Source organism: Oryza brachyantha, chromosome 1 (assembly GCF_000231095.2).
Source record: "Oryza brachyantha chromosome 1, ObraRS2, whole genome shotgun sequence".
NCBI classification, from domain to species: Eukaryota; Viridiplantae; Streptophyta; class Magnoliopsida; order Poales; family Poaceae; genus Oryza; species Oryza brachyantha.
In genome coordinates this window covers 19,977,683-20,048,890 of record NC_023163.2, presented here as the reverse complement: position 1 = coordinate 20,048,890, position 71,208 = coordinate 19,977,683, and the positions used below count along the sequence as shown (strand labels likewise).

The following is a 71,208-nucleotide window of genomic DNA, read 5'->3' as shown; positions in this document are numbered from 1 at the left end:
AAAAATAATTGATATGGAGGAAAGAGTGCATCAATAATCTAAAATTTCGGTTAAAAGTAATTGGATTAGAAATGCAATTTCAGAATTAAAATAAAGAGATATAATAAAAAAGAGTCCATGTATAAATAAATCTCGGATTAAAAGTTTAAAATAATTGATATTAAGGTAAGAGTCCATCTATAAATACAATTCGGAAACATCTAAAATTTTGGTTAAAAAGAATCAGATTAGAAATAAAATTTTGGAATTAAAAATATAGAAAAATAATAAAAAATAGTCCATGTGTAAATAGAGTTTAAAAATTCATATCTTCAATTAAAGTTTTTAAAATATGATATTGAGGGAAAAGTCCATCTATAAATACAATTTGGAAAGATCTAAAATTTTGGTTAAAAATTGGAAAAATTAAGAGAAAGGGTCAATTTATAAATACAATTTAAAATGATCTAAAATTTAAATTATAAATTAAATATTATACAAAAAATAGTTTATGTACAAGTACCGTTTAGAATACAGGTAACTGTGGTTCCACATAAAAATATAATTTAGGAAAATTTAAATTCGAATTAAATAATTAAAAAGTAATTATTATCTATATAAGAGACTAGACTCTATGTAGATACTATTTATAATAATACTAGCCGCGCAATATGCGCGGTCCACTATACTAGTATATTAATATTTTAGAACCACATGCTCTCATGTTGTTATTGCTTTGGATGATGAGATATAGAATGAGTAAAGAGAAACTCCATATTCTATAGGGAAACTCCATATTTAGAATATGGAGTTTCTCTTTTAAATATGGAGGATTATCTACGTACTCTATATTTCCAATGGAGAATGGATAAAGTATCTTCTGGGAATGCTCTCTAGTTTTGGAGTGCATAAGCAAAATTTTAGGCTACATTGCGAGAGGAACACGGTGAAGGTTTGTAATCTAGAATTGTCAGCCAATAGAGTAACCTTGCACGATCCAATTGACATATTTTGTAGCACTGCTTTTTTACGCACACACCTATCAAGTTGTTTTCTTGTTCAAGGTGCAAACTCTAAAGCTCACCTGATTGTTGTACCGTAGTGCAATATATTCTGTATCTTTTTTTTAACACAGGGATTCAGTATGTGGGATTGCTACAATGTACATCTTATTCTAAGATGAACTGTATAGATTTTAAAAGCGTTTCTGCGACATGTGAACTGCAAGAATGAAAGAAACCATTGTAAAAGCTAGAGATGTCTACGAGACAATGACTCATGTTAATGATGGTTTAGTCAAAGGTGTTAAAGATGCCTGGGCATGCAACAAAACGCCCTTTCAACTATACACTGTCATAGGGATATATTTATATTCTTCATGTACAGAAGTATGTAACCTGTACCTTCATGGTTGTATGACAATAAGTAAATCATTTGCAACTTGGTGGATTTGTACACTTAAAAACAGTAGAGGCAGGTTGTTTGTATTCAGGTATACTGGCAGGATCAACAGGTCGAACTTCACCGGGTTGAAAGAATAGGCTGCTATGCCTGCAGAAATGGGGAGTACATAATAGAGATATTAGGATATGTTTCTTTCCAATCACTAATAAGATTGCAGATAATACATGAGCAGCAATGGGAGATGCAGAACATGCAGCTAGCTTGCTAGTTTTCCAACTTTATTTTCTTGCGTTTGCTCAATTTTTTCTCTGCCTTATATGTACTTTCTTGTACTGCTGGACCTAGCCAGTTTGGCTTTTAATCTAAATTCAGGTGGGGAACCTCTCCCCTCCTGTGACCTTTAAAAAAGGTCCCCTAAAACTGTAACACTGTGTTTACCATAAGTCATGCAGATAAAAAGTTGCAACATGGAGTGGAATGCACACGAATTAGTGTTTTTTTTTTTTACCTCCGGAGGTCTAGCCCTATCAACCCAGCTTGTAGAATTGACAAGTTGTCAGAATCTGGTGAAACAATGACAACAGTGTCCCCTGAGTATTGGGTCTCTAGTATTGACATGAGCTGTGTTACTCGAACAAATACATCTGCAACACTCTCATTTGGTGTACCATCATTAATAGGAGGTGGCTTGATGTCCGGCGAAATACTGTCTGATGCATACACCTAAATCCATAGCAACAGAAGGGAATTCAGTAAAAGCAGGATATAATTTACCCAGCAAAAAGTTATTTGATCCATACAAGTACACAACGAAGTAGCTTCAGTAAAGAAACATAGCTCAGTCAATATAGTGCAAAATTTGCAATTTTAGTACTATTGTGAAAGTCAATATGTTTGCTCATGCCCTGATTTCTAATCCAATACAATATCTAGCTATGAAGGATGCAATGCAATTGTCATATTTCCAGTAACCTCAAAGCAAACAGAACAGATTTATACTTGATTCGTGGATCATGAGTGAGTGTAAGAGGATACACATTCCTCATACTAGTTCATATCATAGTATTGTTCCATGTTTTTTTCCGGGATATTTAACATAGCAGATTGAGAACAATCCTGTCTGTCAAACAGATTAACATATTCTATTACTCTGAAACTAGTAACAGTGTTTTATTTCCGCATTCACAAGTTCCTCCAATTCTCAATCTAGTAATGCATAGTTCAAATCAGCGAGGTAATGCCATCTAGACCAACTTCTTCACATAAACAGCCTTGTGTCTCCGGTTTGGAGTTATATCATTGAAAAAATCAACAATGTTTTTCTCGTTCCAAGTGTTCTTTTACCTCGGGCAATTTTGCATTCCCAGGAAGTGGAAAAGATGAATCATTTGGGCAAATAATACCTCGGGCAATGTTTCTAAGCTCTTCCCCTCAAACGCACCAAGTCCACGAGCATCCAAGAAGCTGTACTCTGGTACAATGTGGCTACGAATCAAACGACAAACCTGTTAATACAAAGATCACCGATTCACACCGGCCATACTGCACTCGAGCGAGAGCCGGCACCTGCGGTTGACTTCGTTGGCGGCGGCGATGATCTCGGCAGCCTGGTAGGCTCGCTGGGTGATGGACGGCCATATCCAGCAGTCATCCTCGCAGGCGCCGAGGCGCTCGAGCTCGAGCGCGGCGCGGGCGGCCTGCCGCAGGCCGGCGGGGGAGAGGCCGCTGTCGACGGAGGTCTTGGCGACGGGGTTGGTGCGGAGGACGCCCTGCCCCTCGTACACCGACTCGCCCGCGCGCACCAGGAAGTAGCGGTTGGCCAGCCGCGGCGGCGGCATGCGGAACAGCCCGCGCGCCGAGGCCGCCGCTGGGGCAAACGGGAGCGGGAGCGACGCCGACGCGGATAGAAGCAAGAGCTCGCGGCGCCCGTGGCAGGGTAAGGCGACGCGCGGCGATGGTGCTGGCTGCGGTGGCGGTGGCAGTGGCGGTGGTGCCACCGGCGAGGACCGCGCGGGAGAGGGAGCGGCGGGTTTCAGCGGCATTTCCTCCCGTGCTGCAGCCCGCGCGGGTGGATCCGAAGGAGGAGGAGCTCCTGCCACGTGTACAGGCACACCGAAAATATCTAGCTAGTCGGGCTGGCCCAGCTAACCGCAGCCCGGCCCAATTTAACATAGGTTTTCCACGGGTGGTAACGTGCCAACTCTTGGTATACATTTAGACCTAAAAATATATACGGACAATTACAAATTTATCACCTGTCATTAGAAAATTAAAAAATATCACTAGAACTGTTATTCAAGTGGCATCCTTACAATTTAGAAAAAACCAGTGGCATGCCCCAAATATATAAGGATCGGGTGGGATCGTAAAATAACTCACGGATCAACCCTCGGTACTATCTCTTGGGGCAAGCTGTGTGACATATGCCCACAGCATGCTGTCTCTTAAACAAATTAAAATTTAAACTAAAGCAAATTTATTTTTATGTAAATTGGACTAGAGTAACATGAAATATATCTATGGGTCCGTCGATGATCACCCATGTCCACTGTTTGGTTGGCGAATCAAATATGCTACCACAAACTTTGCTTGTTTCAAACAATTGATGTATCTCTTCCTAGGGATTAACATTGAGATCGTGTTTTAATCCAAATATGCTTTTAAAATGTAGCTTTCGTCGAAGTGAGACGGTGTGGTAAACAAGCACCGACATGTGTTTGGATGAGTGCCACGCTTTTTCAAACTTGTGACATCTACGTTTCACCAAGTTAGCCTAGCTTTTAGTTCGTGTTATAAAAATAGTGTGCCGTATTTTTTAAGAACTTGGCTTATCTATGGTAGACACATTTTCTTGTTATATCGTGCCTAAAGTGTACCCAACAGTAAATTGTCAGTCACATAGGGCCATAGGAGTAATCTTTAGGTTTGTTCAGCGAAAAACCAAATGATATATTTACAAATAAAAAAATTGTTAATAAAACTTTTATATACATCTCCTTAATGATCTAAAAGAAAATACTGAAAAATAAACCATGATAAAAAATCCTAAAATAATTTCTATAGGTTAAAAGTTTAAATTTTAACTTACAATTATAAGCGAAAGCGAAAATATGAGAATGATAGTGTGCGTGGCTTGGCACACTTTACCAAAATTTCCGTGATAAAGTGAAGGGGTTGACTGTTAAGATTATCACATGGGATGAGAAGATATCTCTGTACAAGTACGTGAGGTTGTTAACTCAGATAGAATTAGCTATATCCCTTTGTGTTAAGAGATGAGTTAGAGTATGCTTATCTAAATTTGATCATTATATCTTTATATGCATGATCATCTAAAATAGTTTTATCGTTCATATCGTTTTGTACTCAATATCTCTTTGAAAGATGAAGAGAGAACATCCAAATATGAGGTTTCTTTTTCTAATATGGATGAAATCTAAATATAGATAATAGAATAGATATTCTGCTGAAGCTTAATTTTTAGGCTCCATAATCTATTTTTAGAATGGAGAATGGAATAGATGAGTTGCTGGGATGTTCTTAACAACCTATACGGCTGTATATATATCATGCATGTATATACCCGGTTCAGGGCTTTTCACCTTGGATCAACACGAAAGCATCCACCGTGGTGTTTCTCCCATGCTTAGCACCTGTGAGCTTTACATTGACCGCCAATGACATAGCAAAAAAATATCATCTGATTGGTGAGGCTGATATTGCTGCTTCGGTGCCTTTGAGTCCCGCTGCCTAGCTTACAGTCTATTTTTGGAATTGTAGTTTGTTAAAGATTTAATTTGTCATAATTTCGGCATCCAAAGCTCCAAGCAACCCTAAGAATATTAAAATCAATTATTACCTGCCATATGCCATGATAGAAGACGACCGCGAAAGGATCAAGTTCCACTGTGCCTTTGCAACCAAGCGTGACAACATGGCATGTGCCAATGGACATGCCGTGAACACATTTTTCTTGAGCCTAGCATGCAAAGATGGGTTAACTCCGGTCTGACAGCTTTGATTCGCTCGCCCTGTTCTCTGATCTCATGACCTGGGCATCTACAGTACAAATCCAAAAGGCAAAACTACCAGTTGTCTTCCATTGTTTTGGAAACAGAGGATAAAATATCCCTATTTCCACATTGGAAAATTTGGGCAAAGATTCCTTTTGGTTTTGAAACTTCCAAATTATACGGTGGAGAAGATTTGGATAAACTTCCAAATATATAAGACCGACGTCGCATCCCCTCCGTTCGATCTGCGTCCCCTTCTCCTCCAAAATCCCTCTTGACCCTTGTCGTCTCCGCCGACGCCGCAGCAGCAGCTATCCCATGGCCACCGACACGTACGTCACCGAGGTGGCCTTCGGCAGCGACGTGATCACCACCACCGTGACGTCCTCCGGCGCCGCCGTGGACGGGTGGCTCCGGGATGTCCGCTCCGCGTACGGGCCCGGGCTCGTGGTGGGGCTCGACGTCGAGTGGCGCCCCAGCTTCCGCGCCGACCAGAACCCCGTCGCGCTGCTCCAGCTCTGCGTCGACCGCAGCTGCCTCATCTTCCAGTTCCTCCACGCCGACTTCGTCCCTGCCTCCCTCGGCCGCTTCCTCGCCAACCCCGGGGACTGCTTCGTCGGCGTCGGCGTGGACAAGGACGCCGAGCGGCTGAGCGACGACCACGGCCTCGCGGTGTCGAACACGGTCGACCTGCGCCCCCTCGCGGCGGAGCGGATGGGTCGCCCGGACCTCCGCCAGGCCGGCCTTCAGGCCGTGGTGCGCGCCGTCTTGGGCGCCGACGTCGTCAAGCCGCAGAGGGTGACCATGAGCCGCTGGGACGCCTACTGCCTCTCCAACGAGCAGATCCGGTACGCCTGCATCGACGCCTTCGTCTCCTTCCAGGTTGGCTGGAGTCTGCTTCGCACCTGATAGATCGGTCCGCCGTGGCTCGTACTGCAATTTACTCGAATCGTCAGTATCTTCAGTTGTTGCTGCATTCTGCTCTTGCTCCCTCGCAATGTTAGAAGGGTTTATGAGATTTGAGGTGTTATGTGTTTAGCAGATTTTAAGAATCAGATTAAAAGACGTTAGTGCCGAACTTATCTGATCTATCTGTGCTAGACGCTACTGCTTTTGACTATTTATTCACTTTTCAATGTTCATGTCGAGAGGGATACGTTTAGGACATTTGGCAAGCAATTCGGTCTCTATTCGGATGAGGAACAGAGATAGAGTCGGCCGAAGTCTGAGAGCCCATGTCCGACTCCATTTACGCCACGGCAAGGGGCTATTCCTGCCTATATATAACGCGTAGACGACGACACGACGTATGGTAAAGGTACGATCAGTTTCCGCCAAAAAAAAAAAAAAAGCTTTACAGCGCCCACGGCAGCTGGGTCGACCCGTGGCGAGCGTTCGCGGCCGTCAACCTCTTCACCGGCAAGAGGGTCCCCCTCCCGGAGGAGCTGAGGCTCGAGGTGCCCCCATGGAGGCGCCAACCAGTTCGGGTTCGATGGTTTCACCCGCCACCACCACGTGTTCGCCCGCTCAGTCGAACTCGTCTTCTCCGCCCAGCCCACCTGGCCGGACTACATCGCCGCCGCCGCCGCCCACGTCTCCAGCGATGGCAGGCGGTTGCCCACCTCCTCGTCGCGCCAATAATGCTGGACGTCTTCCCATCACGTATCACACCGAGGTGTTCATGAAGGACGACCCCACGGCGATCCGCACTACAGTCACGTCGTCGCCGTTCCACGCCGCCGCCTTTTTAAGGGAGATCGGGCGGGAGCACCACGAGCAGGGCCTCGTGGTCGGTATCGACACGGAGTGGCGCGAGTGCCGTGACCCCGACGATGGCCGCAGGCATTACAAGGTCGCGGTGCTGCAGCTATGCGTCGGCCGCCGGTGCCTGGTCTACCAGATCTACCAGGCCACCAAATGCCCCCGCGAGCTCGCCTACTTCCTCTCCGACCCGGACGTCCGCTTCGTCGGCGTCGCGGTGGACGGCGACGTGACGCGGCTGGCCCAGGACTGCAACCTGAGGGTCACGAACGCCGTGGACCTAAGGCACGCCGCGGCGGCCGCGCTCGGCCGGCCGGAGCTGGCGAGGGCCGGGCTGAAGACCCTGGCGCTCACGGTGATGAACGCCCGCATGGAGAAGCCGAAGCATGTCACGATGAGCAACTGGGCTGCGCGGGCGCTGACGAGGCAGCAAGTCGTCTACGCTTGCATCGATGCCTTCGTGTCCTACGAGATTGGCCGCCTGTTGCTCTCCGGTGAATCCACGTCGTCCGCACAGTCGTCCACGTCGTCCGCACAGTCGTCCACGTCGTCTGCGTCGTCCGCACAATCGTCCACGTCGTCTGCTTCGTCCGCACAGTCGTAGGAGCACGTCTGCACGTGCATGGCGATCAGCGCGTACTTACGTAGACTTTCTTTTTGAAGACCTACGTAGACTTATTTGCCGATGATTTGTTAGAAGTAGTTCTGACAGACAAGTTTAGTTTTATGTTTAGTCTAATAGGTTCAGTTCTTACTATGCATTTGTGTGCATTTATATTTATCTATTATTACATATGTGTCCTAAGTTATACATGTTCACGACAGGCTATAAAGTTAGAGATATATTATTTTCGTGCTATGGATTGCTTGGCATGGGATGGCACGTTAATTTGCAACCGTAGTGCATTAGGAGTATTCAAAACGCCGCAAGTTAACAGAGACAAACTATTCGATTTTTTTTTCTTTCGTTCTCTCTCGATGAGTCACGTGAGTTTACACTGCACAACAATTTCAAGAGTATTTTTTTCATCCTTGAGAAAGTACCATGAGGTGTCATTGTTTTCTATATAAAATTCGGTATCTTCTAGTATTTAAGGTATCAAGAGATATCAAATTTTACATAGAAAACAAATAGTGGTACCTCATGGTACCTAAATTGCTCCAATTTTAATCTCGAGATGTTCATGTGTTTTCTACTACTCGTAAAATTTTTATAGGGCGAGGGAGATTGGATACTTGAACTGAAATGTGAAAGTATAACATACAACCTCCGTCCTAAAATAAAAACTAATTTCTGAGTTTTTAAATAAAATTTCAACTCTTCGTCTTATTTGAAAATATTTTATGATTAATATTTTTATTGTTACTCCATGATAAAATATAAATAGTACTTTACATATGATTAATTTTTTTTGATTTTTTAATAATTTTTTCGAACAAGACGGATGGTAAAACGCTAAATCTAGAAAACCCATAAATTATCTTTTTTTTATAGACGGAGTAGTATACTTTTAGACCTTTTAGATATATTCCTAGGGTATGATTAAACGTCGAGCCTACAACTAACTCATCGTTGAGCAACGACGATCAATCTTACAATGCACTTATCCACGAACGACTCTATACGTACGACGATCGAGCCGTCTACGAAGTGACAGTCGCCAGTGTGCACGCCGCTGCTTCCGTCCGCGTCCCTTATCCACATCAGCAACAAATGTTGGAGTCAGGTATGATATTGATGACGTCAAATCCAACTATCTCACATGTTATGCATTAAGGCCCGAGGGTCTTGTCTCACTCAAATACATGACCTACACATTAGACTTAACTGAAAATAACTGTATCAGTCAGTTTGACCCTATAACCGATAAGATAAAAAAGAAAACGATATTAAACCTGAAGCAGAAGATCAATTTTTATGCTGACCGGGTCAACTCCATATCCGATCCAACATTTATATTTAATGGCATTAATATCAATTTTTGTTGTTAACAAATATCTTAATCAATAGAAGAAAATAACTTTTTATTACCATATTTTCTTCCTTATCCACTCATATGGAATAAAAATTCCTTAAATAAATACCAAGAAATGACTATGAGTTATTGTCTTGTATAACAAGAATTTTTTTTTCTTCTTGCATCTCTCTTCTTTATATGTTGCCATATTTGCTCTAGTGATAAGGGAGAAAGTTAGATAAACAATGCCTGTGTACGTGTCCTTACGATACGAGACACGGTAGATAACAAGATTTAACTGAAAACTTTATGATGCACTAATTATGAATGCTCCTAGCCTCTCCGATCCAACATAATTATAAAGTATCTGTGAATCCACTATCCTCAACTGGCAATGTCGTTAGCCAAGGTGAGATGGGATGCTTTTTGCTAGGTGAACAAGATTTAAGTACGTCATCCCACCTCTGGCTTTCAATCCAGTAGCAAAAATAATGTAAATTACTACTAGAAAATTGTTTTTTTTTAAATAGAGGTGGTTTCAGTTTTACTGGCGGATTAAAAAACCCGCTTGCAAAAATAAAGGGAGGTACCATAGATCTAGCCCATCTGAAAAAAAAAATTTTATGGTTGGGTATAAAATGAACCATCTACAAAAATACATTTATTTTCATAGGCGGGCCTTTTTATATACTGCATGAGTGTTAATTAAAGCTATCATAAGCGAGCAAGACCACTATCCTCTCCCCACCTCCTTAAAATTGCATCTAGCCCCTAAAACGAGTTTTGGATGATTAATGACAATTCTAGTCAGAGCATGTGTGCGCCAACAAGTTGTGGTTGCAGAGAAGTAGAGAAGTTTGACTCATGTACAGAATGCATGAATTTGATTGAAGCGAGAAGTGATCCAAAAGGCGAAAAGCGAACGGAGTCAAGACGATCAAAAGCGTTTTAAGTTTTCGATTTTGAGTCGTAGAACAATCCGTACGATTAAGAGGGGTCACTAAGTCGCTATATGCATCCATGAGAGAGTCATGAGTGTGTGAGGCTTGTTTGAGGGAAATTCCAGAGAGCCTGGACCGGACAGTTCGGCCCCATGCAGCAGCCAAAGCTTAAGTGTTGGTCGGACCGTACAGCCCCTAGGCCCGGACAGTCCAGCCCTTGTAACTTTATCCAACGAATAGCTGATGTTTGACAGCCCTATATTGAAGTCGCAGGGAGACAGGCTAGAGGGGGGTGAATATGTGTCCTGAAAAAAATCTTCGAAACGCAGCGGTCAGTATGGCCAGACCTTTCGGGCTCAGGGGCCGGACTGTCCAGTCAGGGCTCTCGGGTTGGGACGAGAGTTCTGGCCGAACCGTCCGGCTATGAACACCGGACTGTCCGGTCATTGAAAGGAAGGACTTTTAAGTTCTCCTTTTCCAGTGAAGTTCCTGGGAACGTGCAGTGTATGTGTGTAAAAGATAAACACGAAAATATCAGACGAACAACGAGAAACCAAGAAACTCACAAGAGTGGACACGAGAGATTTTATCCCGAAGTTCGAATCCTTCGATCCTAATCTCCATTGAGGCGCTCCTCTTAGCGGGATCCCTCTCAATTTTTTTTCTCTCTTGGCTTTCTCCACAAGGCCCACATGGGTCTCCGGAGGGAGTTCCAACCTCCCATCCTCCCAGACAAACACAACATAAATAATACTCCTTCCGCTTCCGCTATATTTTATAAGATTTTTTGAGTTTACATATATTCATGCATGTAGCAAATGCATATATGTTTAGATTTATTAGCATATAAATAATTTTAGGCAAGACTAGAATATCGTAAAATATGGAATGGAGGGAATAGCTTGAACAAGATAAATTCGATTAGAATTTACGGGCTTTGAAACATTTCATAAAAAAAATCGTGATGGCCGGCCCCAACCGTTATTTGTACAGACTCGATGTAGGTAGGATTTGCATGGATGTATTCCCTTGGTAAAACTTGGAAGGTTCTGCATGGCGTCCTAGTTGTTTTATCTCTTCTTTTCCCTATTTTTAGAACACATGAATGCATTCCGATGCGACCGTCTTCGACTCCCTGTGTGCGTCATCTCGCCATCTCATGTCTCTTGCTTGCATGCAGGGGGCCCACCTACAGTGAGCCAGCCGCCCCAAGACACTGTCTGCCAGCTGGGTTCCACCAGTCAGTCGAGGCCTAAATAGGAAGCTGCATCACGGGGGGTTTCCCATGGCTCGTCCGCCTCGCCGCTCGTGGTCGGATGGCCTCCCGCCCGAGCTGATGGCCATCATCCTCCTGCAGCTCAACTGCCTCGCCGACCGTGCCTGCTTCGCGGCCGTCTGCCGCGCGTGGCGCTCCGCCGCGCCGTACGCCGATGGCCCGCAGCGCGGGGTGCCGTGGCTCCTCCTCCCGACGCGCGACAAGCCGTCCTTCCTCAGCCTCCACTCCGGCGCCACCCGTCGCATGCACCTCCCCGAGGTCGCCCGTGGCGCGCGCATGTGCGGCGCCCACGACGGCGGCTGGGTCGTGGTCGCCAGGGACCCGTGGCGAGGTTTCGCGGCCGTCAACCTCCTTACCGGCAAGAGGGTCCCCCTCCCGGAGAAGCTGAGGCTCGAGGTGCCCCCCGGCGGCGCCTACCAGTTCGGGTTCGAGGGCTTCACCCACCACCACATGCTTGTTCGCTCCGTCGTCTTCTCTGCCCCGCCCTCCTCCCCGGACTGCATCGCCGCCGCGCACGTCTCCAGCGCCTCCAACATCGCCTTCTGGCAGCCGGCGACGATGTCCACCTCCCACTGGATCGCGTACCGGCGCGACACGGACATCATCCAGGACGTCATCTACCACTGGAGCGCGCAGCTGCAGGGCTTCCACGTCCTCACCAACAGGGAGGAGGTCCTGGTGTACTCGCCCGTGGCTCCCGGGCGCCCCGGCGCGCCGCAGCCGCTGCAGATGGCCTGCACCCGCCTCTCGCTGCGCCGCCGCGACGACTACCAGCCCGACGCCGCCCTCCCCGTGACGTTCGTCGCGACGCGCTACCTGGTGGAGTCCCGCGGGAAGCTGCTCATGGTGGTGCGCCACTACACCGGCAACCCCGTCGTGCGGCGCCGCACGCGCATGTTCCGGATCTTCGAGCTGAGGCCCGGCGCGCCGTGCTCGTGGCTGGAGATCCCCGAGCTGGCCGGCCGCGCGCTCTTCCTCGGCCGAGGCTGCTCCAGGGCCGTCGAGGTGGCGCGGTTCGGCACGCTCCAGGAGGACACCATCTACTTCCTCGACGACGCCAGCCTCGACCTGTCCACGGTGCTCAACGACGGGAGCAGCCACCGCAGCGCTGACATGGGCATGTACAGGAAGGGCGAGAAGATCAGGCCTGGCGCTCGCCAATTCCCTCGTGAATTTACTGCTGATTGCTCGCCTCCGATCTGGCTTGTCCCATGAATTTTTATCGTGTTACTGTCTGCAGTTTGGAGTATTAATTACAGTAATAAACTAATAAAGTCTCCGGCTAGTACGTTGCACTAGCTAGATTTCTCCAGTTCTGCAGGTTTATACTGGCTGCGTTGTACGGTGCAACCATGGATTCTAGTGAATAAGATTTATAACTCCTCTTAGATCGCGTTCGGTAGAGAGGGAATAAGTTAATTTACCCAACGCGAAAAACATAGCAAATGAATTAACCCAACGCGAAAAACATAGCAAATGATTAGTACATGATTAATTAATTATTAATTATTAAAAAAATAAAATAGACTAATATGCTTTTTAGAGCAACTTTCTTATAAAAATTTTTTACAAAAAATACACCATTTAGCAGTTCAGGAAGCGTACGCGTAAAAAACGAGGGAGATAAGATAACTTATCTAGCCTGCCGAACGTGGCCTTAGTAGCACGGTGCCCCTAAGTCTCAAAGGCAATAAAATAAACTTAAAATAAATTTGAGACTCCTTGATGCACCATGAACATCTCAATAAGATAAACTTGCAACACCTTTATCTTTTTTGCAATTTAAGTCTACAACATGCTCAATAGGCTCACCAGTTCCTCAATAGTATTATCATTAATCATCCAAAGCTAGATGTACTTTCACTAGATCGGATGAAATTGAGGACCCTGGTGCCAGATCATAGCAGGTTAGCTCTATAACTACACATAGGACACTAGCGGCAACCATCCATGGTAGAGCAATATTAGGGCATCCCCATTGTACATAAACGAAGTAGTGTGTGTATATATATGAAATACATGTAAGTGGTCTTGTTGTTTTAATTTGCACAATGTACTCCCTCCAGTTTCAAATAGTTGACAACAATTAATGTTCGTTTGATAACTTTGACCATTCATCTTTTAAAAAAATATTGTGTATCAAAAAATATGTTATATTAGTAATATATGACATATAAATGTACAACAACATAACTTTCACTAATCATTAACTAATCATTTAAATGTTATTAATGGTCAAAGTTAAAATGTAATAGTCAACGGTGACAAGTAAACGAAGACGGAGGGAGTATAAGATAGCAATGGAAATAAATTAGGGCCCACACCCTAGCAAATATATCACATCCAATAGTCCTAACTCTCTCATAAGAAAAGGAGTAGAGTGGAGAGAGATAATGTATTTTAATTTATATGCATAGTCCATATAGCTGTAGGTGGCTTGTCCTATTTTATTTTCAAATACCCCATTGTAACAGTCCTCCGGAAGTGCAGCGCAGCTCAACTGATGGATGGATCCACTTACACATACCACCCCACACACACTTCCGTGCTCGCTTCATATAAAAGGATCTACCCCGGGAGTGATATGGTTAAAGGAGTACTATCCTATAAGTTGGTTTCATCTTTGCTAAACTAGCAAGGTCGTACTAAACATACACACACAACTATCATGGGTCGCATAGGTCATATCCTTATTTAGCCACGATGCCACACACCCACCTCAAAGGACTAGAAAGCACATCAACCCAACATTCCCACATAGCCACACAGACACATAGGTAAATATCCAGGAACATGCCACCTCTTAGGGCACATTCATATGTCTAGTGCTGGTGCCATATGTAACATTCATATGTAGGTGGCTTGTCCTATTTTATTTTCAAATACCCCATAGTAGCAGCCCACCCTCTAGAAGTGCAGCGCAGCTCAACTGATGGATGGATCCACTTACACATATCACCCCACACACACTTCCGTGCTCGTTTCGTATAAAACGATCTACCCCGGGAGTGATATGGTTAAAGGAGCACTACCCTATAAGTTGGTTCCACCTTTGGTAAACTAGCAAGCTCGTACTAAACATACACACACAACTGTCATGGGTCGCATAGGTCATATCCTTATTTGGCCACGATGTCACACACCCACCTCAAAGAACTAGAAAGCACACCAGCCCAACATTCCCACATAGCCACACAGACATATAGGTAAATGTCCAGGAACATGCCACCTCTTAGTGCACATTCATATGTCCAGTGCTGGCGCCATATGCCATGTGCCTTACATAGAGCCCACATGCGTCATGCGCCATATGCCCACACACTGACCCGTATACGCAATTGCAAGAGCCAGCTTGGTACCATTTGTAACATCCACCCTCCAAAACCACGTAGTCCAGCCCAACCGACGTACAAGCCCACTTACACATATCACCCAACTTACACTTTCGTCATCACTTCGTGTAAAAAGGGTCAACCCTAGGAGTGATATAGTTGGAAATGTGATGTCTTATAAGTTGGTTTCACCCTTGCTAAACTAGCAAGGTTGTATTAAACATACATACACAACTGTCATGGACCACACAAGTCATATCTTTATTGGGCCACGATATCACACCATCTCATAATGTTAAAGTAGCATATATAGAGTTATATGTATCACTTGTTGCTCACATTATGGATGACATCAAGCCAGGACACGCACATTCATGTATGACGTGTTTACTCTCAAACCAGCGACCGATGATTCCACTTCCACTAGTAGCCGAGACTGACCGAGGTAAAACGCATCCCTCACAAAAGGAAATGGTCACTACATCGTGATCGTCATGGCCAGGGAGGACATCAGCCACCCTACAAAGGTCATGCCATGCAAGGTGCAAACGATTGATTTCGAATGGAGAGTGGTCATAACATATCTTATAATATACTTTTTATGCGGATTTGGAGTGGGTACGGATGATATGCTGATGCAAATACGAAGCGGGTTATTTTTGGATAGTGAATATTGTGCGGAGATGGTTTGGAAATGAATTAAAATTACCAGATATAATGTGTATATGTAATCGATAAATCATTAGGCCATCAATACAATAGGCAGCAATGCAACAATAATATCACAAGCACTGCATGCCCTTAAAAAATATAGCATTAATACACCAAAATAATGAGTTGCATCTTGTAACTATGAACGATAGATGACACATGATAGAAGGCAAATATTTGTAGTTCTGGGGCTTCAATTATTAATACACACCACTATAACAAAGGGCTAGGTGGTTGATTGGGCTTGGACTAAAGTGATTGCATGGGCTAAAAGTCGGATTATTCGTAAAAATAACTATCGAATAATCTGCATAAAATAGCAGATAATTTACACCTACCAAATATTACTCATACTACGTCCACATCTAAATCTATATCCAACGGATATCAAAAAAGCCTTACCATATCTTTACTTTTGATATATTGACCCGTCTGCACCTATAGTCGCAATCGTAGCAACATGCGAGAGAAAGATTTTTTTTTATTTTTATAGTTTATTTTCTAATATTTATAAAAGTATACTTTTATTTTAAAGATGAAACTATACTTTTATAAATATTAAAAACTATATAAATAAAAAATCGTGAGAGGAAGCATGTCTACTAGTAGCTTCCTTTGCAGAGAACGTCGCAGATTGGATGGGATTCCTCGACGGGGAGTTAGCCCGTTGGCTTCCCACCTCCGAGTACGTACCTTTCAAAGTCCAGAATCACTACAAGCATAATACCCCTTTAGCAACATATATATCCATTGCGAGAAGTCCAACTAAGTATAGCTATAGTCTATACCAACGGATTGTATATCCTTTGCCTTTGTTGCGACCGTTGCTAGGATCTATGTGTTGCTAGTATTTGTGCAACGCCAAAATAAGATTGGATAAAACCATTAAAAGTTAGCAACACGTGTTAGCATTAGACCAAGGTATGTTGGAAAATATATTTGCTGGCATAGGATGATTTAATTCCTATTCACTCCACAATAACAGGGACTTCAAATTTTTCATCCGGACAAAAATGAAAAATGTAATGGGAGAAAATTCTCAGACTTTATTGTAAGATCATAGTCATGATTAACATTTTTGGTGAACAATTGACTTATTAATATAAATTTGTTTGGAAATATTTGTGTTGTTGGTGTGAGTGTGTGTTACTAATGTGGGTCAGATTGTGCTATCTGTGCTCAAAACAGTTGGTTTGTTAACATGTGTAGGTGACTTGAGGCCAAAGCGATCAATGGTGAGAATCGAGACTAGCTTCAAGGAGCAACCGAGATCTAGTATGGTTAGGATGTCATGTGATATCGTTGAACTAGAGTCAGGGATCTTGAAGACCAACATCGGTTGACTATGTGATGGGACTAGCCTTAAGAAGGAGCTGAGGTACAGATAATCAAGTATATTGGGTGACGGTGTTGGATATAAGGTGACACGTAGTGAATAGACACTACGTGGGAATGAAATCGTAATGGTGAGCCCCTTCTAACCACCTCCTCAAACGCATCGTGTCACAACTTCCCTCAACCGTACCAGTCTCCTGATCTCCTCACAGATCTAAGAGGAGAAAGTTTGAGATCTGGATTAGAGCGATATTTATCCTAGGGATTTAGATTGGATGTTAAGGCCTTGTACGTCTATTACGGAGGTGGTAGTTTTTCCCGCCAAATCAGAACGTGCAGAGTGGGAGGGAACCTATGTGTTGCGATACCCTTGTGTGTTGTAGGGCGAGACACATAGAGTTGACAAAATCCCTATCAGGGGCAGGGCCCCGCCCCATCGGGGCCAGGGACGGGGGCAAATTTTCCTCCGCGGGGAATCGGGGCCGATGCATCGGTTTTATCGGGGACAGGGCCGAGGATCCAAAACTACCCGCGGGGCCCCGAATTTTAGAAAAATGAAAAATTGGGCCAGCCCATTTAAGAAAGTACCAGACCCTAACCCTTCCACCGGTCGGTCCGGTCCACCGTGCCAACACCCCAGTCCCCAACCCCTTGTGTCGCCTCCCCTAGACCCCTCACTTCCGTGCGGCGCCGCCTCTGGCCTCCTCCTCCGCATGCCGGTCGCCGTCCCTCCACTAGCCTCCACCATCGCCGTCCGGCCTCCGCCACCCGCCGTCGCCCCCCGTCCCCAAACTCGTGGAGTCCCCAACGCTCTACTCGTCGCCACCCATCGCCGGTGGCGGCTCGCCTCCTCAGCTCGCCGCCGGTGGCCGGCCTCTACTAGGCACGCTGCGCGTGGGTCCCCCCAAGTCCTGACGCTGTCAACCCATCGCTGCCGGACGCCGCCATCGACCCGCGGCGCCTTCCTGCGCCCATCACCCGGTCCACCTGATGCCCACCGCCTCTGCCCGATGCAAGGTACTAATCATGACCTAAGGTCTCACCGGGGATTTCAGGGACCTGTTCGGGGGCGGGGACTGATTCCCCCCCCCCTATTTTTGTTTCGGGGCCAGGGTCAGGGGCGTTCCAGCACTCTCCGTCCCGTTGCCAACCCTAGAGACACATACTTCTATTAACCAATACTTTTGTTTTCATTGCAAGGCATATGTTGCCGAAGGCATGTTCATGTTGTAGCGGATTTAGGTTGGTGGAATGTCCGATCCTATTTCTAATTGCTTTTTTAAAAGTGCAGCGCAATGCTCTTTCCTTTTTAATTGATGTTTATGCGTTTGTTACACAAAAAAAAAGAACTTAATCATTGTCGAGCAATGGCAGAGAGTTGTCCATCTCCTCGTCCTCCCAAGGCTATGTATCCCTACTGATGTATTCGTGAAGGGTGACCCTCCGGTGATCCGCACCACTGTCCCGTCGTCGCCTTACACGCCACTGCGTTCATCAAGGAGATAACCGGGGAGCATCACGAGGAGGGAGGGCCTCATAGTTGGCATAGCGACACGGAGTGGAGAGAGTGTCATGATCCTGACGGCCGTAAGTGTTACAAGGTCGCAGTGCTCCACCTCTGCGTCGGCCTCCAGTGGCTCGTCTTCTAGGTCTATCGGGCCAGCAGATGTCCACGTGAGCTCGCCTATTTCCTTGCCGACCCGACCGTCCGCTCCGTCGGTGTCGGGCTGGATGAGAATGACGACGTGACGCGGCTGGCTGAGGACTGCAATCTAACGATCGCTGGCGCGGTGGACCTAAGACATGCCGAGGCGGCCACGCTCGGCCGCCGTGGACATATCCTTTGTGTATGTAGAGCCCGAATTAATGAAAAATCCATTATGTAAAAAAATTATTTAGCTCTTTGGGTTCGACAAGAGTGTGTGGAACGGCTAAATAAAGTTCGTGCATTTTGAGTGTCGGTGAGTAATTAAGTGAAACATAGGCTGAGCAGCTGCTGTTCTGAGGTCTTTTGGCTTGATCTCATCGAAAATTCCCAATTCCCTGTCTAAATTGCATCATAATTTTGTTCTCGCCTTCCTGTCAAGCAGGCCAGCCAATTGAATTCCAAAATCTTCAATTATTGTTTCAGTTCAGGGTTATTGATTTCTAGAGATTTTGATTCATCGAGAGTTGCTGTTTATTGGCATATAACCAGCCGGGTGCTGCTCACAGACCGCAAAAGGCCGGGTGCTTCCAATTTTCTCCCATGATGTCAGATTCGGCCCAGGAAAAAAAAATGTTGTGCATATGGGCCCTGAGTCATGACGGATCGGAAATGGACTGACACCATCTTTACCGTTTTTATTCCCATATTTTTTTGGAAACAGAATCAGAATCGAAAACCCCGGATACGAAAACGGATTCGGATAATGTCAAAAATGATAACAGAGCGAATACAGAGCGGACCGAATACGGTATCAAAAATTTACTGGAATATAAAAATATCTCAAAATGAGTATATAAATCTTTTCTAAAACAAATTATCAGCTTCTCAAATTAACCGAGGGCCGGTGCTGAAGGGAGGTGGCGTGCGTCGAGGTCCAGCGACGCCGGCGAGAGGTTTGGACGGCGACTGCCTGCACGCACCGGCGGCACCGTTGCAGCTGCCTCCGCCTGCACGCACCGACTGCCACTGCCTGCATGCACCGAGCCACCGACGCATGGACACACAGTCCTGCTGCTGCCTGCTGGTGCTGGTCATTAGCCGGCCAGGCCATGCACTCCAGTTTGGGCCGGCCTGATTGTTGGAATTCCGAAAATTTTTCCGAAAAGTTTCTGATCGTATCTGTTTCTGTTTTCGAAAAAAAATTTTGATTCTGATACCGTTTCCGAAAATTTTCGAAAAAATTCCCACTGAATGGTTCCGTTTCAAAAAACAGATCCGGACTCTGGAAAAATTTCGACCCGTTTTCATCCTACTCATGAGAAAGAATGGGAGGAAGGTGCACATGCACTTTCATATGAATCGTATTGGCGGTAGAAGTATATAGCCCAATAGAAAACTACGCCGCTCAGCTTTAATAGATGTGGCCAAAAAACGTGAATGACTGCATATGCTTCAATAGTCAAAAGAACTTGATACGAGGCTAACACGTTGAAATAAGGGTTCATTGGATATAAGTCATTACAAATTTACCCGATTGAAAAAAAACCGTTACTATTCAAGAAATCACAGGCGTGTCACTAAAATTTTGTAAAAATATAACGTCTTCTTCGTTCTTCCGTCTACCGGCGGGAGCTAGGGATCCCAAGCCGAGGCAGGGAGCGGCGACGGTGGCATCGTATAAGAAAAGGAGGATTAGTGCTGGGGACGGAGTGGGGGGAGGGGGGCGAGGATGTAACTAGCGCACAGGGACAAATGTATCTTGGTCCACCTCCCTCGAGGCCAGGGTAGTCGAATTTAGCCACCGTGGGTCGCTGTCATCCTTTGGCCTTTTGGATCCACCATGGAGGAGGCCGCTTCTTAGAGGGTGGAGGAGGCCGCTTTAATCACATGGAATAGAGAGCAGAGGAGACGACGACTAGCACTCGAAGCAATGGGCGGGTTTGGAGCTCTGCCACCAAAGAGCTTCATCTCTAGCGGCGGCCTCACGTACCTCTCAACTCCATGTGCCGTCCCTTGCTTCTACACCTTCCACCGTACATATTACCGTACTCTAAGCCTTCAACTCTGCACACTGGTACCACCCTATTCCCACAGCTACATCCTTCTCATTCCCTATCAAGGGAGGCTTCGACGACAAAAGCTCCGACTTCGGCAGGTGGCGGCAGTCTAGGGTTTCAGCGATGGCACGATGTTAGGGACGAGTTCGTTCATCTTACGTGAGGGAGGTAGCAATGTATAAGGACGACAATATGGGAGAATACGACTAAAAATGTGATAGCAATGGTATGGATAGAACTTTAGAAAATTTCAGTTGCACGCACAAGGTTTCATAAATAGTAATGATATTTTAAAAACCATTACATTTATAATAATATGGATCCAATTAACCCTTGAAATAATGCTTCTTTTCCCTCGGAGGACGGGAGGTGCATACAATTTGTGACTTGTGAGAAATGAGGAAAGTGGATAAATATCAACCTCGATGGTTGAGGTTAAATTTGTATATTATAGAATGGTACTGCGTTGATGTACTAAGAAATTTTTTAAAATATTATGATTGGTTGAAATGATATAATTGAAAAGATAATTTTCTTTTAGGGGACAAAATAGTGAGTAATACAAATAGTGAAACCGAATAGTACGGCTGCACGCACAGTCGCACAGATCGTCAGCTCGTCTCTCTCTATCGAAGCAGACAAGCAGTAAACACCAAAATTAATGGCCATCCCATCGACGTTTATCATCGGCGCTTGAGCGCCCCACGATCTGCTATCCCGCCGCCGCCGTGCCCGTCGACCGAGAGCGAGCAGGACGTACCGGCCGCGCGACTTGAAGAACACCAGGCGGCAGGCGCTCGTATCGTTACATCGCCGCTGTTTAGATCCACATATATTTTTATTTTTAGTCCCTTATCGTATCGGATATTTAACGTTAATTAGAAGTATTTAATATAGATCATAACAAAACTAATGACATAAATAAAAAATATTTTATTAGACAATTTTTTAAGCCTAATTAAATCATGATTAGTAAATGTTTACTGTAGCTTTACATCCGCTAATCATGAATTAATTAGGCTCAATAAATTTGTCTCGTGAAATAGTTCAGAACATAAGGTGAATTTTATTAATAGTCTATATTTAATACTTTTAATTAGTGTCCAAATATTCGATATGACAGAGACTTAAAAAGTCTCTGGAAATCCAAACAAAATTTGAATCACGTCCACGTACGGTACCGTGTACTTATATAGACGTGCCATCATATTTCCACGAACGTACAGTCGTTTTGCAAAAAAAAAAAAAGAACGTACAGTCATTCACGAGTACTACTATACGTAGAAGCGATCGACAACCAGAGTGTTGGATTGTTTCTTTAACTTCACGCCCTGTAAAACACATGTTAGAGACGGAGAGGGAGGTCGTTTCACATGTTATTGGCTTCGGTACGACCGTCTGCGCCGGCTATCCAACCCAAGTCCGCCGCATGGTTTCTTGCGCAGACTTTTGATGCGTACTGTACCGTAACAAAAGTCCATCCACCGGAGCCGTCTCCATCGGAGATTCACGCCCCCATTCGTCAGGGGTTAGACCAAATCATTAGCAGTTAAATATTCCGCTCACCTTTCGCACTGACATGGCTCGAAACATATTTTACTCATTTACGGCTCGCGGCTGGATCGCCCCCAAGCCGCATATTCGCGGCCACGCCACGACGGATTCTCCGAGGCCGCGGGCGGAGGGAGCGTCACGACGCGGGGGCCTCTGCAACGGGCCAACGGCCAGCTCTGCTCGGCAGCTCGGCGCGCGCGGGGGTCCCCCCCTTCGATACAAACGAAGCCGCTTCTTCTCCTTAAACCCAAACCCATCATCCATCTCCATCTCCTCCGCGCTGCACGCGGGTCACGTCGCACGCGCACCTCACCTCTTCCGCGCGGCTCGCCTCGCCCCGCCACCTCCTCCTCCTCTCTCCCCTACTGTGCTCCGCTCCATCACGAATCTCCTACGCATCGGGGATGGCGCGGGTGGTGGCGGCGGCGGGGGCGGCTGCTGCTGCGGCGGCGGGCAGGCCGCTGGGTGGCAGCGGATCTGTGGACCGTCCCGCGGCGGCGAGGCTGTCGTTCGCGCCGCGCGACGCCGCGAGGGAGAGGTGGGGCGGGGCAGCAGCGAGGGGGCGCCGCGAGTCCGCCGTAACGTCCGTGATTAGCCGCGCCCCGCGCCTCGACGCCGAGGTGGTGCCGGTGTCGGCCGACGACGACGCGGACGTCAAGGTTCTCTCTCTCTCTCACTCGTCGTACTTTTGACTGGTACCTAGCGTCCTCACCGGTCGGTACCTGGGTTACACCCTGTGGATTCGGCATGGGATGTGTCCGGTGGCTTTCGGTGCTTGAAATTCAATTATCCCCCCGCGGTGGGGTGAAATCGGATTTGTCACATTTGGGATATCGTTTTCGTGACCGTGGCGGTGAAATTTAGAGTGCGGAGTTGCTGTAAAGGTCATTTTCTTCACTATTTCTCTATAAGTACGTCGTCCCGTACTTTTGCTTTCGATACACCGCATGCATCCTTAGTTAGGAGTTAGGAGCTTGGTAGGTAATCTGTTCATTAGTTAGTTTTGTTAATAGAACGTTGGAAAAATTTAATTTCATAGTAAGGCGCCCATTTTCCTCTTCTCTGTAAGCTCACGATTGCTTGTTAGTTTCTGGTTGTGTGGATTGGGTTGATATACTGTTTTGGAAAATGACATTGGCACAATTGTGAGTTAGTTAAGGACCACTTCCAAGGAAGGAAAAACTAAGTAATCGCATTTCTCAATTTCTCATTTTCTAAAAAGGTGCTTTTGGGAATCTGCAGAATCTGCACGGTGCTGATGTTTATTTCCCGCCACCAGGAAAATATTAAACTACTTGAGCATCATATAAATATAAAATATCGTAGCATGGGTAGGCTACTTCGAACAAGAATGTGCTACTTTTGTAACCAGTTTGGTTAAAATCATTCCATTAGTTTTGTCATTTCTCAAGCCGCAATAAATTATGAAAACTCACAACAATCAAGAAGACTCAATTCCTTCTGTTTTTGTTTGATTTGTGCTTAATACCATGTGTAGATTGTCACCGTAGCATGTTGCCGCACACTGAGAGTTCCAATTACGTAGAATATAAGGTTTTAATATTTTAAAACATGCCCTTGTGAATTGAAAGTTTATTGAACTTATCGCAAATAATATTTCTTTGATAGGAAGAAGAAAACTTCCAGCAACTCAAGGCTATTCAGCAACTTGCAACAGCAACCAATGGTGTATGGTCTAAACCAAATGTAAGGCGCAAGACAAAGATTGTGTGCACCATTGGTCCTTCGACTAACTCAAAGGAAATGATATGGAAACTTGCTGAGGCTGGCATGAATGTTGCTCGGCTTAATATGTCACATGGAGACCATGCATCACACCAGAAAGTTATTGACTTAGTAAAGGAATATAATGCTCAAACAAAGGATAATGTGATTGCTATTATGCTTGACACAAAGGTCAGTATTACTTCTTTGAGTTCTTATACACTAATAAATCAACGGTTCACAATTTCATCCTAAGAACTTTCTCTACTTTTGTAAGTCTTACACAATGTATGATGTCTCATGCTAGAGAGTTTTTTTTTTTTGTGTTCTCTGCCTCCTGTGGTATTGTGAGTTAGAGGCATAAATGTATAATACATGAACTTAGGTATAAACCTCCTGCTTAACACTATGAGGTACCTATAAATCTCAATACTTGCAAACCAGAAAAAAAATTGCTAGGGGAATCTGCCTTTTTCATTCGTTATGCTATGATGGGTTTCTCTGATCATAACTGTTTTCTACATATCAGGGACCAGAAGTTAGGAGTGGAGATTTGCCCCAACCAATAATGTTGGAACCTGGTCAGGATTTCACTTTCACAATCAAGAGAGGAGTTGGGACTGAGACATGCGTTAGCGTTAACTATGACGACTTTGTTAATGATGTAGAAGTGGGCGACATGCTCCTCGTAGATGGTTTGTTGATATTCCTTCCCCTCTAACTTTAAACTGTTTTTGTCTCCTTTGTATAGAAACACATGATTGTGTTCAGTGTGAGCAAGTAAAACAACCCTCTCATCTACAACAGTTCAGAGATAATTTTCCGTGACTGGATTGGACTAATGATTTCATATATTGGCAGTAGTCACATGAATGACAACATGTCTATAACTGGCAAGTTTTAAGAACATTGTTACCTGCCATTATTTTCTTTACTTATACAGCATTTTCTTTGATTTGCAGTTACTCTTGCTAAATCATGCAAAACTGATTAATACTTCTACTGGAACAGCAGATACTAGTAGAACTATTCTTCTCTGCTTTGAGATGGTTGTGTGTTTTGATGTAACTTCAATGCTATATGGTTTCATGATGTACTTTTATTGATCAATATGTTGATACCATTTAGGTGGAATGATGTCATTGTTGGTCAAGTCCAAAACTGAAGATTCAGTAAAATGTGAAGTTATTGATGGAGGTGAACTGAAATCCAGGCGTCACCTGAATGTTCGTGGAAAGAGCGCAACCTTGCCATCAATTACTGGTAATAGCCAACTTTTGTTTCACTAAATATTATGAACACTCTTGTTTCATGCTCATTTTCTTAACTTGCAGACAAGGATTGGGATGATATTAAATTTGGCGTGGATAATCAGGTTGACTACTATGCTGTTTCGTTTGTCAAAGATGCTCAAGTTGTGCATGAATTGAAGGATTATCTCAGAAGTAATAACTATCACCATACATTGTGAAAAATTATCCGTGACTGATTCAACCATGTTTTAATCATGTGTCTTGTTTTGATTCTCAGGCTCCAATGCTGATATACATGTAATTGTAAAAATTGAAAGTGCAGATTCCATTCCAAACCTACACTCAATCATCACAGCATCTGATGGGGTAAGGGCCTGATGCATTAAACCCATCATCTTAGCTTTAGATGGTCTTGAGTTGTATGCAAAATCTTGAATAGGGCTTCCTTTTTTCCAAGCTCTGGTTTGGTACATAAACTTTTTTGCTATGTCAACATTTGTAATGGTTAATGATGTAGGCTATGGTTGCCAGAGGTGACTTGGGAGCTGAACTCCCAATTGAGGAGGTACCTCTGCTGCAGGTATGATGCAGTTGATCGTATTGTGTACATTCCATTGCACTAACGTGTCCGTTACAACCTGAGGCTTGTCAAAACCATTACTTTGGTTGTTTCTGTACTAAATTCTATACTTATCCAGCAAATAGTCTTCGTGCTGGAATAGCATGCACAAAACATTCTTAAAATTTCTGTGTCTTCATGCAGGAAGAAATTATTAGAACGTGCAGGAGCATGGGAAAAGCTGTTATTGTTGCCACTAATATGCTAGAAAGCATGATTGTTCATCCAACTCCAACCCGAGCAGAAGTTTCAGACATTGCTATAGCTGTTCGTGAAGGTTCTGATGCCATTATGCTTTCTGGGGAAACTGCACACGGAAAGTATGTGCTATCCTTTTCTTATATATAGATGATCACTCACATAGTAAAATCTTTTGTTATTCAATCATCATTGCCATATAGTATCATGCTATTTTCGCAATTGCATTCTTTTGGCAGTTATTGGAACTGCTAGAAACTTAGAGCATATAGTGGGCATGTTCAGCTGCACTTCCTATGGCTGCAGCGCAGCCAACATGTACAATGATTTGTCTCAGCACAATGGGTGTGCTTGGCTATGCTGCAGTGGATGTGCCATGCAGCTGAACATGGGCATTATTTATCCAGTAGAATACCTGTACATCATAAAATTCTTGTGGCATTCAATTTCCTTATATCTCTGGTGAAGAAAATCATTTATAATATTTCAACATTGAGCTCTTAGCGTCATGTTATTTGGGTTCCATCTAAGCTAGCTCTTTGGAATGGTGTCATGGTGTCGGAGTTACCAGTGACACCTGGTTTCATGTTGTATCAGTTATATCTAAGTTAGCTCTTTGGAATGGTGTCATGACATCGGAGTTACTAGTAACAGCTGGTTTCACTTTGATGCCATATCAGTTATTGACATAAATTATGGGACTTCCATATCGCTATTTGTGATACCCTGTGATGCTCATCACATGAATCGATAAGCATTGTTGCAACACTTGAATATAATCATTTTTGTTTGGTGCTATTACTTGCAATTTTCGTGTATTTGCAGTCATATAAATGCAATATTTTGATATGTTTTCAGCTTAAGAGATAAAATACCAATCTTATGGGTTGATTCCTGGCAGGTTTCCTTTGAAAGCTGTCAAGGTCATGCATACTGTTGCCCTGAGAACTGAAGCCACTATTTCTGGTGGGGAAACACCGACTAACCTTGGTCAGGTGTTCAAGGTCTGAACTCTTAACTGCCATGATATCATTATACCTTTCCCTCATATTTTTCCTTTTTCTAATTATATTTCTTTGTGTAGAATCACATGAGTGAAATGTTTGCCTACCATTCAACAATGATGTCCAACACTCTTGGAACATCAATTGTGGTTTTCACCAGGACAGGGTTTATGGCTATCCTACTTAGTCACTACCGCCCGTCTGGCACCATTTTTGCCTTCACAGACCAGTAAGATTCCTGTTTCCTTTTATTCTGATGCTTATACCAACCAGAAAATGAAACTCCTATAGTTTCTAGTTGTACAATCTTGAATTAACAGTAAAATATCAAATTATATTAACATTTTTTTAATCTGATAATTTTATAGTTTTAAATTTGGCAATTCGAAGCTCCAAATTCCCAGTCCATTTATACTACCTTGTCATCAGCTGCCTTAGCCAACCAAGAAAGAAATCATGCTCATTAACATGTGCCCATGAGCTAAATTTAGCGATGAACCCATTTATCCATTTGTATCAAATCGTATGAGCAATTTTACGGTCCTTGAGAAGATAACAAGAGGTACCAAAATTTCAGTATAAAATTTTGATACCTCTTAGTACCTAGGTACTAGGAGGTACCAAATTTTGCACATCTCAGTACCTACTCAAGGACTGTAAAATTGCTTAAATCGTATATGTAATTTATATGTAATTTTGTGATTCGTACATGCATCCTAGGAAGGAGAAAAACTGCTATGCTACATATTTACATTAATGTTTCGCTAGCATAGGTTCTTTTTAGTCTAGGAGCAACTCAAGAGGGAGGGCCTTTTTAATTCACCAGCCATTGGCTCTACCAGGAAATTTCACACCTGATACATTATTAATAGTTGATGATTTATATCAGCTGGTAATATTTCTTAAGAGGAAGTGATCAAAGTGACAACCTGGGTTTAGATAATATAATGACGGTATATGCTTCTGATGTCATAATAAACAATTGATCTAAAATGTATAGTTTTTTAAAAGTATGATGTATACTCCTTTTGTTCATATTTCCTTTATAATCTGGTACTCTTATCACCTAACTAGTGTTGGCGGTATCTTTGTAGAGAGAGAGTTAGACAACGATTGGCTCTGTACCAAGGTGTATGTCCAGTTCAGATGGAATTTTCTGATGATGCTGAGAAGACATTTGGTGACGCTTTGTCATACTTGCTGGTAATGTCTATATATTTTATCCCTTCTTATCTTCTACCTCCTCACTTTAATAGGCTATCTCTTTTTTCCCCAACTTCCCGTTTTGTTGTGAAAATCTTTAAAATCACATTAGTTAAACCAGTTAGTCAAGAAAATGTCCTGACACTACCTGAGCTCAGAATTGAAAACTTACGTACTACAACTTGGCTTTAAACTGGAAAATAATTTGTCCTTTAGGCTACCTATGGAGTGTGGTACATGGCTACATGCTATGGCTATGGATACCTTGATGTTGGAAAGTATATTTGAGGCATGACCAGCGAGATAACATACACCACAGGGGGTTCCTCTGCTCTTCACATGTAAAAAAGAAAAGAAAAATCTTTAGACCCTAATGAGTCTAAATGGTTTAGTCAATGAGCCAACAAGCATGATAGAAAAAATGGTATAGAACTACATAAAACATTGAAATGACCAAAATGCTCCATCGTTTCGTAGTTGCAACTGCTTATAAGCCAAATTTTGAATTTTAGAACTTAATTTTGAACTTAATTTTGTAGTTTTTTCATTATGATTTCTTTTACACATTTCGCTTTTGAGTCGCTATGGACATGCATATAAAAGTTTTATCCGTAAATTATTTTTCGCTTGCAAAAACGCGTTTTCGCTTATTCCTCCAAAAAGCGAAACGATGGGAGCCCGATCTTTCTGTGCTGTGCATAGTGTATTCATATTCCTTTTCTTGGATCAGAAATGGGACTAAGAACAACCAGTTGTCTTATTCGTCTTTTAGAATAACAAAATGTTCTATTTTCAAAACTTCTGGACTGGGGCTAGTAGATGTGATGTTGCATTGCATCTCTATCTTATGTTATGAAGCATGTCAGGTCAAATGCAGAAAACTGTTATGAAACATGTCAGTCAAATGCAGAAAACTATCATTTTCACTTTAGCTACTGAAAGCAATTGTTGCTGAAAGAAAATAGAGATTATGGTAAAACAGCAATGCCACAAGTACCCATTGTTCAGCGCATGGAATGAATTTCCACCATTTATTAAACAATAATAGTCCACCTGATATGATGCCACATTCTACAGAAACATGGCATGGTGAAGGAAGGCGAGGAGGTTGCGCTTGTTCAAAGTGGCAGGCAGCCTATCTGGCGGTCGCAGTCCACCCATAACATTCAGGTCAGGAAGGTTTGATGTGAAGCCTGCGGTCAGAGACTTAATATCCATGAATGTATTGATGGGCTTCCGGAAAAACCGCAGGCCTGATGATAATACCACGCTGGCATTACTGGCATCATTTAGTTGTGAGCATGGTGACCTGTTTGCAAGATGTAAGAGAGCGATTATTGTGATTCTATTGTCATTGCGGAATTATTCCTTTGCATGTAAAATGGTGTGAGCGACTCATCCCATTCTGGGTTCTGTAGTATGGTAGTATCGAAGGGTTCTTTGATTTGTGTTTACTGCTATCTGTTTCCTAATCAAGGATTGTATCAACAGAAACAGTTTCATTATATGAATTGCTGTAAGACTTGAAATCTGCATGAGGCAAGAAAGTGTGTTATAATTTATGAATTTTGCACTAGAACTGTGTTTTTGGATTACTAAAACTATGGTCAGTATTATTTTGGATTATGTTAGAGAAACCTCTCAAGTGTCAACTCAAAGCGTGCCCATACTAAAAATAGGCCCGATCTGCCCAGGCACTTGCGCATTCCTATGGGCTATGGGCCTAGAATGATTCAGGCTTCGTAAACTAAAAATAAGGATGGGTTTTGTCCGAGAATTACCACTCACCAGCGTCCAGCTGACGGTTGGATTCACCAGGCTAAAATTTAATTTTGACCGGTTACAAGGAAAACATATCGAAATTTAATTTTAAGTTTGAACTTTTAATCTTTTGGTTGATAGCCACCCTTGTCGACTTCCGCTGCTCTGGAGCTATTACAACTATTTTTTTTTAAAAAAAAACAAGCAACCTTATAGTAGTATTTCATTAGCAAAATTATCGCAACCAGGTATTATAACTTGTGACTGTAGAGACTCCGTTGCAATGTGATACTCCCTTCCATTTGAGAAAAAGAACGAATTCGTGGGTTTGGATATTGTTCAGCTTCAAACCCAGGGATTCTTTTTTTTTTCCCCTTTTGCAGTTCAGCTTGTAACTTTTGTTTTTCAATTCTGAGCTTGATGGGCGGTTCGAGAAGGGAGTACCAGAGCTCGCGTGTTATCTTTCCTGAAAGTCATTTTTACGTATGGGTGAGAACAGATTTTGTAATTCTTCTCTTACGTGAGAGATTAAACGCTTTTGGTAAAAATAATAAAAAATTAAAAGCCCCCCTCTTTCCTCTTCCCAGCTGAACTGCACGGACATGCGTGGGCGGTGCGCTCGCGTGCTACGCGGGCTGCGAGGTGACAATTGCCAACTTCCGAATTGACCGAGTGAATTTTCTTGGATTAGTCCACCTTCACGCTTATTCCACCATGCATGCACGTACTCCATCGGTTGATGCTGGGCAGTACGCACACCCTACTAGATCCGTGGACGAGCTAGAATATTTGTAGACTGGTGCTATCGGTGAGAATAATTAATCTTACTTAATTTCTACTGTCAACTTTATTACGTAAACAATTTAACCACTCTAGGTTCTCCTAATTAACAAAACACTCTAGCTTCATCCTTTTACTAGATAGATTAAGGAGATCATCGTTTCGTTTTTTTAATAAAAAAACCTACATATTTATAAATAAAAATAATCCGTGAATAAAAATTTTATATATGTATCCTTAACGATATAAAAGCAAAGACGGAAAAGTAAATTACACATTTCCAATCACTTGTTTCACTGAAAATCCCAAACGTCGTCTGTTCCCTTCGTACAACAGTTGGAGGGTGATTGTTTGGTTTTTTTCATGAGACAATATATTTATAAACCAAAAAAATATGAACGAAAATTTTATAAATGTATCTTTAGCGATTTAAAAAACAATGCTGGAGAATAAATTACGGTAAAAAAACACTAAAATTAATTTTAAATTTAATGTTAAAAATTTAAATTTTAATTTATAAGTATAAGTATAAGTGAAAAGATGGGACATTTATTTATTTTGGGTCGCTGGTTACATGATCTGCAACAAAAAGGTAGCTGCGTGGGGTTTCTCCTGGATCTAGCAGAGATACCGCTCGCCAAATTTGTATGTATTTTAATTAATGCAAAACACTTCCTTTATTATTTATCTTTGCTGATAGTACATCCAGTTCATAGATATATGACAGATGTGCATATGCACACGTATATATCTGCTCTTATTTATAGCACAACTCAACGTAACCACTGTGTGTATATATAGTATGTCACGTAAGATCGGTACATCTTGGGGTCTTCAGGTTAGCTCAGACGCTGTCCTTCACCTGGGAGCTGTAGCTGTTCTGCGCGTCGTAGTATCTGTTCCACAGCATGATGCCGCCGTACTTGGCGTCACCCTGCACCGCGGGGAGCACCGCCGACGTCAGGTCGCCGGGGGACACGTACCCGCTCCCCGCCGCGGCCTCGGCCGCCGGCAGGCCGACGTAGAAGCTCCCGGCGTTCACGCTGCTGGTCCACGTGTTCCACGCGTTCACCAGGTTGGTGGCGTCGCCGCCGCCGGCGTACTGGCACGGCGGGTTGTTGTAGAACTGCACCCACACGGTGGCGAACAGCCCCGTCTGCAGCGCCGGCCCCAGCGACGCGTCCGGGTACGGGCACTGCGGCGCCGCCGTCAGGATCACGCCCCCCTTCTGCGACAGGAACGTCGCCAGCTCGTCGTAGTGCGCCGAGTCGCCGGTCTCGATGTCGAAGTCGATGCCGTCCAGGAAGGCGTCGCCGAGCGGCCGGGACGGCGAGCTGCCGCCGAGGAAGTTGTTCCACAGGTAGTCGGCGACGTCCTGCGCGTCCTGGGTGGAGGACAGTCCGTAGCTGCCGGCGCCCCCGCCGATGGACAGGATAACCTTGACGCCCTGCGACTGGCACGTCTGGATGTCCGAGCTCAGGCCGGTGCAGCCGCCGGAGCCGGGGTCGCAGTGCCCGGCGAGGTTGAGGGCCGGGGTCTGGCCGTTGCCGAAGGTGCTGAGGAAGGACACCATGACGTACGCGTATAGGCCGGAGCTGCAGGCGTCGCCCAGGCTGCCCTCGTCGCCGTTCTGTCCCCAGTACACGGCGATGTTGCCGGCACGGGACGTGCCGACCATTGCGGCGGCGAGGAGGACGGCGGCGAGGAGAGGGGACAGGTTGAGCTTATTGGCAGCCATTGCTAGCGCCAGCTACGACTCGATCGATGAGGCAGTGATCGAGCTCCAAGACCACTGCGTGAGTGATTTGCTTGGTGGGGTGGTGAGGCTGTGGCACTCGGGTGGCCATTTTATATCGGTGGATGCATGGTTGAAGCGTTCCAACTTTGAATAACTACATGGCAATGTCTGCATTGAACTAGGGAAAGTTTGGCGCACCGGCTCGTGAAGACTTGAGCATTGACTTGGCTATTTCAGTTATACTTGTAGGAAACCATTAATTATTCGAAGTGGATCGTACGTACCTCCCTCTCGCTCTAAAACCTGTGTGGCTATTTCAGACTTAGGCACTGCAAATAACTTATTACGTACAGCTGGTACTTGTTCTGGACATTAACATGAGCGCGTAAACGCATGTAACTTTGGCATATAGTTTTTTTATTTCCAATGATATATATTACTCTAACTTTAACACGATTCTGCACATAAAGTAAGATATGCCTTTAAGAAGATATCTCTGACGGCTCTTGAGGTGGTCTCATTACATACTTTGGTACCGTCGTATGTAATGCTTCACAATGAAGAGTCGTCACAATTATATGTAACTACTCTTTGATATAAGTTTATCGACACTCCATATATGATATGATGGTTCATATTAAGAGCTATTATAATAAGTCATCATTTCTAACTGTACATAGCTTATACCTTTATCTTTAACCAAAAGTATTGCCTCGCAAAGTTTTACATAGAGTTAGATATAGTTCACGTAGTTAGATATAGTTCACGTAGGATTAGATTTGATATACTACTTTGAAATTATATTTCTATAGACACCAATATGTTGAAGTATATTTTGATTTCATATGTAACTTTTAGCTTCTATTTTATAAGGTTTTGATTTCATATACAACTATTTGATTCTACTATATAGTTTTGGATTTCATACGCAACTCATAGATTCTATTTCTATAAGGTTTGGATGTTATATGCAAGTATACAACTTGTATGTGCTATTTCCATGGGTTTGGATTATATTTTATATACATCTCTTAGATTATATTTTTATAAATATAATTTTATTTTATATATAACTAGGTCGATCAATCTATACAGTTGTCATATAGACCCACCATGATATAACAGTTAAAACCTTCTTCAGATTAATTTAGTAACTTCTAGTCTTTAGAGCAAACGTGATAGCTTCTTTTCAAGTTGTCTTTTAAATTTTATGTTTTTCTATTTCTTCTGTCATTTAAAGTCCAAAAACACATGATTCTTTATTTTTCTTTGGCCATTTGATTAAGCATGATTTATTTGTTGGCGAAATTGGTTTTACAAAACATATATTAATTGTGGTTTGAGGTATATAGCACACAAAGTTTATGTTAAATTAGTTTCACTGAGTCCATTTTCTGACCGGCTCCACACATAGATACATACGGGTTTCATTGGGCTTCGGGCTTACACCACACGAGTGTGCACGGTCATAAAACTAGGAGAAAGCCTTTCTACACCCCAAAAGCTAACCTGTGAGGTGAGAGACTCACTCTACTTTTATATTGGTACAACTTCCCCTAAACTTTTAATGTAGGTCTATTCCCAACAGTTAGTACTGCAGAGGATCTAAACTCATCTGAATCTAATTCGTGCTGAATTAATCCGTAAATTGAGCACTGAAAACACGGTCCAATCACATGTTTGCTCCAGCACCTCCGTTTACTTCCTTTTCTTTTTTGCGTGCATACGTCGGATATCTGGGCAGTAAACGACAGCTAGCACATGATTATATATCCGGTTACCTAAGTTGAACAGTCTATTTCCAAAGTCCTATATGATTATTTGTCTATTTCTTTAAATGCGGTTGTATTTTCTACAAACTTATGATATTAATCAACACTGTTATAGTTTGGATCTACCACGATCTAATGATTTGAAATAATTTTATTTTCTTTTGTTCATATTTTTAGTTTCTAGAGCAAACACGGTGTTTTCTTTCAAAACTATATATGGTTAGATAAGTAATCAGGACAATTGTTTCCTTCGAGCCATTACAGAGAACCAATACTTAGATATAGGGTTATGTGAATTGTGTAGTGGTAGGTTGAGTCACGGGTACATGCCATGCTCTTCTCATTGAAAACCTAGTGCTGACGAATGTTATAAACGCGGTGTATTTTTAATAGAAATACAATTTAGAGAATTATGAGTTTTCTTTTGTCTATCTTTTTAACATGTCTTAAATAGGTGTAGTCAGGCGGCGTGCGTGTGTGTAATGATGTGTATGTCCGTCTTCTGCGTAGTATAAAACAAGTCCTAGTTTGATCTTCCATAGTTCTATATATATCAAGCAAGGCTTTCATCTTGGTATCATTCATGTTCGTCCAGCAGGCATACAGAACGAACGTAAGCTGATGTTATTACGCTATAAAGGCAGGCACACCTTCAAGGAAGTAAAACCAGACCATCTAGGCCGCCTTCGGCTAGAGATTAGTTATTTAGTGTGAAAACATGATAATCAGTATATGATTAATTAATTATTAGTTATAAAAAATTATAAAATATACTAATATGATTTTTAAGCAACTTTCTATAAAAAAAATTAAAAAAAATATTATTTAACAGTTTAGGAAGCGTGTGCTCGAAAAATGAGGGAATTTGAGTCAATAAGAGGGGCACAAGAACGCGCCCCTAGAAGTTCAGTACGATCATCCAGACTGCAGCCGAAATTCTGATGATCACCACTTTTCATTTGGTACTCCGAATATTTATAGTTTCGTCATGTTATATATCTCTGTAAGCAAATAAGCAATATATTGGATTGGACCTTGGAAGAGGGAGTTTACATTTTCAAACGTCTAGTTCTATGCCTGTGAGGGCAGTTCCAGTGATGTATTAATGGTGGTTTCTATACTTCTTAAATAGCTTGTCACATAAGCAAAATGATAACACGACAACGTAATTAATGAAGAAAATAAGGGAAAAACTTAGAAATGGTTTCTTCGTGAAGAAATCAAGTCTTATCTTTACCCAATGTACCAAGAAACCATAAATTCACCATTGAGGAAAAACCACTAATTTCTAGAGAGCATGTGGCATACCCATCATTGGTGGAATATATAGAGTTGGGAGAGAAAGAGAAAATCATTATTACTCAAAGACATCTTCATTATGAAAAATTGTTTCTACTGATGATTTTTTATACTACGACAACCGTGTTGATTTTTTCCACTGTGATTGCCGTGAGATCTCTTGTTAACTTTTGTGTGGACAGAACTCGTACCATCACGAACTGCAGATCCTTGAACTAGAAGTTCTGCAGAGATGGCGACTTAAAAAGCTGATTTTTGGCTTTTTCATGAAAAGTCAAACAACATATTTATAAATAAAAAATAACTTATGTATAAAACTTTTATATATATATTTATAGTGATACAAAAGCTAAGACTAAAAAATAAACTACGATAAAAAAATCCTAAAATTAACTCTAAATTTAAATTTTGGCTTATAAACATAAGCAAAATTGAAAAGATGGTGTTAGTTTGTAGTTAGAAACTTTGCCTCCACCAGTTCATAACAGCCCGCTAATCATGGATTGACTTTGACATGATCCATCGATTCGTGACTTCGTTAGCTTCATCGAGTAGAGCGATAGCATCAATGTATCGTTAGCTCAGGCCAATAGAGAAGTACTACAAATTAAAAGTAACAAGTAGCAACGCGCCTGCATCTGGTTGGACGTGGTGTAGCAAATGCTTGGTCTAAGCTTAAGAAATGTTAGGCTCGACACGCACACGTCCCTGTCAACTTGTTCAGGCCGTGGAGCAAACCATACGTCGAAGACTCGAAGTTGCACGTTCCGTATTTTCGCTTTTGCCAAAATTTAAATTTTTAATTTTAAACTAAAATTTAAATTTATTTTATGGATTATTTTATTAAATTTATTTTTTAGGCTTGATTTTTGAACTGTTAAAAAATATATAAAAAAGTTTTACTCATAAATTATTTTTTGTTTAGAAATACACAATCACCCTTTCACCCTTGTAGTTATCCTAACGTACTGATCACATGATGGATTGAGTCAGTCTACGGACGTTGAAACTGACTGCCCAGTCTCCAACTGGGCAACTGGTGATACTCTATGCAATATGCATAGTTTTATTACCCTGAATGTCTGAATGAGCTCAGAGGTCCAATGAACACTGATCATACGTCGGAGTTAATTTTTACTAGGGCTTGTTTAGTTTGTAAATTTTTTTTGCAAAAACATCACATCAAGTTTTTAAACACATATTTGAAATATTAAACGCAGTCTAATTATAAAACAAATTTCAGATTCTGCCTGGAAACCGTAAGACGAATCTTTTGAGTCTAATTAATCCATCATTAGCACATGTTGGCTAATCATGTCCTGATTAGGCTCAAAAAATCCGTCTCATGATTTTCCCCATAACTATGTAATTAATTTTAATGTTCATATATGTTTAATGTTTCATTTAGATATCCAAAAATTCAATGTGATATTTTTTGGAAAAAAATTTGGAAACTAAACAGGCCTAGATATGCATGCAAAATTCAAAATAGTTAGTGCACTGGGTTAAGACCCACTTGTCTGTTCAGTCATCATCTTGTGTTTTTTCGACAGGCCTGCGTTTTACATTCTAGCCTCCTGTAATCCCGTTTCTGTATCATGAATACCTCTTTACATTCCCCACTAGAGCTCAATTTTTACCCTACGTTCTCTATTTTCAAGATAAAGGATATGATGAATGTACTGCTGGGGATGCTCTAACTTTTCTTGATCAAACCATTTCTAAGCACGCAAATCAAGGCCTGAATCTCAGCTCAATATGAAAAAAATGACCTTATCAAGAAGAGTAAAACCAACAATGCTCTACTCAAGGTTCATTCACTTTAGAGGAAAAACAAAAGATTTGCATTCCTAAGAAATAATTTCTATGAGTGTCATTCTGTTTGTAAGAATGAAGTGTATGAAAATCAAAGGAAAATTGTCTTTCTACAAATTATAGAGAGAAAACGTAGAAAAATTTACATTCACTTAGGACTCATTTGTTTTGGAAAAAAATTGAATTCCTAAGAAATAATTTCTATGAGTGTGTGTTATTCAGTTTGTACCAATGAAATATAGGAGAAATAAAGAAAAGTTTTAATTAAATAAAGAAAAGTTTTATTTCCTACAAGTTGTAGAGAGAAAATATAGAAAAAGTTTTATCCACTCAAAACTTTTTGAAAAAAAATCTATAGATTAATGTCTACATGTATTACAATTCCTCTAAACCGAACAAGCCATTAAACCTCTCAGATAAACTTATATGAATTGATGTGTACATGCATTTCTATTTATCTATTTTTTTTCTACTCCTATGGCATGAAATTTTCATCCAAACCGAACGAGTCCTCATTTTGTACTAAAAGGGAGCTTGCAGTTTCTTTCTCTCTACTTTCTTATGTAGAGGAAATAATCCTTGTGATAAACCACATATTCAGAATCTCCATCTTAGCTGGACGAGCCGACACACGACACACGGCACCGGCAGCGTGGTCTACGGTGCGTAGACCAACGCAACTGCGCGTGTCCACTTGCAACCGTAGAGGACAAGGAAGACAGAGTGCACATCAAAATCTCGATTAATCTCCACGAACTTGCAGTAGTGCTGCACACTGGCTACCAACTGGCCACGAAGCACAAAACCTCAGGGCGTAAATGGCCAAATGGTAGTACGATGAAACTGGAAAGCGGAGAAGGTTCAAACACAAGTAAATCGGGTATTTCATCTTTGCTCTCTACAGGCAAAGCATCCAGAAAGGAAACACCATGCCAATAACAATGTCGAGATAAGAACAATTCCATGACTATTCCCGCTGAAGAACTCCATGTTTAGAAACAATAGCCTAGCATCAAAGCTGGTCCTGATGGCTGTACAGTGTACACACTGCACAGGCACGTTCATCGTTGTGTTCATCTAGACAAAAAAAATCACCTCATAGCGTCTGATTTGGATTAACGTGGACAACAGTTTAGAGGACTACAAGCCAAAGGGCTTGTCTGTGACAGCTGATAAGACCAGCAAGCAAGCAATAGGAGATTAATGATTTCTTAGCGAACAAAAACGATTACAAACCTGTAAGGTAGGCCACATCTGACTGGCGGTACTCTGGTTAAAACACCACACAGAACAGAACAGGGAAACAAATCAGAGCTGAGGTAAAGGTTAGGAAAGAAAAGCATCATACAATTTGGCCCCATATCAAATATATCATGGTGGCATGGTGCCCATACCTAGAGTGAGCTAACAAGTTTAAAACGGCCAAAAAAAAATATTGTGAGAGAGAACTGTGCAAACTGCAAGGCAACAAAACAAAATCATATGCAGAGCATGAGCGCGTGACACCATTCTGAGAAACGCTGAGACGGCTGAACTATGAATGCCACAGCTGAGCACTACATACAGAGAGAGCTGTGACGAGCTGGAATCTCATCAATGGCCTCTCTGGCTTTACTTGCATCACGCACGCAGAGTCATGGCGGTTTCAGGGACGGACAGTGAAGGATGGGCCAGGTCCTACAAGTGGAAACCTGGATTTTGGCCCATGATGATTCTACAAAATCAGCTGGTGACTGGTCAGTGTTCAGAGAAACGGCTTTCAATCGCCTGGTACGTCCAGTGTGCAAGCTGTTCCGGAGCAGCAGCTTCAGATGGGTAGGCCCATCATTGATGAAGTATCGCAAGAAACAAAATGCATACAGTTGAACTTGTCGCTTGAGACCGCAAAGGACAAAAGTTAGATATCACATATATATATATATAAGTAGTAGGAAGTTGCGCAATGAAAAGACAGTTTGCATAATTAAGGCGCTGCAAATCTTACAGTATCTGTCTAACCATGCTGCAAGGACAATCGCTCGTTCACTTATATGCATGGGTGCTAAGCCTGCTGCATCAAGCATTGACACTGTATGCAGCTTTTGTCAAGGCAGTGATTGGCTGAACTGGAGAATTCAGATAAACCTGATAAATGACATAGATGGATGCACTCTTTTTCACGAATATAGAAGCCACATTTTTTAACAGAGAGATAGATCTACATACTGAAGATTAAACCATCAGGACGAATGACAAGCAACAATCTAACGAAGCATGCATATATTCACAAAGACTAAGATTGCCAACCTGATTCCATTGGAAGGCAAAGGCACAGAGTATTACAATTAAGTGGTAATATCTAGACGAGGCTCAAAGCAAAAGCCAGTGAAAAGCTGGAGAGGAAATCTTTTGCTCACAGGGCATTTTGCTGACCACTTCCACTGCTTCTGCTTCATATCAAAAGTAAGCAAAGCAGTTGCGCCATAGCTTTGGATATAAATAAGGTCATCTGTGCCACTGCTAGCAAATACATCATCAAATTCACCAAATCCTTGAAAGAGTTTATGAGGCATTCGACCTACCTCTTCCCATTGTTTGTTGTGAAGTTCCCATATCCCAATTCCTTTAATGATGTCAGGTCTGTTGTGTTTTGCAATCCCACCAACCATAACCAGTTTCTCCCTCAAGTTAACCAGACGTCCACAGGTGAGAAAACACGGTACTGGGATTGACGATTGCATTAGTGATGCCTTAGACGGCCCATCAATAAGGTCATAGATGACAATGCTATGACGCGGATCAACATTACCAAGAATGCCAGTGGAGTGAATTAAACAGTACAATACTCCATCACATATCACACTATCATCACCCCCTCTCCAACCAATGAACACCTCGTCCACCACAGTTACCCACAAAGTACTACGCGAGTCATACTTGTATAAAGAGAAATGCCATCGGACATAATCATCAGGAATTTGCTTGGATTTTGCCAATGTAATGGTGTAAGTATGAGAAGAACGATCTACCTTTATGGCAATTGTACTGTAGTCTGGAAACTTTGAACCGGGGGGCTCCAAAATTCTCTTACAATCTTTTGTGATAGGATTTGATACAGAAATGGCATTCCTATTGTCATTATCCATAAAACAAACTAATCCGCATGAAGAAGAGACAAAGCAACTGCTCTTCTCAATGCATGGAAGCTCTAAATCATACCATTTACGGAGAATTGGATCATATGCATACCCATCAGCACTTTCATTAGAGGTGAACATGAAGTACCATGGCCTCTGAGGCAACATGTGGGTCCAAAGAAACCTGCTTGAGTAGATAATGTCATACCATCTTCTGCATACTGCTGTTGACCTTATCATGCTTACTATCGGCAAAAATGTGAAAATTCTCTCCAGGATATCATCAGGAACAACAACATCCAATGAGAGTGGAATTTCTTTGCCTTCGTTGGTATCCTCAGAAACAATTCCGAAATTGAATGCAGATATTCTAATGTGACCAATTGAGAGAGCGGTCCATGATGAATTGTCCTCCATGATACCAGTCGTCAGGCATGCAGCAGAGATGACCTGAATAAAAGGGATATATTCTTACAAGATAGTTGCAAAGATTATTTATCAACAAACAAATACATGGAAAACATAATGAACTTGGGAGCATAAACTAATTAAATCTGACATTTTAACTTTTAAGAAAAATCTTGGTTAATGTTTGATACCTATGATCAGAAGAACAGGAAGTTACTATTACCTATTGGGAGAATCATACGAAGCCGTAGGTGAGTACTGATAATCCTAGGCCATTTATTTTGTAAGTACCGAACTTATGTCAGTTAATATTGCAGCACAATTCTATATTGTAAACAATATGGTACTATATACTAATATTGTTTGTTCAATCTTCTGTACTACTCATGTTGAAATGGTTTGCATGCTCTCGCACAATTGGAGCACATTATGTTACTCATGGCAATGGACCCATTACAGCGTTCCCTAAATCTTTTCCAGTTCATCATCATTTTTATAAGGTTTAATCGGTATAAAAATCGTTTTTTTTCCATCAATCTACCAAATATTGTTTGTTCAATCTTCAGAATGTAGAAAAATCTTGGTTAATGTTTAACACCTATGATCAGAAGAACAGGAAGTTACTATTACCTATTGGGAGAATCATACGGAGCCGTAGGTGAGTACTGATAATCCTAGGCCATTTATTTTGTAAGTACCGAACTATGTCAGTTAACATTGCAGCACAATTCAATTATAATATTGTAAACAATATGGAATATTAATATTGTTTGTTCAATCTTCTGTAGTATTCATGTTGAAATGGTTTGCCTGCTCTCGCACAATTGGAGCGCATTATGTTACTCATGGCAATGGACCCATTACAGCGTTTCCTCATATTTTTGCCCAGTTTATCGTCATTTTTTATAAGGTTAATCGGTATAAAAATTGTTGTATCCTATCAATCTACCAAATAAACCCTGAGAAATCATACTGAACCGAACAAACCGAAGTTAATCCAGTTCAGAGCTTTCCAAGAAGCCTCGGAATGTTCAGAGACGAAGCAAAAAAAAATTATCAAACAAGAACCAAAATACCAAACGCGGCGCACAATCCACAGCTCGAACATTCGACCAAGATGGCAAATCCCACATTCTCATCACAGAAAAAGGAACCGAGTTTTTTTTTCTCTCTAAAGAAAAAAGGAAATCGAGTGGATGGAGAGGATCAAGAGGGCCCGTACTTGGATAGCCTCCCGCGTCGCCGACAGAGGGCCGGAGGCAGAAGATTGCCGGAGAAGGGAACCAGGAGGGCGCCGGCGCGGGGCGGGAGGAGTCGAGGGGGGAGAAGGCCCGTGGCCCGTCGCCTAGCCGGCGGCGGCTCGGTGGGTAACGGAGCGGGGGGGCGGGTTGGCGGCTTTGAGAAGAAGAGGCCGTTCGGATTTATTTATAGCGGGCAAACTGGGGGGAGAGAAAATAAAGGGCGATCCATCGCTCGCGCGCGCGGGCGCGCGACCCGGCCCCGGCGGCCCGCGACGCGCGTCTGCGAGCAAATTCGCATGCGGCGCCGGCGGATCGAGCTGCGAGAGCGAGTCATGGACGGGGAAAAAAGCAACGCGCCATGCCGTGCCGCGCGCGTCTCGCTCGGTGGACCATCTATCTATCTCTACGGCACGCTCGGTTTCGTTTCGTGGAAAATATTAGATAGGAGAGAAAACTATAATCTAATCTGTTGTATTCTGTTATGTATTATACTGACTCTCGTGGGTATATTTATAGGGTATATAGGAGATAGAAACTTAGAATACAAGATAAATATTCTATCGTATATCTTTAGGATTTTATCTTTATCTCTAGAGTTTCTGTTGGACTCTATTATCTCTAACCGTATGTACTCTAACACATACCCGTACGCGTACGAGTTGTAGTTTGTGTTGAAGCAGCACGTGGGCACGCTCCGTTTCGTACCCGGGCGTAGTATGCTGTTATAAAAGTGCAGCGCGGTGTTATTCTTTTTTTTTTCATCCACGTGTATGCATTGAGGACTAGGGGGGAAAAAAAAAGCCTTACAAAACAACGTCGTCTAGCAATGGAAGGCAGTTGCCCATCTCCTCAGCCTCGCAATCCTCGTCGTCCTCGTCCTCCTGAGACATACCACACCGACGTATTCATGAAGGATGACCCCACGCCGATCCGCACCACCGTCACCGCGTCGCCTTACCACGCCGCTGAGTTTATCAAGGAGATCGCTCGGGAGACTCACGAGGAGGGCCTCATGGTCGGTATCGACACCGAGTGGAGGGAGTGCCGCGATCGCAATGGCCGCAGGTGTTACAAGGTCGCCGTGCTCCAGCTCTGCATCGGCCGTCGGTGCCTCGTCTTCCAGATCTACCGAGCCAGCGGATGCCCACGCGAGCTCGTCTACCTCCTCTCCGACCCGGACGTCCGCTTCTTCGGTGTTGGGGTGGACGGCGACGTGACGCGGCTGGCCATGGACTACAACCTGACGGTCACCAACGCGGTGGACCTTAGACACGCCGCGGCGGAGGCGCTCGGCCGACCGGAGCTGGCAAGCGTCGGGCTGAAGGCCCTGGCGCTCACGGTGATGGGCGCCCGCGTGGAGAAACCGAAGCACGTCACGATGAGCAACTGGGCTCTACGGGCGCTCACGAAGGAGCAAGTTGCCTACGCCTGCATCGACGCGTACGTGTCCTACGAGATTGGCCGGCTGCTGCTGCTCTCCGGTAAATCCACGTCGCCCGCACTGCCGCAGCAGGCGCAAGCGCATCGCGAGCAGCTTGCTTCCGTAGATTAATTTGACGTTTTTTTGTTGTTGGAAGAAACCCTCGAACACGTATTTAGTTCTATGTTAAAGTCCGGTAGGTCTAGGAGTTCTTACTGTGCATATATTTGCATGCATTCATATTTATCTATCATTGCGTATGTGCATGTTTACGCTGAGCTGTAAATTAAGAGTATTATGGATTGCATGATGTGAGATGACACGTCAATTTGCAACTGCGGTACCAAATTATTTCTGATCGTTGGATTTAACGGTGTAATATTCAGTTAGATTTAATGATGAAAAACGATTGGATACCTCAAGATATTTTTTTTAGACAAGGGCCGCGTTCGTTTCCTCCCTCCAAGTTAACTTACCCCTTGTTTTCTGCGCGCACGCTTCCCGAACTGCTAAACGATATATTTTTTATAAAAAATTTCTATAGAAAAGTTGTTTTAAAAAATCATATTAATCTATTTTATATTTTTTAAATAATTAATAATTAATTAATTATGTACTAATCTATTGCTACGTTTTCCGTGCCATAGATAAGTTAACTTATCTCCTCATTCAAACGCTGCCAAAAGCAAATCTCTTATCGCTAACCAGCGTCAGAAATCAAGACAATTTCAGAACTTTTATATGTATTCCAAAGTAGTGTAGAGACTACCACGGACTCTTCTTTTAAGCGACGGAAGAAGCAATGTTGCAATCCACAATTCCACATCTTCGGTCGGTTTCGTACCCGCCGTAGAGTAGTAGCAGCAGCACGCAGCGTCGCAGGCCGCGCCGAGGGGCGGGGCCCCCCGCGCCCCTCCCTATCTATCTCTAGCTGCGCTCTGCCCTCCCCCCTGCATGCCGCCGCTGTCTGTCTGGCTGGCTGACCACACCCACTAGTACCACTCCTACATCTACAGCTATCTATGTACTCCATAGCTGCCTGCCTGCCTGGGCTGATGGCTCGCTGGCTGGTCGCTGCCGTGACGCCGTGCGTCACCGTCGCAGCGGCAGCACGGCCGGCCGGTCACATGCACGCGCCGCGCGCTCGTGCTATTTTGGCTCCCCCGTTTCTTTTTTTTCCCCGGCCTTTTTGGTTGCGCGCGTCCGTCCGTCCTTCTTCACATGGTCGATCGGTCGACCCGTCGCCGTCGGCGCTGGTCCTGCGCACGCCGTTTTCGCTGCTCCCCGCAAAAATTGGGTTTTGCGCGTGTTGCGCGCGCGCGCCCCCGCGCACTGCGTCCGTGTACGGTGTAACGCCACGTGAAAAAAATCGGTTCTTTTTTTTTTTCCTGGGCGATACTGTCCGGGTTCCGGAGCACCGAGTGCGGTGTATATCCGGATGCACGCGGTGGTTGACGGGGGGGCTCTCGATTATTACACGGGGAATAAAAACGAGGGTGCACGTACGCGTGCGTGCGTGCATGCGCACGTCGTGGCACACGGGTTTTTGTATCGTTCGCGTGGGGGAGGGGGGCTCACACTCTCACACACACACACACACTCACTCATGTTCTTTTTTCTTTACCTTTGCTTCTTGTTTCTTCTTCCTCCTCGCGCTCACTTTGAGTGTCAAAAATACCAGGGAGTGAGCTTAAAGTCGAAGCGATCGCAAGCGGGGGCGTGCTAGCTACCGATACATGGCTTGCCGACACTTGGTCCTCCAGGATGCAAACAACTCGATTGACTTCTCTTTTTTTTTTCCTCTTTCTCTTCCTCTTTCTTTCCTTTTGCCTTTAGATACGTTGAATGGAGATTGATTGAACATGATCCTGAAAATGACCAAACAGCTTAGCCCAATGGAATGGCCACATAACCTCGCATGCACTGAGGGCCGTCCCCCCCCTTTAGATTGAGAAAATTTTTGGGAGAAGTGTCACGTCAAATGTTTGACCGGATGTCGGAAGGGGTTTTCGGACACGAATGAAAAAACAAATTTCATGGCTAGCCTAGAAACCGCGAGACAAATCTTTTGAGACTAATTAATCTGTCATTAGCACATGTTGACTACTGTAGCACTTATGGCTAATCATGGGCTATAATTAGGCTCAAAAGATTCGTCTCCATAACTATGCAATTAATTTTTTGGCTCATCTATATTTAATGCTTTATTTAGATATCCAAAAATTTAATAGGATGTTTTTTAAAAAACTTTTTGAGAGCTAAACAAGGCCTAAACTTCAACGCGATCAACTAGAGCGACGCGGATGCAACAGCACCACGGTCTCTCTCTGAACGCCCACACAGTAACTAGCTGGAGGCCTGGAGACCTTACACAGTGACCTCTCAGCCGAGGCTGACTCAGACCCTCTCTCTCTATCTCTCGATGGCAGCAATCCAGCAGCAGTCACCACGCTGTTTCAGAGTAACAACACCGTCAGGCCTCTCTCGATGGCAGCAATCCAGCACCAGCAGCCATGTCATGCCATGGCATGTCCTGGAGACATGAGACCCAGCTTTAGGTACACGCTAGCAGCTACAGCTAGGACGGACAGCGAGCGAGGTGTTCAGGACACAGGCACTCGTCGCAGAAAAGATCATGTAAACAGGCAAGCACGGTGTTTCCAAGTATGCATCCGGTACGCGGAACGGCGGAAGGGAGAGAGCTCAATGTCGGGCGGATTTTCTCGTGCATGAACGCAGCCACATCGACGAGGATGATCGTGTAAAGGGCAATGAGCCAACGAGGCGATCATGCTTTCGCGTGCTTTTTACTGTCGGCGAGGGCGCAAGGCAAAAATTTGCGGAAAGATTACACCCTACGACCAAGGAAAAAACATCTATCTAATCAGAAGTTGATTTACTTTAAGATGCGAGAAAATCACTGACCACTCGTAAAATGGACATGCATGTGCAGCTTTATATACGTGTATTGAAACATTTAACAATAGAGCATTTTTCCTATATTTAAGGATGTATCATGAGGTATCGGTACAAGAGGTACTACAATTTATATAGAAAACAGTGGTATCTCTTGGTACCTTCTTAAAGATTGTAAAATTGCTCTTAACAATATGATATTATTTGATTGTGTATATTCTCTATCTAAAAATAAGCTACAAATATGATCGGTCATCTCTCTGTTTTAAAAGTACATCTACTTAGTATACAATGTGACACATCCTAATCATAAAAATCGATTCTCGAATTACTATGATATGTTTGTGATAGACAACTACATTTTGAGTTTTTGAAACAGAGAAGTACAGTGGTAGTTTCCAATTTTCCATCTGTAAGGCTAGTCTTAATGAGGGTTTTGTGGAGATGTTATACACATTAATTAGGTGACACATCAGCACAAAAGGAAAAATTTGCATATAACTATAAGAAGAGAGAGGGAATTCGTTCCATTGCCATGAAATGTTTGGACACCGTTACCAAGTCCCCGGTAACGCAATAAAACTCGCATTAAGGGACTTGAGGCGTTTCATGCAATCAAACTTTCAGTAGTAATTAAATATTTTATTTAGCTTTGAAAATGGTATAATAAAACATTGCTAGTTGTTCAATATATCGTTTCAATGAGTTAGCTATTTTGGAAACTGTGTAGTGAAATTGAGCATTAAAATTAGCCTAAGTAGATGTAGAATGGAGGGACACCCCACACATAGACACCACACCCTACAAATCCTTAAGCACATGTTAGCATCGATCAGAACATTAGCTTCTAGGGAAGAAACACAATCAGGTATTTTGCCACGTATTAACCTCTCATTCCCACAACTGATACAAATCACTCGAGTTGCAAGACACCAAATACTTTAATTAAGCACATCTTCCTTGACAGTATGCACAGGGCATGAAAACCACCGCGACGAGTTTACCTTGAAACATGGGAGGGAGGAGGTGCATGGTGGAGAGGAAAAGAGGACTCCGGGGGCAGTGAGCCAGTGAGTGGCAAGGCCACTAGAAGCGGCTGCTCCTCCTTGTGCTCCTTCCCCTTCCCCTTGGACATCTACCGCCGCACCTAGCAACGCCATATTACCTACCCGGAAAAGCAGACCATATGAACGCTTTGCTTGCCACATCTGTGCTAATCTTTCCACTTGCGGCATCACACACAACACGTTCGCATCACCACCTGTCCTAAAACATTTTTCAACTCCATACGAAGCTCCTCTACCCATCTCCTCTCCTCTCCTCAATTATGCCTCCAAAGCAGCAGCTACCTTTTTGCTATGTTCCATGGAATCTAGTACAATGTATACCGTATATGCAAACGCATCGAAAGGAAAGGAGGAGCCTGTAATTAAAGGACAAGTAGCTCGTCTACTGATACGGCGTGTTTTTTTTTACAAATGGGCAGCATCTAAAGCGACAGGATCATACCAATATGCCCCCAAGTGTGGAATGGAATATTGGAACAATTTGTGAGGTGCTTCGTGCTCGCAGCCGCCGAAGAAATCTTCTCCAGCATTGCACTTGAAAAGTTGAGAGAGCGAGAGAGGAAAAAAAGAAGTGCGTTGGTTCTCCCTGTAAAGGAGAGGGAACGAATGGGATCCAAATCAACCAGTTGGGGCGTTGAAAAAAGAATTCAGGCCACCCGCATATTTTCGCTTCTGAGTTATAAGTTATAATTTGAGTTTTTAATATAAAATTTAGAATTATCTTTGAGATTTTTTTCACTAAATTTTATTTTTCAGCCTAAACTTATAGATCATTAAGAATACGTATATAGAAGTTATTCATCAATTATTTTTCATTTATAAATATGTCATATGAAAAGAAAAAGCAAACAATCACCCGTGACATGTTACGTCGGTGGAGCAACTTGAGTCAGGATTGTGTGGATCGCAATTGGAAGAAGGGGAGACGGTAAAGTACAGGAAAAAAATAAAAAGGAGATACACGGTGTGTGTGTGTGGCCATTGATGTAAGGTCACAATCATCAAGTACTTCTTTATGACTACCTTTTAGAGAATTATGCAGTGTCCAATAAGCGCAATAAGCAAACGAACAGCGAGTTCCACGTAAATCTGACGGCCGCAAGTGGCCCTTTTCAGTTCTGAACTGTCAAACAGTTTACCCTACTCGGTACTAAGTCATTGTAAAGCAATATGAGTGAACAGGAAAACAAATATACGAGGGAACAGGCTAAATCAGAACATAGGATCCTACCACTGAAAGCAGGCAGATTTTGGAGAGCAGAAATCGCACATACGACCAACTAACTGATGGGAACTATAATGGCGACTTTAGAATGGAGGATGGCGATGGTGAAGAAACCACCGTTAGGTGTACAGTAAAAATGGCATCTTGGATAGTTTGGTGGCACCCCTCCATACAGGACCGTGAGAATGGCAAAGCCATCCTGGCAAACCTAAATTTATTAAAGAGTGAAGTGTACCAGCGGTCTCTAAACTTGTGTGTATGTGTCATCTAGGTCCCTGAACTCTCAAAATGTATTTTTAGGTCCCCGAACTTGTTCAGGGGTATCATATAGGTCCAAACGGGCTCTGACCCACTCTATCCGCTGACGTGGCATGTCACGGTGGTGCCTACGTATTGGTGGGGCCATGTGGGTCCCACATATCAGTACCTCTCTCTCATCTTTATTCTTTTCTCTCCCTTCTTGTAGGTGCCACTGGCATGCCACGTTAGTGGATAGAGTGGGTCAGAGCCCGTTTGGACCTATATGACACCCCTGGACAAGTTCGGAGACTCAAAAAATACATTTTGAGAGTTCAGAGACCTAAATGACACATGCACATAAGTTTAAAGACCGCTGGTGCACTTCACTCTTTATTAAATGGCCTAACATCATGAGTTTATTGCTTACTAGTATCCTCTTGCTGAAGAGTCAAGAATGCATATGGTTTTTGAAAACCTGAATGGTATTGTCTTCGAGAGGATTGATCATACACTAGAAAGCATCACCCGCTCACGCGTAAATAGGCCGCAAAATCATTGTCGAAGATGTTAACACAGTATTGTCATGCTCGACGGATTGACGCTACACTTCGATGCATAAATTATCTCTTCGTTTTGGAGGAATTTTGAAGGAAAATTACAGGAATTGAATTATTTTCTCTAAAAATCCTATAAAATTCCTATGTTCCGAAGAGGCCAAAATATCAAGATATGAAGGACTGTCAAAATGGTTTAAAAACTGCATACGTATATGTCCACCCAAGGCTATATCCTATTACTGGTGAAAACCAGGTGTTTTCTAAGATTCACAGTTTGAACTTTGGATATCCTCCAGAAAATTTTACATTATAATTAACAGCAGTTTACCTCTTACTGTATATGCCATGATCCTTAAATGTTTCCAATGGAACACCGGAAGCAACAAGAATAATTCATAGCAATTTAAGCAAGTATACACGATTCGGTTTAGAAAGTAACATAACATTGCAAGTACTTTCCATGAGGTGTCAATTAATCAAAACAGTGTCCGTCTTACTCTGGTGCATCGAAAAAGACACATGAACATTTATAACACAGAAAATGACAAAGAACATAATTTCTGAATCAGCATAGATACACTTCATGGAAACAGATGCTCCACAATGCCAGCAGACCACAGAGCCCAACAAAAGCCTTGGCTACAAATAAGCCACTTAACAGGCTCGAGACAGAAATAGTCACTAGCTAAAGGAACTAGTTGGAATTTGGGCCCTGAACATGGCCTGCGTGATTTTAACCCAGTTCTATAAAGGCCCTCCTATACAATATCAGATTTTTCTAGTTCAGATTGTAACGTTAAAACTTAGAGGAAAACAATAACAACCACACAGGTAGTTAGGTACCCAGATGATAGTTATTAGCTAAAAAATGCAAGTGGTGTTTATTCCCTGCATTCAATCAGTGAGATAAAAATACCTGTTGGAAAATCAGAACCATCACATGCCAAATAATCACAAAGAAGCTTTCTGTGTGTCAAGAATTATGACAGAAGCTATAAAAGAATGAGCAAATCGGGCTAAACCCAGTAAACTTATCTCAACGAAAGAATGCAAACAAAATTACAGAACTTAAGCTTTTGTCAAGAGAACCAGATGCATTGATAGCATCAACCTGAACTTAAACTGCTCCTTGCATCTTCAACATTTTGTCAACTATTGTACGTCACAACAAATACGGTAACTAATACAATAACCATATAAAAGCCCATGCTAATCATTCCAAAACACCCAACTCTTTCAAAAGGCAAACCAAGTAGTCAGTACTTATTGATATCTTTTCTGTTCTCACAAAAGAAGTGAAGACATTCATATCTGGAAGAAGCTACAATGGACTTGTTTGCATCAGGTTTCTAGTGCACTAATGGTCTGGTTCTATTGGGTCCATTTGAAGTAAGGGAAGTCTCGAGGATCCGTATCATGAGGGAAACAATCCTATGGAACCAAGGATTGATTCCTATCCATTCCCTTGAAATTCTTATGGAATGGGCTATTGTAGAGGAATTTTAGAGGAGAATTAGTATGAGGTTTCACCTCATGTTTTCTTCTTCTTGTATCTTATGTTGCTACGCTTTTCCTATGTGTCAATCATTCGACAGTTTTGAAACTTTCTTGTGTTTAGAAATCACATAGGAATCCAATGAGCATGGCATTCCATTGCTACCTTTTCCTATTCCTGTGTTTTGACAACCCTGTGTTTCATATTATCTTTCCACTTATTAATCTTCCAGCACTCTGTAAAATTGTTATCCATCCATTCATGTTTCATCAAGGGAACATTCAGAATAATTCAAAGGCCATTAGTATGTCATAGAACTAATCTGTCAAAAGAAAGAAAACAAATCATAGAATATTGTTATATGCATTCTGATCAATCAGGTTTATGATCTTTCCACTAAACCAAACCATCACACCCTTCAAACTAAATCTAAGATTAGTACCGTGAACAAAACAGCACATCAATTAAAATTACCAAGAATAGTTCCTCATAGTAAATTAAAAGTTTCTGTTCCTAAATTCTACCCCAGGACCACATATACATTACTAATTAACACCGGTAAATTGACTCTTAAAACTGTAAAATGGTCGATATATGTTCTAGTTATTATGCATTGATCTGTACATAACATAATTCATCAGGAAAACAATAGAACAAACATGAAGACCCATGTATGGACAAGTTCAGCTTAAAGAAGAACAGCAGCTGCATATTTCACATGAAAATAATATCATAATCATACTCATGCTCATATTTTCACAGGTCATTTAAAACTTCCATGGCATCTAAGCTCGCAATGCTACTACAACTCAACCAAGATAACAACTTTAAATACAACTGCAGTATCAAGAAATTAAACAGCCCCACATATAAACCAAATTGACAATTCTTCAGAAGATAGCACTGCCACAAATAAATTTGATATTGACCAACAAGAAAATATCCATATATGACATCTAGATGAATGGAAATAATATGATATTCAGATTTCATATAGTGCTTTGAGAATTGCTTCAAATGAAATCTTCAAAACTTAAATTGAGGTTCTTTATGCATGGAAGATGACAAAAGGATTATGCGCTATTCGTTGTGGCACTATAATTCTATAATTCCGTTGACTCACACAAAATTGGTGTGATATATTTGCAGTAACAACAAGAGATGCTATAATACAACTCAGATGGCTAAGAGACTAATTATCCACATGAAGAAACAGACTATCTCAACAAGGAATCAACTGAAAGAAGCGAACCTATTGTTTGCTTGGGCTCCTCAATGACGAGGACTCTGCTTGGTAATGCCAACTCCACCAGAGAAGATGCGAGCAAAGGACTGCAGGTTCTCGTCAGAGGGGCTTATGTGGATCTTTCTTGGTAATGGTAAGACACAAGGCCCGCAAAAAACCACTCCGGCCGTATCTCTGGACACCTCCCGCTCCTCATCGCTCCCGTCATCCACGCGATTATTGTTCAGCTTCACCGCAACGTCCTGCTTGTCAGCGCTCTTCTTGTACGGCTTCGCTGCAATCTGCTGCTTGTTGGGCGTAAGAACCGTCGGAGACGGTGGGGGCGTCGGGAACGAGCGGTTGAGGACGCGGAGCACGCGGCCTGCTGGGATGGGCGCGGCGGAGAGGCCGCTGAGGGAGACGGCGGGGGAGGAGCGCAGAGCGTGGGATGCGGCCGGAGTCGGCGGCGTGGCAACGAGGCTGGCCGCCAAATTGAGGAGGCCGTGGACGCGGCCGGAGGGGCGGCGTACACCGACGGCGAACATCGACGGGGACCCGACGGGTCGGTACAGGAGGCCGTGGTCGCCAAGCAGGAAGCGGGCGGAGCCGACCAGGGAATCCCCCCCGATGTGCCAGCCTCCGGTGGGCGCGGCGTAGATCTCGACGGTGACGGCGGCGCGGGAGTCGTCGGCGAGCGCGGCCTCGTGGACGCGGAAGAGGAGGCGCTCGTGCCACTCCGGGTCGACCCCGCCCGCCCGGTCCGCCCGCGTCTGGAGCCTGTGCGCGGCGTCCACCCACGCCACGGCGTACGCCTGCAGAAGCCGCCGCCGCAGGGCGGAGGGCGGCTTCAGCCCCTGCGCCGAGATGATGGTCACCTCCAGGATCCGCTCGCCCTCGGGGAGCGCCAGCCCGGACTCCTCGTCGGGCGCCTCCATCGCCGGGAGAGCGGCGGAGGTACGGTTTTTTCTTGGTCGGCGTCGGCGCTCCGATTTGGGGAGGTTCGAACCCCGCCGGATTGAGCCGTTTGATTAGGGCCTAAAAACGATTCGACAGCTGCATTCACCGCCTTCCAGATTGCAAGTTGGCATAGCCCAGCCGTTGGGGGACTCCCAGTGGACGGATGTTTGCGCGGCCCAGCCCAGCCGCTCGCCCCACTTTCTTTTTCCCTCCCGTCCGCCACATGCAAAATCGCCCGGAGTATTATCAGCCTATCAGCTATCATCAGCTATCAGCTGTCTAGATTGATCCATATATTAATATATATAATTTTATATATGTGTCCTGATTCACTAGCACATAAATAAATTTAGACAAGACCAGAAAGCCTTATAATATAAAACGAAGGGAATACTAGTTTATTTAGATTTGTTCACACATATTACTATTCAGAATATGGCATACCGTACGTATGGTATATGTGATATACGTACAGTTTTTTGAAGACTCATCATGACGTAGAAAACCAACTTAACATACATTTATTTTCTATCCATTGCAGAGCCTCCAAACAAACTCAATTAGTACGGACCGGTTTGGTTTGGACAAAATTTAACCTTACAGATTTTTGTTAGTGCTAAATGTTGGTAAGTTTTTTATATAGCTAATCTTACTAAGGTAAAATTGTGTTTGGGTTGAAGCCAAAATAGCCTAGGTTAGTTTTGAAATGACTTGTTTTTTTATAGACTTGTCAAAATTTATCTTTAACCCAAATGGATAACAAACGCTATTTATGTTACAACTATTAGTAAGACGAAATTTATCTAGCGTGATTGTGTGCAGCCACATCATCTTATTTATTTCAGCCACTATGTCAATCTTAAAACTCCAATAGCAACCGTTAGATCTATATAATACTACTATTGCGCAATGTCACTGCATGCCTGCATCCGTTTGAAACAGATGAGCATAAAAGCTACAGCACCAGTGAAGTCATTTTTGCATTAGAAACTACCACTACCAATGGCTGGACCCAATTGGCCATGGTTAATCCCATTTGTTCTTTCATAACTCTCCTGCAATTCCTCCTATAATTAGGAATCCCTCACACACCATTGACATTCTCCATGTTGAGAAATAGCGTATGGCCATCATCCCTTCCTAATCGATGCTAGTCACAGGTGCTGAGAAATAGTCACAGCATGCTTTAGTTTTATCAATAACTCGATGCCTTACCTATTTCTATAATTCTATTATACTGTTCTTTCCAGATTAAAAATTAATATTATGTGCTACTACATTTCTTCTTTTTCCGTATTTTCTACCCATATTGCAATTTTTTAAGCCATCCTCCCTTGGTCCAGTTTCTATCAAATTCGCTCATGTCCGACATCTACATGTACACTAGATGGATACCCCGCGCGTTGCTTCGTAAGAACTGTGTGATAATATAGCAGATATGAATTCTAACAAAATTTTCTTACCTACTATACGATTTTTTTTCATATGTTTATATTTTTTTGTGCTATCAATTATCCATAGGTTATAAATGGTTGAGTTGAATGGTGTGTCTTTTGAAAGAAGAGATGCAATTTATACTCTTGATGAATTATCCAAAGGCTAAAAATAATTGAGATGATGTGAAGAGATGCAATTTACACCCTCGATGTATCATCCTAAGGCTAAAACTAATTGAGATGATGTGGCTTAATTTACATCCTTGGTGTATCATTTTAAGCCTAAAAACGATTGAGAAGATATGTCTTTACGAGACAAGAGAATAACATTAACAATAGGGATACAGGAACAAGTTTCGCTGATAGCAAACTTAATCACCATGCGAAACAATTAATACGCACAAACACTGATTGTATATTGCTACGGTACAGGGTAGCAAATGGAATTTTTTTTTACTATAATGGACTTCCTAGATTGTGAAATCGCCATGTTTAGTTTGGGAAATAAATTTTTTTTGTTGTCGCGTGGGAGGTTTGATCGGATGTCGAAATAGGTTTTCAGACACGAATGAAAAAATAAATTTCATAGCTCGTCTGGAAACCACGAGACAAATCTTTTGAGCCCAATTAATCTGTCATTAGCACATGTGAGTTACTGTAGTACTTATAGCTAATCATGAGATAATTAGACTTAAAAGATTCGTTTCACGATTTTCTCCCTAACTATGTAATTAGTTTTGTTGTTTCTTCTATATTTAATGCTTCTTTTAGGTGTCAAAGATCCAATATGATGTTTTTGGAGAAAAAAATAGGAACTAAACAGAACCTAATGATATGTTGGTAAAATTATAATGCCCTGTTTAGTTCAAAAACATCACGTCGGATTTTTGACATCTAAATGAAGCATTAAATATATATAAACATTAAAACTAATTATACAGTTATGGAGAAAATAGTGAGACGAATCTTTTAAGCTTAATTAGGACGTGATTAGCCATAAGTGCTACAGTAACTAATATGTGCTGATAACGGATTAATTAGACTCAAAAGATTCGTCTTGCGGTTTCTAGACGGAATCTAAAATTTGTTTTGTAATTACACTACGTTTAATACTTCAATTGTGTGTTTAAAGTTTTGATGTGATGTTTTTAAAAAAAAAATTTGCAAACTAAGGCCTCGTTTAGTTCCTAAATTTTTTTTTCCAAAAACATCACATCAAATCTTTGAATACCTAAATAAAACATTAAACATAGATAAATAAAAAAACTAATGCACAGTTACGGAAGAAATCTTGAGACGAATCTTTTGAGCCTAATTAGAAAGTGATTAGCCATAAGTGCTACAGTAACCAACATATGCTAATGACATATTAATTAGGCTCAAAAAATTCGTCTTGTGGTTTCCAGCCGGAATCTGAAATTTGTTTTGTAATTAGACTATGTTTAATACTTTAAATATGTATCCGAAAACTTGATGTGATGTTTTTGCAAAATTTTTTTGCAAACTAAGGTGGTGTTTAGATTGAGAAAATTTTTGGGAGAAGTGTCACGTCAAATGTTTGACCGGATATCGAAAGGAGTTTTTGGACACGAATACAAAAACGAATTTCATGGCTATCCTAGAAACCGCGAGACGAATATTTTGAGCGTAATTAATCCGTCATTAGGAAATGTTGGTTACTGTAGCACTTATGGCTAATCATGGGCTTATTAGGCTCAAAAGATTCGTCTCAAGATTTCTTTTATAATTGTGCAATTAGTTTTTTTATTCATCTATGTTTAATAATTTATTTAGGTGTCCAAATATTCGATGCGATGCTTTTGGAAAAATTTTGGAAACTAAACAATACCTAAACACCACCTAAACAATGCCTTAGTTTCAGGTTGCAGTCAGGAATTAGTACGTCCTAGCTACAGACAGTACTGCAATATCTGTTTGCTTTGATGAACAAGACGTGATAGAAAGAGATTCCACTGTACCTTATATCTTTGGCCATTTGCAAATTTATCACTTGTTTTTTCTAAAACATAAGGATTCAGTTCTAGTGATATTTTTTTAATCTCTTAGTGACAGTTTTGTAATAACGTTTCAAACTAGTGGTAAATTTGCAATTGTCCATATTTCTTAAGGTTATATCAGATGGCTTTTAGTTAATTAGAGGAAAGCTCATTGGAAGGTATGTTCAAATTTTTATTGTTTGAAGCAGTTTTGTTTTCATGTAACATTTAAGATATTTATAGTGAAACTGAGAATGTTTCTTTACATTTGACATTTTTTTTCTATTTACCCGTACACAGACGTTTATCTCCAGCTACATACACAAGTAAAAGGCAAAACTCTGTCATAGGCCCCAATTGTTTAGCTTTCTCTTTGAAAAAGTCAAATTACATCTTTACAAATAAAAAATAATGTAAGAATAGAAATTTTATATGTGTGTTTTTAGTGATCTAAAAACAATGGCTGAAAAATAAATTTTGATAAAAAAACACCAAAATCAACTCTAAATTTAAAGTTAAAAATTCAAATTTTGGCTTATAAGTAAGCACAAGTAAAAAGATGAGGATGACAGAATAGTGCAAGAATCTAGTCTCTCCCTTTTTTAGAAGAAAAATTGAGCTACAAGATCATATGGATTGTTTTCTTTGAAATTCCAATGCCAGGCACTCTCCAAGAAAACAATAATCATGGCAATAAAATTAACAATTGTCATCACTCTATTCAATATTCCCTATTCCCTATTCCCTATTTTACACCAGCACACATAACTCTTATTTGTTTTCGAAAAGTTCTTGCCGTAAAGCGCGGTGCATCGGCAAATTTTGAAAATAAACCAAACCAGCACATCACATGCTGCGCCCCAGGCCCGTTGAAGGCCAGCGACCGCTCAGTGCCCCTTAAATTGGAGGGCCCATGAAGTCTACCATCAAATCTTAGACGGTCTTATTCTTTCGCTTCGGTTTATACCTATAAACTAAAATTTAAACTTTTAACATTAAGAACATACATATACAAGTTTTACTTATAAATTATTTTTTATATGTAACTATGTCATAGAAAAATGCAAATAATAAAGACTCAGGTTTCTAAGATTAAGCATATATAAACATGTGACAACTAAAACGACATGTCTTAACGAGCTCCAGCATAAAGATACTCCATCGTCCGCCCGTACGTCGTGCCGCTACATATCTCACCTTTATTCGTATTTCGCTCACGAGTCTCCAATTCCTAAAGATGGCTCCGCTAGCCCCCTTTTATGGTTTATTTGAAGGGTGCACCGCTTCACTACTACATTTTATTTTCATCTTCCATCAGTTCTGCAGTTATATGATTTATTTTAGGGTCTATTGTGGCTTATGATAACTTCCCTTGATGTCTCAGATCTTCCATTATCAACCCTGATCTTCTATACTCGCAGTGTCGCAGGTCACATTTGGGATTAACTTCCGGCAAAAAGAGAAAATTTAGAAAACGACAATATTTTGATTAAACTACAATTAAAGAGGCATCTGATAAAACTATAGTGTCAGCACCAATTTTTTTCACAAAACTACATAATCAAAACATCGTATTATAAAGATAGACTTTAGATTTTAAGCGATAATTTCACCAGTAAATCTATAGCTTTGTGATGCGAGACCTTTAAAATATTGTTTTATGACAAATTGGTGATGCAATCATAGTTTTTTTTTATAGTTCAGTCAAACCATATATCGTTGTGTGAAATTTACTTAAAACGAAAAAAAGCTATAAATAAGATATACTCCACATGTCCCAAAATAATTTTATGTTTTACTCATCTTGCACATTTCAATGCAAAAGCAAAAAAGAACTAAAATACCCTCTATTTTATCGAATCTTAATAAATTGTTTTTCACTTTATCTTGTCCTAATACATTCGTTTTCTATTAAAAAAACTCTGGTACGATTATCGCTAAAAATAATATTATTGTAAAACAAATAAGAGGAGTAAGAATAGTATTATTCTAGGACGGAAAAAAGCGTTGGCGACCACGGTGACCAAAGCAACATTGGCGGCCGTTTTGTAGCCATCAACTATTTTTCCACTGGAGCCAACAACTGTTGTCTACTGCCACGACCAGCTGACTGTAACTCCGGTTGAAACAGATCGTGGGATTTGATGTTGCAGTGGACAGCGTGGAACATATTCGCATGGTGTGAACTGTGGAGTCCTTGTATTATCAGACCGGGAAGAACGGAGTGGAAAGAAAACATATTCTCTCGCACGTCTGAAAATATATCAACTTAACGATCCCTTCTTTCCAATATAAATATAATTCTGGCACTACTTTATTATAAATTAGTTTGAATAAAAGCAGCTTTAAATGTCTCTCATTAGATAAGAATATAGTATGAGTAAGAGACGTGATGGTAAAACATAGAGAAATTTGGATGTGAGGTGATTGATCCATGTAGCAACCAGTATTCCACAAATACACTCTTTATGGGACAACTTTTAATTTCAGAAATACACTTATCATGAGACATATGTACCATGCAATTCGCTTATGAGAGTATTATATAAGACATGTCTTTATTCGTAGTGCTAAGATGTGTCACATTTAATATTAAATGATATATTTTAGGAAGGAAGTTGTGTCTACTTATATAGGATATCGACACATATATACAACTCGACGAAGTATTGCATACCATATACTATATGGAAATGAATCCTAGGTGTATAGATAGAGCCTATAGCAGAGAAGTAAGTAGTCCCCGAGAGTGAAAGAGATGCAAAGTCGGGCCTGTAGTTAAAGTTGTAATACATAAAACCACTTAATTTCATCTGAACACCATAATAAAGGGGCCGCTTTAGGTGCATTATACTTGTAGTATAATTTAATTCACATCGTTTATTATTTTTACCAAATGATTATGATTAAATTATATTACCAACAATATTATGTGAAATTTAAGATGGTAATATCGTCATTTCTATTGTGATACTAAGTGGGTTGTACTGGGTTTTTCCTATCTGTGCCTAATACGACCGTCGCGACCGCGTCTATCCCGACTTCCACACCGCCGCATATGCCTACCCTGGTTTCCATCTTTGCCTCCGGCCTTTCCCCCTCCTAGCACCACGCCGGCGTTGTCCCCCCCAGCGGGTCCGAGCCTGCCGCCGGAAGGTGGCGCGTGGTGTGGGGCAGCGGGTCATGCTCCTGTTGGCGAGCCTGTCACCGGCTGGACGATGCAGATCTTGACTAAGATAATATTCCAAGCGATAAAATAATTAGCAAATACAAATCAAATAATTATCAAAGTATAAAAATACCCTTTAAAATTAATAGACGAGATATTGGTGATATAATACTAATAGTAAAATGCACCCAAGCGTTCCCCGTAATAGATACCTAATAGTAGTCCAAATACAAATAGTTAGACCCAATAGTAAACCAGCAGTGCTATACATGATTTTCGTACGATGAAACGACGCCCACGCTGTCCCGTTTTGAAGCTGCGAGCGATGGTGGACCTCTCCATTTGAAACAGCGGGGCGGTGCGTTTGAGTGCGTTGGACGTACGGCACTGCCTAGCACCGTGCGTTGATCGTGAGTTTTCATCGTATGTATGTATAGCCATTTTCATAATGTACCCTGATGCCATCCCCACACCCCACCCACCCTCCATTCCCACGCAGCCACGCAAGCACATGTCCTCGCTGCCTGCCGAGGCCAGCCATTGCGCCCTCTCCCCCACGTTGGTTCCTCTCCCTCCTAAAGTCCTCGTCCACACTTCTCTCGACCTTCACTAAAAGATAAATATTTTTAAATATAAATTAATGCATATCAAGAAAATGAGTTTTTTTATAGTCGAGCCAAACCATATATCGTTGTGTGAAATTTACTCATAAAGAAAGAAAAAACAAGCTATACATAAGATATATTCCCTCTATCCAAAATAACTTTATGTTTTACTCATATTACACATATCAATACAAAAGAAAAGGAAATAAATATCATTTATTTTATTGAATGTAAATGCAATTTCTTTCCATTTTATCTAGTTCTATTACATTCGTTCTCTACTTTTAAAAATCTGATATAGTGATCCCAACAAACAAATTTATTTTAAAATAAATAAGAAAAGTTAAAGAAATTTTATTTTAGGACATACTCCCTCTAGTCATCAATGTTTGTCGTTAGGACAAAGAATTGTAGGCAAACCATAGCTCATTTGCATGTCAGAAACGTCATATATAAATGACCGGAGGTAGTAATAGCTACTCCCTCTGTTTCATAATGTAAGATGTTTGACTTTTTTTGCTTGTAATGTTTGATCATTTGTCTTATTTAGAAAATTATGAAAATATCATTTATTTTGCTTGTGATTTACTTTATTCTCAAAAGGACTTTAAGCATGACTTGTCATTTTTTATATTTATACTAAATTTTTAAATAAGACGAATAATCAAACGTTAAAATAAAAAAAATTAAACTTATATTATGAAATGGAGTTAGTATTAGCGACAGCGGTGGCCAGGGCAACATTGGCGGCCGTTTTGTAGCCATCAACTATTTGTCCACTAGAGCCAACAACGGTTGTCTACTGCCCTGACCTGCTGACAGTAATAGCTACGCCAGTCGAAACAGATCGTGGGATTTGATGTTGCAGTCGACAGCATAGAACATATTCGCATGGTGTGAACCGTGAACTCGATCGACCGGGAAGCACGGATAGGGAAGAAAACATGCATACTCTCTCCCACGTCTGTAAATATAGCAACCTAATATTCTCTCCTTTTCAATATAAATATATTTCTACCACTACCTTATTGTAAATTAGCTAGAGGAGAAAATGATTTCAATGCCCCTTGTTAATTAGTATATATATAATGTGATTGATGTGATAACTAGTATTATGTAAATACACTTTATAGGATAAAATTAAATTTTAGAAATGCATTAATCATGAGACAGATGTAATATGTGATTAGCTTATACAATTATTATATAAGCCACGTCTATATTCGTAGTGCCATAATATATCACATCTTAAACTAATGATATATTTTAGAACAAAAGTTGTGCCTAATCGTGTATAAATATTAAGTTGTTGTATCTATTAGAGTTATATGTATGAGATACATCATGCACACATATATAGCTCAATGAAGTACTACATACGTAGCCTAGACATAAATAAATCCTATGTGTATGTGTACTATATTCGATATGGAAATGAATCCTATGGGTATGGATTGCAACACCCTGAGTTTCTATCCTAAGTCCTAAGTCTAAATCACTAAAGAAATTATCTAATAATAATTGACTTAGGAAAAATCTTTCAAAAGAATTAATTAAATTTAATTTAAGTTCGCCAGAATATTCTAAAATATCTCTAGAACAGAGAAATTATTAACAAGATTTAAATTTAAATTGTAGAGTATAAAATTTTGCTCCAAAAATTAATTTTAAAATCGGTAGAAGTGAGGTTTTCCTCTTTTTCTTTTTCTTTCTCCTTTTTTTCTTTTTGATTTGGACGTGTCGGAGAAGTGGGCCCGAGGTTATCCACTAAGCTTGAGTAGTGCAAGGCGACGGTGGGACCACTGACTAAAACCACCGGAAAAGAGAGGTCAGGCCCAACAATATAGCGCGCCCTCTGGAAGTCGGGCCGCTCCCTACCCCTGTCGGCACCCAGGCCACCTGCTGTGGGGCCCACTCTACGGCAGGCGAGGTGTCACTACCCAACCACCTCATTTATTGCGATGGGAGGGCGCCTGGCGTGCCTCGCCACCCTCGTGATATCTTATACATAGTGAAAATTGAAACAACAAAAACAGAAATAATAGGTCTCTTCTATATATATATATATATGAACTACTTAGTTTACAATTTTACATACATTGAGGATGCCCCTACGTATTCGCTCCAAGATAGATTTATAACAATTGGTTGGCCCTATTGTTAAACTTGCTCTTATATGAGCCAAACGTACTCATCTACCCCCACTGATTTACTACCCCATTTGGGCCAATTCTATATCCCGATGACATAATTATCTTGCCGTACAAGGCCTCCACTCCATCTGCATCTGAGAGCATCCCCAACGGCTCATCTAAATTTGGTCATCCATATTTTCATTTGGATGATCATCTAAACTAGTTTCATCCTTCGTATCTCTTTGTACCCCACTAGATCATCCATATAGGACATCCTCTATATCTCTTTGGAGGATAGAGAGAGATCATCCAAATATGAAGGTTCTCTCCTAATATGAATGACATCTAAAAATAGATGATAGGATAGTCGTTCTGTTGAAACTTAATTTATATTTTCCATTCTCTATTTTCAGAATAGACGATGATATGGATGAACTGTTGAGGACGTTCTGTAAACCGGCCCCTAGCTACAATATTGGAGGATGCATGCATGGACCATATCTCTCCGAAAGGAGTTGCGATCTCCGTGCAAAATGCGGCCATGCATGCACGCATGAAAAATCATACGAGCTGAGCGAGTATGATCGAGCGTGTAAACTAGCGCCAATAGTGGGCAAGGACATCGTCCAAAAGAATGGTCCCGGGTGTCAGGCCCAGGTGATTGCATTGCCACCACTTCGAAGAAGTTGTCGGCAAGGATCGATGAGCAAGAAAGCAAAGGGTCTAGCTAGAGATTAGGGACAAAACCAGCTGTAGTGTAGCGTTGCCTGAGCGTTTCATGGGAACAGCTAGCACACCACCGATGCAAGGAGCTTTGCCTGTAGATGGACGTGCATGTGGCTGCATGGGAACTTGCATTTGCATGGAACTTGTTTGCAAAGCATGCACCTAGCTAGCTAGCTGCAGCAATATTGTGGTGTTTTTTTCAAAAGCTTTGAACTGCTACAAAAGGCGAAAAGCTGCGGTACGTGTTTGGTATGATTTCCGCACCAGCTTTTGTTCTTCTTTCTCGCTGCGCTTGAGAAAATGGCTGGTGGTCCATCAGTTTTACAGAAAGGTTGAAAGGTTGGGGGACAAATTGATTGTCAAGTGCCCGAATCTTATCAGCGACAGGGACATATCACGGTAACTTATCATGATGTTGGCATTGATATACAGTAAATTAGCTCTGTAAACAACTCTCGTGTTAGAGTAGGTACAATAGCATGCTATAAACCAACTATAAATATAAGAAGATATAAGAAGAAAGAGAAGAGAAGTGGGCTACTAATTTATATCTAGCTGTAGCACGGACTCCAATACACAGTATGTGTATGGCATGTGGGACATGGTGATATATGTATGTTTTGTAGGTAGCTATTGTATGAGTTGGCTATTAGATTAGCTATAGATGAATTGAAGCTAGTACTTGGCTATACTATTGAACTTGCTCTTAGTATCCCTGAAATTAAATTAATTACTGGACAATCCATTCAGGATCGATGTGAGGTAGGATTATTATCTCCATCTATCACGAGTTCACGACCACATGTTTGATTGAAGGTCCCATGCCGTCAAGATGGATTAACCATTTCTCAGCCTTGAGGCACATGGAATCTGTCAAAAGTATCGGTCAAACGACTGTGAAAACTGATGCTCTAGCTAGGAGGAGGGTGTCATATCAACAAAGAAAGACAGCTGCGAACCGCGCGCGGGCGGTGTCATGAGCCTGGTGTTGCCTTGTCTTTTTCTCCCCGACAAAATCCCATTCTGCACTTTGGATTCACTGATTTGATTCCGCTGTGTACAAATACGCTCCTCGTCATAAGCTGCCACACGCTCCTCGTCATCACGGTACGAATCACGCAGATCTAAAACCATCATGCATGCATATCGTCTTCAGCTACACAATATGTCCCCTCGATCGTTTTTTCAAAAAGATATACTCCTAGTGAAATTTTAATCACCTGATGAAATGGTCATATAGCCCTAGTGGTCAGTGAGTTGAGTAATATTTAAGGTAATAGATTTAAATTTTCATAGGAGTATAAATTTTAGAGTGGGTATTTAAGGGACCGGCTAGTTCCCATACTTGAGATAAGTTACCAAATTCTAAATTAAAAAATATTACATATATTCGGTTGGATATAGAGACCGGGCGAAAAATACCTTTAAAAAACTTGATTCACCTAATGAAATTTTAATAGCTAAATGTGCGTGTGTAACTCGAACTAATCACTTGATTCACCTAATGAAATTTTAATAGCTATGTATACGTGTAACTCAAACTAATCACTTAATTCACCTAATGAAATTTTAATAGCTTACTCGTGTTATTTGTTCATCTAACCAACGAGCTAGCATAAACTTTTTAAGGGCAGGCATATAAGAGAAGTTCAAAGGGCAGGCATATAAGAGAAGTTCAATAGTACAGTCAACTACTAGCTTCAATTTATCAATAGTACAACTAACTACTAGCTTTAATTTATCTATAGTCAATCTAATAGCCAATTCATACAGGAGTTACCTATAAAACACTAATATATAATCTCACATGTTATACACACTGTGTCTTGGAGCCTGTGTCATAGCTAGCTATAAATTAGTAGCTCAGTGTTATCTTTCTCCTCTCTTATCTTTTTAAAATATATTTATAGTTGGCTTATATTCTACCTATTTTACCTGCTCTACGATAGCAGACTATAAGTCAGTTATAAATATATTTTAAGAAGATAAGAAAAGAGTGAGATGAGCAGTGTACTACAGATTTATAACTAACTACAGCATGGACTCCAAGACAACCAGTAGCAGTAGTAATAGTTTGAATCGCGACGAGTTTGCTTAGAATTATGTGCTTTTGTTGGAACTTGCTAACGAATCTAGGATTGGAAACGAGCTACCAACCAGGAAGATATGTATGTCCCTACACTGCACAAAGATCACCGGCCTACGCCTAATTCGCATCAGGGGCTCGGCTCTGTGGATTAATTACACTGGAGTAACATTTTGCTGTTACAACTAAGTTAACTAATCAATTACCGCTGTTGTCATTTTGGACAATGATATATGCATCTTCAAAATCTATATTTAACTGTGTTCTATACTAAAATATATAAAAACAATAAATGTTTATCTTTATTAAAATACACTATGAGAATCATCTATTTTAAAAGTTATTTAATTAATAGTTAAAACTTTAAAAGTTTCACCATATACTCTTCTTTCGAACGATAAGAATTATAGAACTAAACCACAGGTCATCTTTTAGGTTTTTAAAAGAAAAAAATAATCGATATATTTTAAACAGGAAATAATTTGCGAATAAAACTTACGTGTTTATAGCAATCTAAAAGCCAAAACTGAAAAATAAATTATAATAAAACACTTCAAAATCAACTTTAAATTTAATATTAAAAATTCAAAATTTGAGTTATAAGCATAAGCAAAAGCTAAAAATAGGGGTTAAGAATTAAAGAAAGCCATACGAAATGTGGCTTAAAATAGCTTAAGTCGCCGGCTTCCTCGTCACGTCACAAACTCCTTGACCTTAATGAAAATTTTAGATGATGCTCTTCCCCCCTTAAAACTTAAAAAAAACCATGGCCTTATGGTACTGGTCATGTTTCATCTCTCATACATGGTCTTGCGAGCTTGTAGAGACATATACTTGGGCCTGATCACTGCCATCCCTCTGACCTGCCACTTGATCTCTTAAACAAATAAGAGCAAGAGCGAGACTAATAATATATCCAACAAATTAGTTATAAGACTCCTTAAAGTTTTTTTAACTCACCCATATAATAGTTACCTCTTCCTCATTAATGCAGAATCTATTTGGCTCTCTCACAGAGTTTTTTGGTTATTATGTCTGAGCTGGCTATAAGCTTATAGTCTGTTTTTTCTCTCTCTCATCTGCTCTCTTCTCCACATCAGCATTTAGCTAGCTTACAGCCTACTATTATACTTGCTCTAAGAATGATAATTTGGTGACTCCAATTCTAATTCACTATAGAGGAATGAAAAAAAATTTCTAATCCTTATAGGTTTTTAAGCTAAAGTTGAGCGGAGAAAGTGATCATTACTTTAAAACCGGTTTTTATGGTAAGCCGAGCGTGGACTGAGATTTTCCTTTAAAGGCGTAAGAATATGGCAATCCCACTTTTGTGCGTGTTTTTTTTTAAGGTAGGACGATCATTGACGTTAATATTCCCTCAGAAAAATTGGCCAAAGCAACTACTAATTAGTAATAATAATTTTATTTTACTATTAAATACTTAGTTTATTGTATTATTGATTTATAAAAATGCCTTATAACATCCATTTAAACCATCAGCGAAAAGTTAATTTATCTCATCACCCAAACAAACAAACAATCAATTACTATGACGGTCCTACTGCATAACCAAATCAAAACTTGCAGTCCAACCAAATACACTCTAAGTACTCCATTTAGTTCATAGGACTGGTAAAGGATTTTATAGGATTCAAATTTCTATGATTTTTTTCTACATGTCTCTGCGGTTCATAGGAAAACAAAGAAAACTTTTCATAGGATTGTATACCTATACGATAATTTTATATGAAAACTAGCAAGAGGTATGGGCTCTTAGATTCCTTCGTTTTCACTATTACATTGATTCCATTGTAACTATTTTTTTGTGTGTTTTTCCTATTTATGTTAGGCTTACGAAAAGTCAGTACAATGATGAAACCTTAGCTTGAAAACACAGCCACCCATGGGCGGATTCACCCATTGGGCAGGGTGGGTCAGCCGGCCCAGCTACGACCCGCGTCGGTTCACACCTCAAGACTCTTACTGCTATCGATAATTTAAAAAACTTGTGATGATCTTAGTAGTTTGGCCTTAAAAATAATTAAAACATAAATATATTTTTTCCATACATCTTCTTATAAAATTAGCCATGCTTCTATCGTTAACAATAATATATGTTAAAAGAGCATTCTTGGTTAGGACATAATAAAATTCTATTTGTGCAATAGGATGAACAATGAAGTCTCGATTTCGTATTGTCCTAAATTGAGAAAGTGATTTTTAAAGGACTTGATTTTAATGAAGATAAGAAGAGGTTTCATGCCATGTATGATTAGAGAATAAATTTGCTCAAGCCAACATACTTCTTCTACATAATTTGGACATGCTTATATTGATTTATACCTTCTCATATACTAATCTAAGTTTTTAAAGATTATTGATTATTTAACTATTATTAATGTTTCGTAAATTAACTATTTTTGTAAATCGATAGATTTACCATTATGCTTTTATGTCTAATGAATTGCATATTGTGTATTATTGCTTCATTTTCAAATGGGATTTACCATCTCGGATGTATTTGTGGACTCAATTTATTTATTGTATTTTATTTTTATTATACAGTAACTATATATATATATATATATATAAGAGATATGATTTGTGTTGTATTTACTTTATTCATATAATATCTTCGTGATCTTTATTTTAAAACTAGGTCCACCACTGCAGCCACAGCACCAGCATATTGCACAAACACCTGCTTGAAGGCCAAACATGCCAGGAGAAGTCAAACAAAGCATGTATATCTAAAAATCACGAGTATTTGGAACCAGAGTTAGAGCATGGCTAGTAGATTATCTAAATTTGGTCCTCCATATTCGCATTTAGATGACCATCTAAAAAATTATTTTATTTTTTCACTCCAACAAATCATCTATATTACACTCTTCTATATTTTAATAATACCTTTCCAACTACCTCTATTCTTAACAACAAAAGGAAACAGCAATTAAGAAGAAGCGTGAGCGGCCGGCAGAGAGTGCGGGCAAGAGCGGCCGGTGGAGGGTGCAGCGTGGACGACCGACAAAGGGTGCGGACGTCTAGCGGGTGGCACTGGTGGCACAGCCAAGTGAAGCCCATCCCTATGCCCTAAATCCATCCCCGGTACGCCTCCAAACTTTGCACCATAGTTTTGCCTCTAGATCCACCCAGCCACCATCGCTACCAAGGTCTACGTCCCTAGAAAAAACAAAAGTGTTATGCATACGACGGAGCCGTACGACCCTCATGCGAACGGCGTGGAGGGCAAATGGCAGCATGCACGGATGGTGGCGATGCATGCCGACGGAGTCATATGTGGGTCGTATGACTCCGTTGGATGTATAGCAGCATCGTAGACAAAATAGTACAAGATGAAGGGAGGGCTAGACTCACCCGCACGGCTGACCAACAACGATTGCATGGAGGGACGACGAGATTCGGATCAGGACAGGAGCTCACTTACGACATTGACCATCGCAATCGATAGGCCGTAGGGAGACAGAAAATTCAAATACGGTGTGCCTCTCTCCCCGGATGTATAACAACAAATAAAAATAGAATATGTGATAAATGTGTTATTAGAACATATTTTTTTCCCTTTTATCTATTATTTTTATAATGAGATGGATGATATGCTGAAACTTTTTTTTTTTACATTCTATCTGCAAGACGGATACCGGTAAGAATACCATTTGTAATTTTACATTATTCTTTTCTGAGTTTTTGTGCTTTATGCATGTTGTACTTAGAAACATTAGTTTACGAGTATATTCCATGGAAACACCCACACAACAAGGATCTTTTATGCATAATCAACTGAAGCCCCGCGTGAAAAGAAGCTCAAACATATTAATATATTCATCTCGGAACTGTTGTATGCTTCAAGAATTATTTTAAAATCGGTTGAACTGAAAGCTGACAAAGGGATGGACCAATTGAGTAATACGTAGGACACAGAATACATTTGTTCAAGTTACCGAGTAGAAAATATTAGTCAAACAGCAGTACCCAGCTTCAGTGATCAAGACGAGATTCTTTGGAAATTGGAACTGCAGATTTTCACAAATTTGGAGGTTATATTTAAGATTGGAACAGTACAATGTGGGAATTGGGATGCTCTTCCAAAAGGAAAATCTCCGATGAAATAACGGTTAATTTGATTTATTACTAGCTGGGACGGGAACTATAAACAAATTTCTCCACCTAAAAAAGTTCCTTCTGGATACATAAAAATACTGTTACTCTTTAAAACATTTGATTAAAAAAACAGAAGAATGGAGAATATACAGCCTTTTCATAGGTATGTAATTGTAAAACAAATTAAGATGGCAAAACAAATGAATGATCGCTTAACTAGACTGTTGGAAAAAACACACAAAAAAACGGATGAGATAAATAAACTCAAATTATGTCTCTAAGAGGTTCGATCTCTTGCAAACTTTCCTCAAAATTTAAATGCCTTATGCCAATTCGAAAGGATTTCATAGGATTTGGAAAACTCCAAACCTTTGTTCAAAGCTCTATAGGAAAAATCCATGTAGGATTTAAATCATGTAAAATTTCTATACACAAGTCATTTAATTCAAATCGACCAATTCACATGTACCTTTTACAATTTTTTTGATTGTTTATATCTACCGATATATCACTCCAAAATCTCTTGTCCTAATAGTACATGTTATATTTATTTATTTCCTTAAAAAATACAATGTTGGTGAGATGTGTTTGCCACACAGCAGTGGATGTGCCATGGAGCCTACGAGGGCCATGAGGCTACTGGCTCTAAATTTGTGGTCTCTCTCTAGCCTCCACTAAAATTTTCTGACATAATATATGGCAATAAGTGCATCGGTTATGCCTTAAGGTTGAATACATATTATGCCATTCTCAATCCATAATAATACTAGATATAGTTTTTATAAGCTCCTCATCATCAAAAAAAACTAATACTATACACTACTATTCTAATACAAACACCACTATTTCATACTTCAATTTAATGCTACTTATCTCATCATGTCTCATGTAAGATATGGTTTCATTCTTTTTTCTTATTTATTTACTTGCCATATTATTTTTTATCCTAAGTGACAATTTATTTGATGCTATGGACATCATATAGGTTAGGAATGGCCTTATACGGCCAATATGATCATTCATTTTCGGCCAATCTGCCATGCTGCCACATTTTCACCTTTAGTGTGCTGATTTTTTTTTTCGCTAGCTACTCTGTGTCAAAGAATTTATTTATATATACCCAAGTATCGATCGATCATTTTCGCTTGGATCTGCCATGCTGCCACATTTCCACCTGTAATGTGCAGAATTTTTTTGGCTAGCTACTCTATGTCCTTAGAGACTGTCCTATATATGGCTAATATCATTTTCTTTATCTCAAGAATGTAAGTTTATCATAAATGTGATGAAAATATTTAAAAAATTACCCTCACAATTAACTTTCTGAGCAATATTGGCGTGTGTAGTTTTATTTATCTGTACAGCTTGTTATATATAAATATAAGAAAACTTTTTTTTCTTGGATGGGTTATGAGACTAAAATTAGTACCTTTGTGTTGTATCATCAAAACAAAACCTTACATCAGGTATACTAACCAGCTACAAGCTGACTATAAATCTACATGGAGAGATAAAATAAAAAATAAAAAGGTTTAGATCTCGTATCAGTACTAGCTCTACGCATGTTGTAAGGCCAGTCTCAATGAGAGTTTCATGGGCAATAAGTAGGGTGTCATGTTGATATTTTTTATGATGTGACAACTTATTAACAAAGAGAGAGATGAAATTAGTTTTATGGAGTTGAAACCCTATATGCAGGGGCGGATTTAACATGGGGGCGGTGGGCCTCCACTACCCCTATTAAAACTGTTGGAGCTCCTATGAAGACCCTCTAAAATTTTATAGCAAAGATCAATAGAAGAGGGGCTAAATCTCTATCTAACTTATTCAGACCCTCTAATCTCGCTAGTTAGATCCGCCACTGTCTATATGCACAGTTACCTAGACAGATCGTGTCTTACATATAACCTAGGAAACAACAATAGATAA

The 71,208-nt window shown here is 41.3% G+C and overlaps 9 protein-coding genes across 10 annotated transcripts; 5 read left to right on the top strand and 4 right to left on the bottom strand.

Annotated features, from left to right (window-relative positions):
* Window positions 1-1,157: 1,157 nt before the first annotated feature.
* LOC102709895 lies at window positions 1,158-3,447 on the bottom strand. The gene is made up of 4 exons (XM_015833985.2): window positions 2,950-3,447; window positions 2,787-2,868; window positions 1,892-2,106; window positions 1,158-1,530 (listed from the first exon to the last, which is right to left on the bottom strand). The coding sequence occupies exons 1-4, from the start codon at window positions 3,423-3,425 to the stop codon at window positions 1,410-1,412; spliced, it is 894 nt and encodes a 297-aa protein (XP_015689471.2). The 5' UTR covers window positions 3,426-3,447; the 3' UTR covers window positions 1,158-1,409.
* A 2,191-nt stretch (window positions 3,448-5,638) lies between these two features.
* On the top strand, window positions 5,639-6,542 carry LOC102709617 (Werner Syndrome-like exonuclease). The gene has a single exon (XM_006646107.2). It carries the CDS (start codon window positions 5,715-5,717, stop codon window positions 6,303-6,305), a length of 591 nt encoding a protein of 196 aa, XP_006646170.1. The 5' UTR covers window positions 5,639-5,714; the 3' UTR covers window positions 6,306-6,542.
* Window positions 6,543-6,729: 187 nt separating this feature from the next.
* On the top strand, window positions 6,730-8,104 carry LOC102709333 (exonuclease 3'-5' domain-containing protein 2-like). Its single transcript, XM_006646106.3, has one exon. It carries the CDS (start codon window positions 6,862-6,864, stop codon window positions 7,759-7,761), a length of 900 nt encoding a protein of 299 aa, XP_006646169.3. The 5' UTR covers window positions 6,730-6,861; the 3' UTR covers window positions 7,762-8,104.
* Window positions 8,105-11,341: 3,237 nt separating this feature from the next.
* Window positions 11,342-12,652, top strand: LOC102709049. Its single transcript, XM_040520229.1, has one exon. It carries the CDS (start codon window positions 11,342-11,344, stop codon window positions 12,545-12,547), a length of 1,206 nt encoding a protein of 401 aa, XP_040376163.1. The 3' UTR covers window positions 12,548-12,652.
* Window positions 12,653-22,227: 9,575 nt separating this feature from the next.
* On the top strand, window positions 22,228-29,498 carry LOC102708766 (plastidial pyruvate kinase 2). The gene is made up of 12 exons (XM_015832649.2): window positions 22,228-22,628; window positions 23,599-23,886; window positions 24,224-24,389; window positions 24,823-24,957; window positions 25,029-25,139; window positions 25,225-25,313; window positions 25,465-25,527; window positions 25,711-25,886; window positions 26,666-26,768; window positions 26,849-26,997; window positions 27,863-27,971; window positions 29,049-29,498. Exons 1-12 carry the CDS (start codon window positions 22,374-22,376, stop codon window positions 29,154-29,156), a joined length of 1,752 nt encoding a protein of 583 aa, XP_015688135.2. The 5' UTR covers window positions 22,228-22,373; the 3' UTR covers window positions 29,157-29,498.
* A 1,561-nt stretch (window positions 29,499-31,059) lies between these two features.
* Window positions 31,060-32,322, bottom strand: LOC102716542 (acidic endochitinase-like). Its single transcript, XM_006644406.3, has one exon. It carries the CDS (start codon window positions 32,248-32,250, stop codon window positions 31,357-31,359), a length of 894 nt encoding a protein of 297 aa, XP_006644469.2. The 5' UTR covers window positions 32,251-32,322; the 3' UTR covers window positions 31,060-31,356.
* A 6,004-nt stretch (window positions 32,323-38,326) lies between these two features.
* Window positions 38,327-42,062, bottom strand: LOC102716262 (F-box/kelch-repeat protein At3g61590). Of its 2 annotated transcripts, XR_001549476.2 has the most exons (3): window positions 41,883-42,062; window positions 39,121-40,702; window positions 38,327-39,010 (listed from the first exon to the last, which is right to left on the bottom strand). XR_001549476.2 is itself a non-coding variant. In XM_015832873.2 (2 exons), exon 2 carries the CDS (start codon window positions 40,667-40,669, stop codon window positions 39,461-39,463), a length of 1,209 nt encoding a protein of 402 aa, XP_015688359.1. In that variant the 5' UTR covers window positions 40,670-40,702; window positions 41,883-42,062; the 3' UTR covers window positions 39,049-39,460. The 2 variants fall into 2 exon arrangements, 1 of the variants encoding a protein (XP_015688359.1); XM_015832873.2 differs by lacking the exon at window positions 38,327-39,010 and having other exon boundaries at window positions 39,049-40,702.
* Window positions 42,063-42,727: 665 nt separating this feature from the next.
* LOC102708490 (Werner Syndrome-like exonuclease) lies at window positions 42,728-43,453 on the top strand. Its single transcript, XM_006646103.3, has one exon. It carries the CDS (start codon window positions 42,728-42,730, stop codon window positions 43,451-43,453), a length of 726 nt encoding a protein of 241 aa, XP_006646166.1.
* Window positions 43,454-51,768: 8,315 nt separating this feature from the next.
* On the bottom strand, window positions 51,769-53,207 carry LOC102708206. Its single transcript, XM_040519919.1, has one exon. It carries the CDS (start codon window positions 52,979-52,981, stop codon window positions 52,094-52,096), a length of 888 nt encoding a protein of 295 aa, XP_040375853.1. The 5' UTR covers window positions 52,982-53,207; the 3' UTR covers window positions 51,769-52,093.
* Between the last annotated feature and the right edge of the window lie 18,001 nt (window positions 53,208-71,208).

Bases quoted from the DNA above. Each gene is read 5' to 3' on its own strand.
- LOC102709895 (XM_015833985.2), bottom strand. From the start codon at position 3,425: ATGCCGCTGAAACCCGCCGCTCCCTCTCCCGCGCGGTCCTCGCCGGTG. The intron at 2,869-2,949 runs GTGCCGGCTCTC...TTTGATTCGTAG, and splicing joins GCCAACGAAGTCAACCGCAG to CCACATTGTACCAGAGTACA. The intron at 2,107-2,786 runs GTATTATTTGCC...CTATGGATTTAG, and splicing joins GCTTAGAAACATTGCCCGAG to GTGTATGCATCAGACAGTAT.
- LOC102709617 (XM_006646107.2), top strand. From the start codon at position 5,715: ATGGCCACCGACACGTACGTCACCGAGGTGGCCTTCGGCAGCGACGTG.
- LOC102709333 (XM_006646106.3), top strand. From the start codon at position 6,862: ATGGAGGCGCCAACCAGTTCGGGTTCGATGGTTTCACCCGCCACCACC.
- LOC102709049 (XM_040520229.1), top strand. From the start codon at position 11,342: ATGGCTCGTCCGCCTCGCCGCTCGTGGTCGGATGGCCTCCCGCCCGAG.
- LOC102708766 (XM_015832649.2), top strand. From the start codon at position 22,374: ATGGCGCGGGTGGTGGCGGCGGCGGGGGCGGCTGCTGCTGCGGCGGCG. The intron at 25,140-25,224 runs GTAATAACTATC...TTTGATTCTCAG, and splicing joins ATTGAAGGATTATCTCAGAA to GCTCCAATGCTGATATACAT. The intron at 25,887-26,665 runs GTATGTGCTATC...GATTCCTGGCAG, and splicing joins GGGGAAACTGCACACGGAAA to GTTTCCTTTGAAAGCTGTCA.
- LOC102716542 (XM_006644406.3), bottom strand. From the start codon at position 32,250: ATGGCTGCCAATAAGCTCAACCTGTCCCCTCTCCTCGCCGCCGTCCTC.
- LOC102716262 (XM_015832873.2), bottom strand. From the start codon at position 40,669: ATGGAGGACAATTCATCATGGACCGCTCTCTCAATTGGTCACATTAGA.
- LOC102708490 (XM_006646103.3), top strand. From the start codon at position 42,728: ATGGAAGGCAGTTGCCCATCTCCTCAGCCTCGCAATCCTCGTCGTCCT.
- LOC102708206 (XM_040519919.1), bottom strand. From the start codon at position 52,981: ATGGAGGCGCCCGACGAGGAGTCCGGGCTGGCGCTCCCCGAGGGCGAG.